The sequence below is a fragment of the Abrus precatorius genome, unplaced genomic scaffold, assembly GCF_003935025.1.
Source record: "Abrus precatorius isolate BTA unplaced genomic scaffold, Abrus_2018 Scaffold5, whole genome shotgun sequence".
NCBI classification, from domain to species: domain Eukaryota; kingdom Viridiplantae; phylum Streptophyta; class Magnoliopsida; order Fabales; family Fabaceae; genus Abrus; species Abrus precatorius.
Window position 1 is genome coordinate 5,549,068 of NW_020874395.1, and position 72,089 is coordinate 5,621,156.

The window sequence follows — 72,089 nt, forward strand, 5'->3', positions numbered from 1 at the left end:
ATTCCACATTTAGTTCCACCATGAATACTGTGCCTACCTTTAGAAGTTCTAATGTGGTCAAGGATTTTAGTAACACCGTGGGTTAAAAGACCAGTGATCCCAATAACAAGCACCCAATGATAGTCAAATAACATAACGCATGATGAGTAAAGTTGTGTATCCATAACTTGAAATAATCTCTACCACAAATGATGAAAAATTGATCATGGAAAGATAACATGAAAACCAAAGGCATAAATGTATCACTGCAATATGTTTGAGACTGGTATTTGCAGATTATCAACAGCAGCTTGGAGCATTCACACTAACATACTAACAAATGCAAATCTCAGTACACTTGGATTCTTCAAAATTTCCAATACCTTCAATCTTACAGCTGAAATGAACAAGCTACCATCTCATTTTAAACATATTTCACTGTCCAAAGAGGAAGACATTTCACCTTAAAACATATATTATCAATGTATCTTCTACATGTCTGGTAACTTAGGCAACTACTAATTGATGCAAGTCGGTGAAAAAGTAGTTATTGATGCAAGATTTCATAGAACCAAAGGCATAACAAAATTTTGATGCACAAACACATTACATCATATTAAATTAACACAGTTGAAAATGCACTGAGTAAGGAAGACATTTTGCTCAACAAAACTTAGATGTAGGAAAAAGCCTCACATAGTAAAATCAAAGAAACCTATATACAAGCATAGAGGAACAAGGAGTTATAAAGGATGTCTCCTTCAGGTAGATCCGAATTATCCTCATCCTCTTCCTTCTTAGTTGTTGGCACATCCTGCTTTTTCTGTGCTGAAGTTTTTAGACATGGGTCGCCTGAAAATGATACAAGGCAAACAAGTATCAAAATTCAATTTAGTCTTTTTATTGTATATATTTAACAAGAAATACCTCTTGTTTCACCTTACACACTATCTGTGATACACTCAGTATCAATTCCACTCCAAGGGCCAAATCATAGCAGACAAATGTACAACATCAGGAAACAACTTGTATGTAACAACACTTTTGGGACCAATAGTTCCTTAAAGGGGAGTTAGTTTAAGGAAGAGAAGGGGATGTTTATTTGATAGCAACTGAAGTTTGGAAGTTTTTAAATATACGAGATTTTTTTATACACACTCCAAACTCTCTCTCCTATAAACTCATGTCTTTAAATTCCCCAAACTTACGGAATTGTTTTTGTTAATCTTCTTTCTCCTTCATTACTCCTCTCCTACCTCTCAAGCCCTTTGTCTTCTTTCTCCCTCCAAACTTTGAAACAAAATCTTGAGAATAAAATGTAAGCAAGTTGACATATTTGAAAACCAAATGATATAATGCGAAAGTTACATAAATCAAAAGTAAACAAAATGTTATAAAAAAAATAGACAAAATGTCACTTTCAAGGACGAATTTGTGTATTTACTCAAATTTTAACACCACAACTTAGATAAATTTAGTGAATATATATATAAACTGAGATAAATTTAAATCAATCGTAAATGAAACTCACTTTCTGACCATTAACATCTTCTTACTTTATAACTCTGCTTCATCCCAACATGTATTATGTATCACCAACACAAGTTAACAACCCAAAAGGAAACAATTTATTTATATTCTTGGTAGTTCCATTGGAACAAACCTATGTTAGATAGAAAAGGAAGGAGCTTTTGCGTTTAGGCGTGACTTTGTTCTTGTAGAGTGTTGAACTAGACGGGCTTTGAACACCTCTCTTTTCGCTTGAACGTTGTTGTAGGGTGATCGGAAGAAGAGGGTGTTGGAGTAGGCGAGGGAGGGGCATATCACTGAGGATAACTCTGAGGAAGAGAGGTGTTGAGGAAGCAGTGGTGCCAAGTTGTGTGAGGATTTGAGGGTGTGGGAAGGCAAGGGAGGGGGTGGAGGAGGGAGGCTGAGTGGTGTTGGTGATGAAGGTGAAGGTGGTTGTTTCGTGGGTAAGAAGAGAGAGAGGAATCTGTTGATGGTGGACGAAGCAGCCATGGATGATTCTTAGTTGTCGTGTAAATGGGAATATTTTTGTCAGAAATTTGGATAAGATCTTTTGTGGATCCCAATTCCATCGTCATTCAAATATGATATAATTAATACACGGGTCTATCAGCTAATCCAGAATATATTAATGTTGGCATTATATAATTAAATTATAAAAATAATAAGAGTCACTGTATATTAATTCTCCATAAAATATAACATTCATTGATTTAACTATAGAATTATCTTATATTATTTTTATTATTATATATTAAATTTTACATAATTTAAATAATATATATATATAAACACATTAACATATTATTTAACAATTAATATTTATTTATATTTAAAAATATTATATCTGTTAGAATAAATTAATATAATAAAATATTTATTAATTTTATTTTTAAATTAAATTTTATAAAATTAATCTATTTAATAAAAACTTTCAAACTGACAATTAAAATAGCCCATCATATATTTTATAAAATGTTATTTAGAAATGTAAGTTACAATAGGACAAAACATTTTAAAAAATATAGTTAAAAATAAATATTTTAAAGAAAAATTAATTAAATTACTGCTAAAATTTATTAAAAAAATTTTAAATAATATAATTTTTTAAATAAAAACTGAATTTAGAAGTTATTTACACGTATAAAAGATATTAATATCTTACAATGTTACTATTACTTTAGAATAATTATGTAAATTTATTATAATTTTAAAAATTATTTATTTAATTTTTAAACAATAATTTTTATCACTTTATTTTTTTTAAAGAGAAATATTTTATTTATTATAATATTAATTAATATTTTAAAAATTATGTGAATTTATACTTTAATTTAAAATTTTGTATTATAAAAAATTTAGAACAGTGTAAATTATGTATAAATTTTTTATAACTTATTTGATACAATGTAAATTGTACAATGATATTAGAAAATATTACATAAAAAATAATTTTAAGAGATTAAATAATTATCTAAATTAGAAATACAAAATTTACACTTTAATTACTAAATTAATTATTGAAGTCATAAAAGAAAAACATAACTATTTGATGGAGGTTATATTTTAGTTAATTAATATAAATAAATATTTAATAAAATAGAAAATTAGAAATAATTTAAATTAAAAAATTCATGTTGTATGAGACTTGTAGGTTTTAATAATTTGTAATACATAGTAAAAAAATTACATATTAATATTATAAATCATTTCATGAATTTTATTTATTTATTTATTATAATTTTAAAATAAAATATAACTTATTAACCATACATAAAAAGACAAAATATAAATCCAAATCAAATTATACAAAAATGAAACAATAATAAAAATAATAATAATGAATAAATAATTAAGATAAATAAATAAATAAATAACTAAAATAAAGACAATGAAATAACATAAAATTATAATAAAAAATTAATCTTAACATTATTTCATTCATTTCACCAATACCATCGTTGTTATCTAGAATAACAAAAGTGTGTGTAGTGGGAGAATGTGACCTCAATATGAAAAAGTAAATGAAAATTTTTTAATCCTTTTCTTTCTTCTCTTTTTTACTCTTTTTTCTATATATGATACCCACTCGGTTTTGAAGTCCCCTTTTTGTTTTTTTTATTATTATTATTATCTTTTAATATTTTTTTCAGCTTCAGTTATTAGCTTCATGCCTTCATTCTAATTTTTCTCTTATGTATAAAGATTTGTTACTTATTTTTTATTTAAAAAAATTGAAATGTTTAATTTTAACTTGCCTTATTTACTAAGAAATTTTTTTCTTTTTAAAGAAAATAAAATTTATTTTTATTTTCATTTTAGCAGAAACAAAAGAAAAGATTTTTGTCAAAAAAAGAAAATATGAATGAAAGTCAAGGGAAGGAAGAGAAAAGAATTATTTTTTTTAAGAGTTTGAAGGAAGAGAGATACAAGTTGTAAAAACATAATTAAGGGGTAAGAAAAAAGAGAAAAAAATGAAATAATTAAAAAAATTAAATATACTGCTTTTTATATAATAAAGCCAGTATTTTAGACAAAAAATAATTTATTTGAAATATTTTAATTTAATTAATATATTTTAAAATTTTATTTCTAAAAAATATAAAATTAATTTAATCAAATAAGTATATAAAGAAATTAGTTGAAATCAATCAAATGATTTTTCATGAGTTAGCTTTGACCTGGGGTCTTTTAAACAAAAAAAATTGTTTTCAGGAAAATTAATTATAAAATAAAATAATTAATTAATTTGAAGTAGTTTTTGGCATGTTATAATTGGATATCACCTACTAAAATAGCAATACTTATTTAAAAAAGTAAAATTATCCATTACACACTTGAGATGTATTGTACATGCAACGTGTATTCTCTGGAGAAATCTGGTTCAATCCATATCTATACTTTTAACAAGAAAAGACAACTTTCAATTTCATCCAACTGACATTCTTGTACTCTTATTTTGGGTCAACAACATTCTTGTCCTTTACATTTTTTGGTCGTGAACCTTCTTGTACTTTCAACTGTGTTTCTGCTTAAGTTTGTGTTCTGTTGTGTTGCTTCTAGGGCTTGCCCAATTCATCTTCTGCTTTGTTGGGCTTTGACCTTATTTGGTCTTTCATTCAATGGTAACTTTATTCTTTGTTGATAAAAAAAAATGGCATTTTTTTACCAAAAATATACTGCTTGCTTTAAAATAACTAAAGTATTTGCATCTATGGGTTACTTAGTTATATTATTTTATCACTTTATTAATTATGAATCATTGTTAACATTTTATTTTCAATTACAAATGATGAAGAAAATAATGAGAAAAGGAAGTTGATGTTGATCACTCCAATTATGTTTTGAATGTTGTTTTTGGACATTAAACTTAAATTATTAAAATTTGAGAAGTTTAAAATAATATTTTATTTTTTTGTTATTAGATCAAATTTATCATTATTTGTTTCTTTCGAGTAACTTTAAAAGTTTGTATAACTTGTTGATTGATTACTTGTCTATTGATCAATGTTTTGATTTATTTTAATATTTTTAAAATTATTTGATCATTTAATAATTAGTTGATTAATATTAATAATTATTAAAAATAAATGATAATAAAAAATTAAATATAAAAATAATATAAATATTAAAATATTTGGTTATTTAAAAAATATTTATTAAAATTATAATATTTTATCATAACTTTGGCCCATTTTGGATAAACTTCTAAAACAATTTTTATAGAAAAAATTAATATAAAAATTAAATAAAACTTTTCTATAAGTTAGAAATAACTTATATTTCTTTATTTTAAAAAATTTTAAGAAATTCACTCATTTAATTTCTCTAAATTTAAAGACATAAGTTATTTTTAACTTTAGAGAGAAATTTTATTTATTTTAATACTAATATTTTTTTCTCTATAAAATTATTTTAGAAGTTCAACAAAATTGTACTTTTATCAATTATTTGGTCGAATTTTATTTAAGCTTATTCATATGCATTAAGATTGGACAATTTTATTAGGCCTTCCAATCTGAAAGGCCTAAACCTATTGAGATTTAAAATGGGTGGATAAAGGTTGGTTGAGTAAAAATAGTTATTAAAATATTTATTTTGAGATTCATATGATTTGATGCGAGTTTGATTAAATTCAACCCAATGATACTCCACCGACAACATGTATAAGAGGGTGTTTCTAAAAAACCCTAATCCTACCACCCCTTATTTCTGTGAGTCTGAGTCTTATGGTCTGAAAATTCTCTATTTATACATTACCTCAATTCTTCTATGTCACCATCTCTAATCCTAATCCTCTCTCTTTCATCTCATTCTCAAGTCATGAAATTTTTAATTCTTATATCTTTTTATTCTAAGATGTTCAACTAAGATATTTTTGTTTTATGTTTTGTGATTTAATGATACTAAAAGACTAAGATTTGTGTTGTTGAACTGAGATTCTTTTGTTTTATATTTTGTAATTCAATAATGTTGAAATTTTAAAATTTATGATATTTTAATTGAGATGTTACTTTTTATTATTATTTTTCTCTCTTTTTATTCAATGATGTTTAGCTAAAAAAAAATTTATTTTGTGTTTTATGACTCAATAATGCTGAAATACTGCTATTTATGTTGTTTTAATTAAGATATTACCTTCTAATTTTTCTTCTTTTTCTCTCTTTTTATTTAATGATGTTGAACTGAGATATTTTAGTGTTATATTTTGTAATTTTTTTATGGTGAGAAATTAGTAACAATTAGGTTTCATGAATCTATAAGGTCTTCACGAAGAGTGATATAGATTCAAGGATTTCAAGCTTAAGGATTTCTCAACCCATAAGATTTTATTTTAAATATTAACTTTTTATTTTATGAATTTTTTAGTATTTATGTTTAAATTCATGTTTGATTATGTTTTTTGATGCATTTTTTTTATCATTTTTTTCGTATATTTGGCTTTGAAATTTATACTTAAATCACCTTGTACATGTTTAGTATGCTGATGTAATGGAATAATTTAATTGTAATATTGTCTCCAAAAATCAGAAGAAAAATTCTAAGTATGTTACGCTAAACTTGTAAATTTGTTCAGTATTTTTCTTTAAAAAGTTAGCTCTAATTGTGAGAATTAAAATCCAAGAATATAAAAAGATTACAGTAGTCATTTAATTTTCATGAAAGAATAAAGAAAAATATAAAAAATGAAAGGAGACAAATTAGGATGAAGATAAATAAAGATATTAAAAAATTATTTTTATTTAAAAAATTTAATTTTTTACTGAATTAATGTGACTTTGAATTTGACTCATAATGGCTAGGAATATTTGGTCTCATAGCTGGTCTAACCATGCTCATAAGTTAAGCATAAATTTAATTCACTAATTAAAGTTTTTTAGGGGGTTAATTAAGTTAATTAATCATAAAATAATACTAAAATAATCAAATAAATTATAAATAAATAATTTAAAATTAAATAATTATAATAAATTATAAATATATCATAAAAAATTTTAGAAAAAATTTTGAGGTAGAAAGAAATGTTTTACGAATTTATTTAAATTATAAAAAGTGAGAATTAAGAAGTATATGTAAATAAAATTAAAAAAATAAGTAAATAATATAAAATTAAATTATTAAATTCAAAATAATTAATAAATAATTAAAAATAAAATATTTGAAAATGATAATTTTATCTTTCAAAATTTGTAAATGAATAAAATAATATTGATTAAATAAAAGTACACTTATAATAAAATTTAAATTAAAAACAGTTAATCAATAGATAGTTACGTAAGAAAATGTTTTATGGTAAAAGATACTTACAGAATACGTATTTATAATAAATTATAATTTTAATCACTTAAATTAATAATGATATGAAATAAGTATACTACTATTGAATTATATATTATTGAAAAATGTTTTATTCATTTATGAAATATTTAGGAAAATTATTTTTATTAGATACAAACTAAGTTATGTTTTAGTGAAACATGAAGTGTGAATAGGTCTGGTCCTAGAAGACCTTGGTGTTAGTTTTGTGCGAAGTCCACAAGTGATTTACATGGTTAGTGGTAGAGTGTTCTGGTTAATAAATAATTGGTGCTTGAGTGATGTTGTTTATATAGAAAGGTATTGTCACCACCGTAATATGATTTTATATTTTTTAAAATTTGGGGTTAACATGTATTTATTTTACTTATGCATTATTATTATATTCATTTTAATTTCTTAAAAATATTGTAGATAGTCTAATTGTTACTATATTCTTGTATGAATTATGAAAATGTAATAGTTTATTTTACTTATTTTGTTGTGCTAACAAAAAAAATTAAATCTAATAAAAAGAATTTTATTGAGATGAAAAAGAAATATGATGAATATTGAAGAAATATTTTAAATACGAATTAAATGTTTTATTTTAAAATTTTATTTTTTACTCTCGATACAAATTGAGTTAGGTCAAGTGAACTCTATCTCTTGTACTTAGTTATCCACAAGCTTAAAAAATAAATTTTCTAAAATTATAGTTAGTATGTTTTTTCCTAGACTAGAAACATAATAAAATTGACCAATTTAGTGGAAAGGAATTTTATATATTAACACTAATCTTTTATGAATATATATATTATTTTTTCTCTCATATTATTATTTTACATAAAAGAAATATTTATATATTTTTTAAATACAAGTGTTAATCAAATATACTCATTACTTTCATAAAAGAAAAATATATATATATATATATAAAAGACATTTTTAGCTTTGCTTCTTCAAAATAAAATCAGTGCGTGTTTAATCATCATTAAAGTAAAAGATAAAAAAAAAATTATTTTCCCCTCTCAATGATAGCTGTAACATTTAAAATTGAGCTAAAAGTGAACAATCAACGATACAAATCAAATTAAAAAAAATTTGAATTGATAAATTCTACAAAATGGATGAGTTAATTTTATTAATTATCAAGGCATGAACCCACTCACTTTAAAGACGTTAAATTCTTTAATTTAACTGGAAAAATGTTGTAATGTTGCCACAAATACAATGTCAATTCTTAACTCAAAGAGGAATATTAATTAATTATAAGATTTTTCTTGTTAATTATGATTTTATTAATTAAATTTTGATCTATTAAACATTGTAAACTCACACTAACGACATGATACACGACTAACGATTTACAAAAATTTCATAAAATAATAAATAAATAGATAATTAATAACAAATGAGAAACTAATGTTTGTGGTTAATGTCATCATATAATTAATGTGAACTTATATTTCCAGCATTAATATATTATACTACTAAAAAACTAAATGCTTAATATCTTTGAAATAAACACCCATTTTAGTCTCTTAAATAATAAATGTAGATTATTTTAGTCTTTCATTTTACAAAATATCTATTTTAGTCCTTGTTTTCTAAAAAAAAAAAAACTTGATTTATTTTGTATAAAAATTATTAAAATAATTATTGTCTAATAAATTTAGAGATTAAACTTTAAAATAATTTTTTTTATAAAATTACATATTAAATTGATTGATATTTACAATTGAAGAAGCTTAAAATGAATATATAGTCAAATTTTTAAAATATGCCATGTTTTATAAGGGTACAAAGGGATAACAATATTCATTTAAAGTATGCTATTGGAGCTTTTAAACACACGAGGATCAAGTAGTACCAAAAAAAAAATTGATTTGGGTTAGCAAAATATTTGGGTATAGACCAGATTCACTGGTAGATCTTTACAAGGTCTTCAAGAGACAAAACCACCACTTCTAACAAAGATAATATTAAATATAGCATCCTTTTAATTATCTAAACATGTTATAACCGTCTTCATTGGTGAAATCAACTATTGAAGAAGACCAGAATCATGGAACTCAATTGTGGGCATTGAAGAGCCAAGTGTTTCGTCATGTGGATACGGCGCACAACCCTTTGGATAGTTATTTATTTGTTATCGCAATGTGCTGTGTGAGTGTGTAAGTAATTTGCACTAACAAAGCTGAGGTAAAAGCCGCTACTACTTTCACTTATCACTGTCATTCTATTTCTTCTTCAGACATTCAAACTTCAGTCAAATGTGCATTTATTGCGGTTGATCCATAAAGTAGTATATATTGAACACAAGGAAGCAAGGGGAATTTTTAACTAGTTAAGGTACTAACTAGTTACGGTATTAACTAGCTTTCTGTTAGTTTAAAATACACTACTATTTTAGTTGATTTGCCACTTGTCTGATTTATCTATATGATTTTAGTTCTTTATAATTTCAGTTCTGATCAAGAGATGCATCGTGGTTACGTTTTTAAGAGTATTTATGTGTCAAAGCATGCGTGGGATAGGTGAAAACATCCGATATTAACCATTAGTAAAAGTCGGTTCATACTCATAGACATGGAGAATTTTTTAGATATTAGTGAAGAGATAAAGGTCAGTCACATGACACGCAGCTAGAGCGTGCACGATTACTCTTTAAAGTTCAAAATATTACTATTCAAATTGGTCTTCTAATACTGTTAGTTGTATATACAAAGTGATAATTATTTATAGGTAACAATTAAGCTTAAATTGTTATAGAAAATCTTAGTATTACACTACAAGAAAAAATAAATTTAGCTATGAAAATTAGCCATAAAATTATTCTGTAACAAATTTCTAGCTAATTAGCTAGGGATTAGCTAGGAATAAAAATTCTGTAACTAAAAATTCACAAAAATAAGTGACGCCTTATGGCAGGAAAAAATTGTTTCGATTTAGCTACATATTAGCTACAAGCTTTTGTATAGCTAAAAAAATTTTAATTTAGCTATGAATTAGCTAGAAAAAATTTTCTTAACAAAATTAACTTATGGTGGGAATAAGTGGCATCTTATAGCGGAAAAAATTTGTTTGGAATTAGCTACGGATTAAATACAAACTTTTGCGTAGCTAAAATTTTTTAATTTAGTTACAAATTAGTTACAAAAAATTTTCGTAGCAAAATAAACTTAGGGTGAGAATAATTGGCGTCATATGATAGGAAAATTTTACTTGGAATTAGCTACGGATTAACTACAGGCTTTTGTGTAGCTATGAAATTTTTAATTTAACTACGGATTAGGTAGAAAAAATCTTCGTAGCAAAATTAACTTATAGTGGGAATAAGTGGCGCTTTATGACGGAAAAAATTTGTTTGGGATTAGTTACGGATTAGCTACATACTTTTGCGCAGCTAAAAACTTTTTAATGTAGCTACGAATTAGCTACAAAATTTTTTTATAGCAAAATAAACTTATGGTGAGAATAAGTGACGTCATATGTCAAGAAAAATTTGCTTGGAATTAGCTACAGATTAACTACAAACTTTTGCATAGCTAAAATTTTTTTAAGTTAGCTACGGATTAGTTACAAAAAAATTTCATAGCAAAATTTAGCTACAAAATATTCTTAGTGTAGCTACGGAATAGCTATATAATGATTCGGTAACAAAATTTACACTTAAAAAATCTTAAGTTGGCTACAAATTAGTTTTAGAACTTGTTTGATTTATGATTTTTAAAAATAATATTTTAAAACAGTTTTATAAAATTATTTAAAGAAGAAAATAAAGTAAAATTTGTTTGGTATTTTAATTTTTAAAACTAATTTTAAGATGAGAAAATAAAAAAAAATTGTTTGATATATCTGTTTTAAAAAAATAAGTTTTAAAAACTAAAAAAAATATATTTATTTTTTATTTAATATTTTAAATTGGATGAATATATATTTGATATTTAATTTTATTATTATTTTATTTAAATATATTTTTATATGAAAAGTAAAATATTTGATTAAAAATTTTTAAACCATTAAAGTTTAATATAATATATGAAATAATTAATATTAAATTAAACAATAATGATTAATTTTAATATTAGAATAATTTTTAATAAAAATATAAATGGTAAAAATTTAATGAATTATGAAATAATCTGAATTATTAACCCATATATATAAAACACTCTAAAATCTATATAAATTAGATAACATGCATTCATTATTAAAAAAATTAAATAAATAAATAAAATTAAAACTCCTTAAAAGTTATTTTTATTTTTATTGATATTATTTATTAATTTATTGATACTATTTATTAACCAAATCTGAAATTTTATTTATGATAATTGTAAATACAATTTCTTATTAAAATAAATTAAATTCTAATTTTAAACCATAAACAGGACTAATTAGAGTTAAATAACAATATAAAATTATTACAATAAGATAATATTTTATATTTAATAAATTGTAAGGTTAAATTTAATTTTCTCTGTCTTGAAATTAAATGAAACACGTTTTTTTATAAATTTTTTAGCATGCTAATTACGTGATTCCGTAGATTTATTAACTACGCTCAGCCAGTTAAATAATTTATTAACTGACGTTAAATTCAATTAAAAGTTTTTCTCTTAACATTAACTAAAATTTTTAATATATTTAAGCATAATTTATTAATATATTTAAATAAAAATATTATTCTTAATTTTTTTTTAAAAATAATTATTAATATTTTTAATTTATAATTTATTTAAATTTTAAAATATTTGCAAAATATATAATATATTTTATGACAAATACATTATTTCATTAAGTATAATAGGGGTGCACAAAAAAACCAAATTATAAAAGCCCATACATTATATTGTTTCTACTCTCAAGTATAAACATTACTACTTATAAACTATATATTCAATTTAAAACTAATTTAACTTGTTGAAATTTGTTGAAATTATAGGTTGTCAATTAACTTGTTGTTAAAAGTAATTATGATGAATTTGTGAAAAATATGGGCTCTTGAATTAGTAATTTTAAAAAAATATTAAAAATATATTTTTGTAGTCATGTTCACTAGATAAATTCTTAAAGATTATTTTTATTTTTTAAATAAAATAACAACAATAATAATAATTTCACACTTAAAACTATCCTAAAGAAGTTGTATTTATTTTTTGAAAAAAAAAACTCTTAAAAAAACATACAAGAATGGCCATTGTCTCTAAAAAACAACAATAAAAATATTGTTATTAACTAATATTTAATTTAATTTTTTTTTTTTACAAACAGCGAATATTAATATCAATAAAAACTAATATTAATTTTTCATATTTACCGATGTAGACCTAAATTATTTTTTATATATTTCTAATAAAAAAAACTTTGATTAGACCACCGAGTGAGGTATATATAGGGAGTGCATTAATGTTATATAAGTTAATTAGACCAACTATTCACAAAATCCTACTTAGTTTACCTAGAAATGTCAACTTTGATATTATATTTTTTAGTTGATCAGTAGATTTATGTTGGTCAATCACTCCAATTTGGAGAATTTTGTTCTCACTAATGAATATAGTTGGAGATCAACAATATTATCCTTTTTATTTCTAACAGTTTTGTATGGCACCAACATAGAGCAAGTAGTTATATCATGACCTTTTTATATTGAGAGCTTTGCATGAACATGAATAGAGAGCAAATAGGGATTGGAGGTCTTAGTCCACTAATTGTTATGTAGATGTAGGATAGGTCCTCATTATTGCTCTTACGAATCTTCTACACACACGACTTGACCTTTCTTATGGTGCATGATGATTCAATAATTTTTTTTACACAATTATTATTAATTTTTATTTTCTTAAATAACTTTAACTTACTTTGATGTCCTTAAATAATTAAATAACATGTGATTAATGTACAAGGAGTATAAAAAAAGACAAAGAAAGATCTCCAATATTATAGATATAATTTTAACTGTCTAATGTAATGAAATAATATTTTATTTTTAAATTATTTGTTTAATTATCATACTTATTAATTTAATATGACTTCATTTATGGTTGATATGTTTTATGGTATTGAAAATATATATTACATGAGAACCCTATAGTACGAAGTTAATGAATTCTTTACATTTCATTAGTACTCAAGTTACTAATATATGAAAAGCAATTGTTTTACTTATATGTTTTCAAATTTGTGAGTGACATCAATTGAACTATGTAATGAGTTGATTTGGAATGATGCAATGCATTCCTTGTCTTTTATTTCAATTTGACCAATTGTGTTTTGGTAAGAAAGAAAGAAATAAAAGGTTGAGCAAAATATGAAGATATATTGATTACAATGGTAAGAAAAAAAAGGATGATTTACAAGAGAAATATCATAGCTTATATAACCAACTAATTTTCTATTTGATATAATTACTAATTAACTTTGAAATTTTTTATACTTCCAACAAGCTGAAAGGTATGTGTTAACACAATTTAGAATAAGTGATACGAATGTTTGTGATAGAGAAAATATAATGAGTATTGCTAAAAATATCACCAAGCTAGCAAATTAAAAATCATTGCTTAACCACCATAAAATGCATAAGTTGCAAATGTTTAACCACTAGACAAAAGTTTTACTCATCACTTAATCATCTAATAGAAACAAACATCATCGTCATCAACAAAGAAAGGTTTAACCACTAAATTAGAAGATACGTAATTTCTTAACCACTAAGCAAAAGCAAAAAAGCATAAACAAGAAAGAAACAATTAAAGAATCAAATCACCAAACACTTAATATGCAAAAAGAAAATGCATCAAGATCTTCAAATATCATGTTTCTTTCATGGTGGGTGCCACCACTCTGATATCATGTAAGAAACCATGAAAGAAATAAATAAAAGGTTGAGCAAAATATGAAAATATATTAATTACAATAGTAAGCAAAAAAGATTATTTACAAGATGAATAACATGACTTACATAGTCAACTAATTTTCTATTTGATATAACTACTAACATTTATATTTTTAAAAAATTACATGATTTAACTTTTCATGACAAGACTTTAAACAATTAGTCTACAAAATTTAGAGATATATCAAAGTTATGAGAGAGAAGATTAGATTGAGTGATGAGTAATGAGCTCTAATATAGCTTATTGAGTTTAAATTTTGAGTACATGTAATAGTGTATTACTCACACTAGACATTTGATGGTAAAGATGCAATGATATTTGCATTGCTTATAAGTCGTATTTAATAGAACTTTTATTATCTTACACTACTAGAATTGTTAATTTTTTCCATAGTTTTCCCCCCCAGTTTATATAACTATTGTTAAGTTTAAATTTTTTCGCAGTTTAAATAATCATAGTTAAATTTAAATATTCTCCACAGTTTGCTATAATAACCGTGGTTAATTAATGACGATTAAGAAAACTCTAAGTAATTATTAAAATATTTTTTATCAACTCCTAGGTAATTAACCTTCCCTGCACTCAGAAATCTCTCTCTCTCTCTCTCAAAAACCTGAAACACAAGCCCTTTTTCTCAACTCCAACTATTGCCTAACCTTCCCTACACTCACAAATCTTTCTCTCCCAATATCATTGATTGAATCGATTTGAACATCCATTGTTGCCAAAGTCCGCTCTAAGAAGCCATTGCTTGAAGCTATTTCCTTAACCAAACTCCTATCGAAGCAAGATTGTTTGACACATATACCAACGGCATCCTCTCTCTTTGAATTGATTTGGTACCTTTGTTGTTGCTCTTGTTGTCACACAAAGGTATGATTTCTGTTTTATATTTAGGATTTTATGTTTAGGGTTTTAGATTAAGTTTTATAATTATTTTGGTTGCAATTTTAATGTGATAGAAAATATGCCATTAGAGACTTTTGTATTGATATGAAAATTATGACTTTGAATAGCATTTTCATCTTTGTAATGAAAATGGATTTGTGTTAAAACTCTATAAAAAGAGCCTGCTGCATGTTTGGTTAAGCCATGGTTCCCCTTATTTGACACTAGGATAACATTGATGCTAAGTCCCACCCTAATGGACTCAAATCATTTAGATAGATTTAACATGGACAATATGAGAAGGTAGGAAGGCTACTTTAATTTCATTTGACACTAAAACAAAGCTAGCTTTCATACTTCTGTTTTTGTTTCAAATAAATTAAGAGACTTTTTGACTTTAGAAATTATTTTCTTTATTACAAAACTGTTTTTGCTGAGTTATTATATTTTTTAACTAATTTTAAAAAGTTAGAAAAATAACTATTATTTTTAGAGCTTATGTATTTTGAGTTGGACCTTTCTGTGAGATTCTGGTCATTAAGATTCCATCAGTACTCCATTAAGATCCCCTGAATTACTGACTTATAAATTGAATCTGGATCACATTTTTATAGATGCTGTGCTATGTTATGCTAATTACAGATGTGCTGTTGGTGCAATATAACTTATGACATGCTTGTTTCCTATTCTAGTTATGTTTTGCATCATCATGCAGTTCAAAATGTACATGGCATGCATCCCAATGACGTTGTATAACTCTAGTCTTGATTTCTTAACATCTTAATTTCAGTTAATTAAAATTTTTTCTCCTAAAAAACATACTTTTTTATTTAGTTTTCATTAACTGAAAAACAAAAACAGAATGTGAGATTTGTAAAGACAATTATATTATGAATGGTTCATTTAGAAAACAAACAAACTTGTTTGTCCCACTAAAGTATGTTAGAAATTTTTTTGTTCCTTTATCTATTTTTATTTATTTCTATTTTACAACCATTTATTTATTTTCTTGTTATTTTTTGCAATTGATTAAATGGTAGCATGACATTCTTTAGACGAAGGAAAAATAGAGTCCCAAGTACAAACTTCACAGTCAATATTGCGTAAAAGAGCTTGGCTTGTTGACATAGTTGGTAAAGTTGCTACACTATTATAATGCACTTAAATTTAATATTTTTAAATCTATGTGCTAACTTTTGATTCACAGATGAAGAAAGACTAAACAACTCACAGTCAATGATGTTTGGTCTCTTCCTCCCACTAAAAGAATCATATTGAATTGAAATGATGAAGGATAACTAATTGGAGATGTTTGTGGTTTTTAAAATTTGTTATGTTTATCAATTAAAGGAAATTATTTGATTTTTATGGAATATTGTATGATATATAGGTGAATTAAAAATAAGTTCAATTTTAATTATCCAAATTTTATATATTTTAGCACATGTATTTAATGGGGGGTTTCAAAATCATGGGCAATTTTGGCAAATTAACGGGGGTTTCAAAACTACAAGTATTTAACGGGAGTTTCAAATCGCGAGTAATCCACGCAAAATTTAATGAAAGTTTAAAAATTGTAGGTATTTAACGACGATCAGTGAACGACAAGTAATTAACGATGATTAATAAACCGCGGGTAATTAACGATAGTTAATAAACCATAGGTAATTAATGACGTTTATTAGAAATTGTTGTTAATTAACATCATTTATGACAGTTTAAACCCTCATTAATGTCATAATTAACTATAGATAAACTATTCTTTTTTTGTAGTGTTAATTGTAATAGTTTTTATGTTAATTTTGTTTTCCCTTTGCACTTGAGAGGAGCTATTACTTATGTACTCATGAATAGGAGTCATTCACTTTCGATGAGATGTGATATCTTTTTAAGATGATGTTGTCATTACGTAACAAGCAAGAACATGTTTTAGAGCCAACATTATCAGTTAACCCTACAAGTCAGAGTAAACACACTATTAATTGCCACATATTAGTCAATCTCAATCACATAGGCAAAGGCTTACAATCTAAATGCTGAGATAGTGTGTATTATGTTCCATCTCAATTCATAAACTACAACATACTTTTCACAGAAATTTCATGGCATCCTCCACAACACCAAACCCCTCCACTTTTAACCCATGTCAATCCTTTTTTTATGCCATCCAAAATTATGTATCAAAACTTTTTTTATTCATGACAATTCATCCAAATGACTCATTCTTTTTACACCTAATGTACCTAAATAAGATTTTTGGCCTATAGGAGACACATCATTATTGCCATTAGGGGAACATGGGATCCATTTAAACGCTTATTTTGATGATGTTACTAACTTTCAATTTGTTGATCCACTATTGCTTTTTGATTGTCAAAATCCTCATCATTAAGCCAAAAATTGTTGTTGGTAATGCATCCTCACACCATACTACCCTATAGAAGACACATCATTGTTGCCATTAGGGGAACATGGGATTGATTTGAACGCTTATTTTGATGATGTTACTAACTTTCTATTTGTTGATTCACTAGTGCTTTTTGTTTGTCAAAACCCTCGTCATTAAACAAAAAATTGTTATTGGTAATGCATCCTCACACCATATTACCTTGTGAATCATAGTCATGCATTAGATATAAATTGATTTGTCATCTTTATTTAATAATTTATTTATTTTTAGTTCTTATATTTGTATTTACATTAGTGTAACTTGTTATTTATGTTTATGTATTTTTTGAGTTGAATAGTATTAACTTACTGTAAGGTCTTTTTACTTTTATTTGAAAATATATATAATGACTTTTGAAAAAGTAATACAAATTAAAATAAAAATTAAACTAAATAAATGTATATAAATACTCAAATAAGAAATTAACAAATTAAAAAAAATTATAACATAAATGGATAAAACTAACACATAGCAGTATGCATTTTGTCTCACTCCAGTTGCAAGTAAGAATAGTTTTACTTATGTAAGAGACAATATTAGCCTCAATTCGTTGCAGGAACAAGATTGGTTAAGTTATATCACATGGTATCAAAGCCTAAAAAATTTCTTAAAAAAAAAAGTATCACATCTTGAAAGAGCGAAACTTGATAATGATGTAGAAAAAATTATTTCAAATAAATAAATAAATTTTTTTATGTTATTTTGATAGATAATTTTTAAAAAATACATTTTTTAGTTATTTACTTTCAATATATATAGATTTGTCCCAAAATGATAGACATATATATATACAAATCAACTCTTACAACGATTGTCCTTAAAGTTAAAATGTTAATTTGATTTTGCTTTTTAACTTTATTTTGATTATTTTTTATTTTTTAAATTTTAAAATAATTCAAATAAGTCTTTTTTTAACATTTTTTTGGTTTTTTACACATATACTATTTTATATTGTTTGTCATCTTTTTTTTCTCAAAAACTCATGTATTATTTATTATTATTATTATTTTATCTTTAAACCTTTTACTTGGTGTAACACACACATAATTCTTATTTGATATTTTATTTTATAGGCAAAACATCTCTTAAGAGGATATCTTGGTGTAATTGATTAAATCTCTTCACCTCTCTCTTTCTCTCATGAGCAACAAAAAGTACAAAATCTCTTCTACTTCTCCATCGTCAATCACCAAAATCCAAATTTTAAATAATCAAATCTTACCTTTTATCACAAACAAACAAATAAAACAAAATTCAAAATACCTCATTTACTAATTCCTTAAAATCTCACATTTCTCTTCTAACAAATCTTACCCTTTAGTTCTCAGATTTTTTCCTAAATTTTAATAGCAATCAATTAAAAGGTTTTTTTTCTTAAATATTTTCCCATCTTGCACAAACCTAAAGAAAAAAAAGTAAAATATAGAATTTAAGAAAAAAATAATAATAAACACGTGTATCAACTTAAAAAAAATATAAACAGATTAAATCAGGACACGTAACAAAAAAAAAATAGAATTAATATTATTAACATAAAAAGATTTATTTAAAATATTTTAAAAATTTTAATAATTAAAATAAATCAAAATAAAATTTAAGGACAAAGTCAAATTTAATTCAGAGGATAAAAATATTATTTTTGTTTAATTTTTTTAGTATCTTATGCATATTTTATCATTTCATATATACATATTTTAAATTTTAAAATAATAAATTTTGTTGTTGACAAATGATCCTTATATTTATTTATTTTTCACATAACTTAACCATGTTCTCCAAAAAGGAATTGTCACGCCCACTTTTCATTTCTAATTAATTACGAAAATGCAAGAGCAGGACTTGTCAACCAGACAGATATGCGCAAAAACCACTCGAAGTTTGCGTATCAAGAACAGTGTTGATAGCTTTTCAACTCTTGAGATGGTCACTTCAGAAGATGAGTCAAAATCTAACATAAAGTTAAACATGATGTGTGTACAATTTTTTAATTTTTAAAAAATACATAATTTTTAGTACTTATAATTTAACATTTTTTTATTTTAAGTATCTGTTAACGATATTTTTTAAATATTTTTATAAATTTATTTTAAATTTCCATCGCTGATATTGTTTATTAAAAAAATTATAATATATTAATTATTATTTTGTTAGATTACGTTAACGAAAATTCTTTAAAACCAAAAATTCATAAAAATATAAAGATAAAAAAATTATTCATAAAACTAAAAAAAATTGTTAAAATATTAAAAATATAAGGATATTTAATTTTTTACAAAGATTTGTCTATTAAAAATTATATCAACTTTTTATTTAATATTTTATAAACAAAACATTTTATAAACATTTATCTGTAATTTTAAATTTAAATTCCAATAAATACAATCATATTAAATACATAAATATAAATTTTATGATCTAAATTAATTTTACTCAACTTAAATAAAATTATTTTATATAAAAAATATCTGCAATTTAAAAATTAATTCATCCAAAACTTAGACAAAAGAATTAAACCATAATAACAACATGTATCATTATTTTTTATTTTCTACTTTTTTATACACAGATATTTGAAAAACACTTAAAATATCCTCCTTAGTCCTTCCTAAGCTTTTGAATTTTTTATTGGGGAAAGCATCATAGTAATTTCCAACGGCCAACCAAAACAAGACAACCTATTACACAAGCATCGACGCAGCTTTGCGCCCGGCACGTGAAAACAAAATGGTCTCAAGTACTTGCACATCTTTACGGTTCTTTTGACACAAATTCACTGTCAAACTTGCACTCATCAACAGAATTTGCATATCTTTTACCAATATCTTGATTTTGAAGACACTTTTATCTTTTCATTTTTCCTGATCAATCTCTATAACAGAGGTAACAGTAAACCCAATATAATACACTTTAAGTGTATCAATTAACCTTTATCTTGGTTAAAAGAGAATAATTTGGTCGCCTTACACGCAGACAACAAAGTGTGTGGAGGAACATGTGAGGTTCACTGCATGAAGATACGAGGTTAATTTTATTCTTTATTTACTTTGAACTACACAAAAGTATGTCACAACATTTGTTAGCTCCAATTGTGAAGCAAAAGGGACATCAATTATTTGTTTATTTTTCTCCTATTTTGAAGCAAACCATGACGAATTTTAGCAGCCCAAAAAGCGTTGGTTTAGGTAATGATCCGCTCCAGAAAATGATTGTTTAATCCATCCCCTCTTAAAGCATTACCCTAATTTGAAATCTTTGAAAATTAACCAATTAGAAGAATAATCAGTGGGTTCAACAAAGTGTTTCCCAATTAGCAAAATCCCCTTTAAAAAATAAATAAATCTGTGGGCTGTATAAAATAATTAATTGGACTTTATTATTCTGCAGCAAATTAAAACCCCCTCCTAAGTTATCCTTTCTCTTCCACTCATCAATGCTAGTGCTATTAAATAAAACAATCACTCTTCTTCTGACACAAATGCTAAGCCTATGATTAATTTTGAATTTAAAACTAGTTTTTATATATAGAAAGGAGAAAATAAAATAAATCTAAATCTTTCTATCTTTTATACCTGTAAATTTTTTAATTATAAACTAATTTATATTTTAAAATATAAATTTACTTTATTGAATAATAAAATAATCATTAAAAAATTAATAAAAGTTGATATGAATGACAAACAGTTTGGTATTACTTAAATAAAATTTAAGTCTCAAATTCAAGTCAAATTTTTTTTAATTTATATTAAATATAGCTAAACTAAATAAAATATTAAAATGCAAACCTCTACATCATCTCACTACAAAATCATAACTTTAAAGATTAAATAAATTAGTTGGTTGAAAAAAAATAGACTGACTCTGAAAATTAAACATTGAAAGAGATATCTACCAACTCGATCATTGCATCTCTCCTATCATTATTATCATTAAATTATTGATTCTCCTATCATTATTATCATTAAATTATTGATTTTGTTATAATAGTAACTTTTAGAATAATTTTAATATGAAATTTATTTTTTATATTTTAATATAATAAAATTTTTAACAAGATTTTTCATTTATAACTATTTAAAATTAACTTCAAAGATTGATGTGAATATAATCAGTTAATGTTCCTATATTTAATGAAACGTTACTTGAACATATGTTAATTTATCAGGAAAAAAAATGCTAATTATGTAGAACAAATATGTAAATATTTTACAAATAACATTTTATTTTTAAATTATTTTTTTATTTACTTCTTATCTTCTCTGTCTTTTAATTTTTGGTTTCATTGTTTTTTTTTTCCTTCAATTTTTTTTATCATTTTACATCTTAAAATAGAATGACAAAAAAAATCCTTGCTATTTTACAGAACTTCAAAGCCCCCGCCGAAAAGAAGAAATAAAAAATATTTTATTTATCCAACAACTTATTAATATATTTCCGAAACTATCGTGTATATGTTCCCAATGCCTTTCTATTTTGGGTTAAAAAAATAACATCCCTTACCGTTTTTCAGCATAAATTTAGTCTACTATCAAGATTTATAAATAAAAAATTATTAAAATATAATTTTTAATTGTTTATTCTCAATCTGTATAATATATTTCATAAAATAACATTTTCCATAAAAAAATTCTGTCTCTGTGTATTGATTGAAATAATAAGAATATTCATTTAGTTAATCGAAAAACTTGTCTAAAGAAAATATTAAATTTAAAAATCAAATGAATATTAAGTTGAAATGACTTGACGTGCTTTATCTGATGTGTGTCATAAAAAGTGACGCTTCGTATAAATGACTCGTGCCTTTAAGAAGCTGGGCCATTTAAGTTATTGATTCTCATTTTAATGGTACCAATTTTATATATAAAAATTATAATTAATTAAATATAAATTAAATAAAAGATTTAAATTTACATTAATGTAAAAATATTATATATATATATATATAGTTTTAATTATTGCCTTCAAATTTGATTTTCCTATTACTTAGAGATTATATACGATGTGGTGGAATTATAAAGGTTAATTAATGAATTAATGGGAAAGATGGTAGTTTTGAATAAGAAAAGGGCACAAAAGTGAGAGTAGGGCGGTCTATAATGTGGAAATTCAGGTGGCGAAATTCGTCAGCAAGCATAATTAATGTCCTTTCCAGTGGCCTAATGCCTGAGTTATGGGTCATTTCGATTATATATTATTAATCCCTCTAGCTATCACCTAACTATTATATTATAAAACTATTCAATAATTGTTAAAGAACAAATTTAACATTCATAGATTAAAAGTGAATAAATAATATAATTCTTATGAGTTTGATTGTTAAACTATTTTGGATAATTAGGACATGATTTTTTCTAACTTTACAAAAATTAATACAGTCCATTTATTTATATAATTGAAGAAAATAAATTTAGTTTTTTTTATAAAAAATTAAAGGTAATTATGGTTTTTTAGGCAAACAAAATTGTATTCTTTGTTATATTAAAATATAAAAATATAAATTTCTTAGTTGAATTTATTATTTTAAATATTTAAAGTTAATTCCTAAAAATTGATATTAGTAAAACTGTAAATTAAATAACAGAAAAATGTAAAACTTGACTTTTTATACTTAAAATGATTTTAGGAAATTCAAAATTTTGGCCTAGTTATAAGTGAATTTCATTTGTCGTTTTATTTACTCCCTTTAAAAGGTTTATAACATTTTATTTTAATTTTAAATAAAAATAAAATTACAATCATGAGAGAAAATATTCGATGTTTTACTTTAATCCATAATTAGTAAAAGTAAAAAGTTCCCATTAATGTATACTCAATGTTTTTTTTTTCTTTTAATTTTTTTTCCATGCTATCAATGAAAGACACATTTTTTTTTTTGCATTTTTTGGTGTAATTTTTTTAAGATTCCGTAAAAAAAAAGGATCAGTAATAAATAATAAATAATAGTAAAAATTTATTATAAAAAGTATTTATTATACTGCATGCATGAAATGCATATAAATGAAATTTAGATAGCTAACCTCACACACATAAATATAAGGTGTTTTTTTAACAAAAAAAAATAAGGTGTTTTAAAATAAGAAAATAAGTGTATATTTATTTTAAAATTTATATTAGAATGCATTTTAAATTAAACAAATAAGTATACATAATTTAATGCATATTTGGTAGCATGTTGAGCTCCTCACACAAAAATTATTGTGGATAATGTTGTTATAAGTGTGCATTTAATACTATTTTAACATAATTTGAAACGTTCTATTAAAAATTGTAATAAATTACATTTACATTTCTTAAAATTTTATATATTTTTTGTCTTATATAGTTTTTATTTATATAATAATATAACCACTCATACATTTTTTATCACACAAATTATATTTACCTTATGTAAAAATTAAGAGTAATTAAAATAATATTAAAAATAAATAAAACGTTATTAAAATATAAAGGAATAAATATAAATGACTCTCAAGATAATCATCTTTTCAGTAGAGCTATTTCTCATAAGGTAATATTGTTATTTTTCAAAAATATTTTATATCCTGTTATGATTAAATAGTTAAACATAATTTTTATATTTAAAATCTATTTTTAATTGTACATGAATGAAAATAAATGTAATAATTTTTTAATTATATATAATAAATTTATATTAAAAACTATGACATTTAATATTATGAGTGCACTTACTAATATTAAATTATATAAATTTAAATAAAAATCTATAATATATAAACTTTTTACGAATATATTGTAAAATTAAAAAAATGAATATAATCAAAATCGTATTTTTTTTCTTTAGATAAAATTTATAATATTTTTATAATTAAGAGTGCTTGATGCTTCATATAATAATAATAATTATCGATAATTTTATACTAATAAATAGTAAAATTAATAGTTTAATTAAAAAATTATTTTTTAATTTTTAAAATATTAAAAAATTTAAACTGTTAAACTCTCTCAAGTGTACACATACTATTTTCTTAGTTGTGTGAAAAAAGCATGGAATGAACACGTTTTGAAGGTGGGTGGTTTTGCTGTTCCATGCCAGAGAGCTGCAAACCAACAGTTACTGAAAAACCAGAAAAGAAACTATTAATTACCCAAAAATAAAAGTAGACAGAAAGCCCCACTCCAACCTTCTTCCTTTTCTGTTTATTTTTTGTTTTTAAATTCAATTATATATATATATATATATATATATTTTTTTTTTATTTTATTTTTTTCCTTTTTCTAGGTTTGGAGATTGGAGTGTTGAAGAATCATTGGAAGCTCAGCCACTGTGTGAACTGCGAAGTCAGCACTGTCCCCCTCTCTCTCTCTCCCACTCAACTCAAATGCTCTTTCCCCTTTTCTTTCCTTTTAAAAATTAGGTACATTATGTAAGCACTTATCATATTATTATTTTATTAAAAGTTTTTTACCTTATTAATACACGTTAATTTTATTCATTTAGATTCTCTTATAACCTTTATGACACGATAACATTATATTATTCAATAATATAAAAGAATCTAAGTCTAGTTTTTATTATGTAAGCTATTGTGCTAAAATTTAAATTTTGATTTTAGAATAATTTTAAAATCTCTATAATATAAAACTTAAGTTAATAAAACAACTTTTTAATGTATCTTTACAGATATAAAACAAATATATATATGTAATATCTTAATTGAAAATTATATAATATCACAAAGTCTAAAAATAGTATCAACAATTTTATTAGTCTTAATTTTTAAATTTAAGTTTAATCATTTAATGTAATTTTTTAAAATATTTATAACATTCAAAATAGAAATATATAATAAATACTTTATTTTTAAACAAAGAATTATTAATACTATAGTTTTAATAAATATATTATTTACTAATGTTAAAATAATCTTCAATAACGTTAGGGACAATGATAACAGTAAGGTTGATGATGACACGTAAATTAAAATATTGATTCTCTAGAGGATATTTTAATCTCCGAACGCATATCATGTACCAACTTAAGCATATATTTTCACAGCAAATGGAGGGTGTCTTCATGTAGAGACTCTCTCTCTCTCTCTCTTCTTCTTCTTCTTCCTTAATGGCTTCCTTCATCACTTGAAGTCACTTCTGTCACATCCCCTTCGTCACTCTCTTCCTCATATCCTTCTCACAGCAACTCATTCAACTTCACACTTTCCTCATGCATTAGCTGCAAAGAGGCCTAAACAATCTTCAACGTCTCTCTTTCTCTTTGTTCTTAACAAATGATTCTGTAACGCTTCCCCTAATTCCATTTGATTTGGCTCTTCCTCTCCTATGAGGGTGCTTTTTTATTCTCTTCTTTATAACTACATGTTGGCTTTCTTTTTTGTGCTTTGTCTCTTCCCTTTTGCACCCTTTCTTTCTGCTTATGCACATCTGAATAAATATGCACAAACTTAGAATATATCACTTTTTTATGTGTTAACCTTTCAACACTGAACAACCCCATGATGCGATCAAGGTAAGCAAGCATCTTTATGAAGATAGTATCTCTAATCTCAATAGCCATGAATTTCCATTGACAAATAGATTTATTTGATTCTAACTTCTTCTATAGTTATTAGTTCTCATTGCTGAAATTTATGTATGTGTTTTTTTAAAATTTCTGTACAAGTGTTTGCTTAATAATTAGTATCTTCACATGGATTTAGTCATTTGTTACTTTTTTTTTTTAAAACCAAGAAGACTCTGTTTTCAACATGTGTTGTGTGAGACAGCACTGTTCAAGCAATGAAAATGACTTTTTCTTTTTCTTTTTAGTTTGGGTAAGACTATTAACTGTCACTTGTATGTGGGTGCCACCATAAATATGTACTTGGGCTACATGTATTGTGTTTGTTCATTGGCTATTATTTGCATTGTGCTTCTTGTTCTTAACTGTTGTTGCTGATAATTCACCTGGATTTTCTGTCTACAGTTACAGATAGTTAGCATGCAATAAGGTGCAAAGGGTTGGCTGGTCAACATTCAGAGCAGAAGAAACAGAAAGAAGGAAAAAGAGTATTTTCCTCGAAATGAGTTGGTATGTCTAGTAGAAAAACATTGCCTGTGTGGAACTTTTGTGGTGGCACTTGCAGGGTTTCTCATAGTTCCTCGGTTGAAAAGATGAGAATTCTGCAAGTGTCACCTTCTAATGGCAATGGTTCCTCCTCAAGTGAAGAGCCTCAGGATGCAGATTATGATGTTCCATGTCTCAGTGATGAGCTAGAGACCATGATATTGGCACGATTTCCAATATCAAAACACTGGAAGATGTGTTGTCTAAGCAAGCGGTTTTTTACCCTACTGAAGAGTGGTGAAATCTATAGAATAAGAAGAATGATAGGGTTAAAAGAACCAAGTGTGTTTATGTTAGCAAGTGGAGAGAAAAATTGGTGTGCATTTGATTGTCATTTCAGGTCCTGGAAGAAGCTCCCTATTATTCCATCAGATTACAATTTTGAGTGGGGGGATAAAGAGTCATTTTCTGCAGGAACCCATTTGTTTGTTTCAGGTAAGGAGGTTGAAGGTACTGTTGTTTGGAGGTATGAGTTAGCAACAAATGAATGGTTCAAGGGTCCTTCCATGCTCAGTCCAAGGTGCCTTTTTGCATCAGCCTCTTGCGGTACAATGGCTTTTGTTGCAGGTGGACTTGAGACAACAACTTGGGAAGTTTTGAATTCAGCTGAGAAATACAATTCTGAAAGCCAGTGTTGGGAGCCCCTCCCAAGGATGATACAAAAGAGGAAGTTTTGCTCAGGTTGTTACTTGGACAACAAGTTCTATGTTGTTGGAGGACAAGATGAGCAACAAAAAGACCTCACTTGTGGGGAGTTCTTTGATGAAGAGACTAATAGTTGGAACTTAATTCCTCACATGTTGAAAGATATTCCTGTTTCAACTCCAAGATCACCACCTCTTATTGCTGTTGCCAACAATAAGCTCTATACCATCGATGCTTTCTCAAATGAGCTAAAAGTTTATATGAAGGGAAGCAACTCATGGAAGAAGTTAGGACCAGTTCCGGTGAGAGCTGATGCACTAGGAGGTTGGGGTGTGGCATTCAAATCCTTGGGTAATGAGTTGCTTGTTATAGGGGCTACCACTGTCTCCTATTCACCCCGTGCCATGATGACTATATACACTTGCTGCCCTGATCCATGTTCTGAGAAACTGAATTGGAAGCAAATTGTATGTGGCAGCACCCACCTTAATCCCTTTATTCACAATTGTGCTGTTATGTTAGCCTGAACCTTGATGTAAGAATTTTGAGTAATAAGCAGATTAGCTTGACTAAAAAGAAAAGGAATAAGAAAAGTTTACCGGTTAAAATGGAGTGATCTTTTTAATTTCAAGCTTCTGTTGTTTAATATTTGTTTCATGTAAGCCACATGAGGGTGTCACTTCATGAAACTACTAGAATAGCATAGGTTAGTTAGGAAGCTTGTTTACGTATCTTGTTTCTTCATTGAGTTAAAATTCCAAATGCAATCTATTGATGGTGAAGAGAACCAGAAAATAAACTTCATAGTTCAAAATTTAAATTGTCTCTCATTTGTTTCCTCTGTCTCAGTTTTCCTGATATAGTGATTTATGTCAAAATTACAAACCATAAGAAGGCCCTCCATTTTTTTTTTGTATTTAGGGAGCTAGCATCTGATAGCTAAAGGAAGAAGATTTGAACCTGGTTCTCCTCTTCTAGTGGAAAGTTAGGTTACCACCTCAGATGTTGCTAATTGACCTGTACTAATACTATGTGGAGTTTGTGAAGAGGAATATGTTTACAAAAGAATAATTGCTTACTAAGACATCAATTTGTCTATTTAAATTATGAAAAAGTATTAGTACTCAAGTCTACATCACCTTTCATAAAACAATAATGGTATATATTTAATCAACAGTTTGCGTGTGCTTACCCATTAATTTAAAAGGTATTTGTAAATAGGGATGGTGATTGAGTAGTTACATATATATAAATTGTTAGTTTAATAAGTTTAATGATTGATAAAAAAAAAATGCTAAGAATAACATCTATTCTTTTTTAAGGAACCACTCGTATTCAAATTTAATGTAACTTTGACAGATAACATTAAATTTATAAAATAATGACCATGAATTCACTATTAACTTTAAGTGATTAACCAGTTAAATTAGTTAATAATTTGTGATACATGACGAGTGTGGAATGGTTAAAAAAGAGTTTTTGTGCAAGAAAATATTCTATATCAATGATACGCAAATGCTCGGTACATTCATAGCTAAAATGATTTTCTCATTTTTCACTTTTTGTAGAAAAAAAGGGAGACTAAGTTGTAAAGATTCCATGACTTCACCTTGTGCTGTGAAAGTAAGGTGACACTGACAATTTTCCTATTGAAGAAGCAAATATATTTTTCAGTTTCTTAGGTTATCTGTCACTTAGTTGATGAAACACTTATCTTTGAATGCATTTGGTACCAAAGGCAGAAATTTATTTAAATGATATTTCCTTATACACATATATTTCAAGATAGAATTCTGATGCACCTGTTTAAGACATTCCATATATCCTTCTACTCAAACCAATACACCTTTGTAAATTATGATCTTACCATTTATGTACTCTGAAGAAAATAGTCCAAAAACTTGATCATAAAATTATTCTCAAAACACCTTTTTTAAAAATAAATAAAGTCTTTGATAGCTCTGCTGAAGTCTGATTCACATACTTTCTGTAACTACAGTTTCATGCTAACTGAAGTCCATATAAAATTGCAAGTTTTGCATAAAGATTATGATAAAGCAATATTTTGTTTCAGTTATTATATATGATAAAACTCTTTGAATAGATTTTTTTTCCTCATAGAGTTTGCATTCAATACTTTTTATTTAAGATGAATTAAGCATATGGCATTTAAATTAACCATTTATTGAGTATATCTAAACTATTTTATAAGCACATTGACTAACTGATCTTTTTCTTTTCTTTATTTTGGTTAAAGATAATCCATGATTTATGCGAAATTATCTTTTACCCTTTATTTTTTACAAGCTTATTGACAAAATAGAAGAAAGTTTAGTACATTATATTTTATTCATTTACCTTTTATTTTTCTTCTCTTTTAAATTGATATAAAGTGAAATTCTCATTTTTACTTTATTGTAAAGTATCTAAATAATAAATATTTTTTTTTTGGTTTTCTTTCATTTTACTCATTATTAAACATTTAAAAATAGCTATTGCATTTTTTTAAAATTAAAAATGTCTATCGAGGCTTTAAGGTTTTTTTTCTTCTAAATTACGTGTACTTTTTATGAAAAACTATCATGCCAATACTTGATTTTTTAAAAGAATTGTATTGGAACAATTTTTTTTCAATCTAGAAAGTCGTCTAACTTCCGTTCTGAACATAAATCAAACAAGCTGTTAATTTAACGAAAAATAAAAAATCTTGGTCATTAGAGGAAAAGAAAAAGAAGATACGAGCGAAGATGATAACGGGAACGACACCGTTTGGAGGAAAGCATAAGAAAGGGAACGAATACAATGACTAAACTTTGACCTCCCAAAATTGGGCCATTTTCCTAACCCTAACCACGCATCACCGCCATCATCGTCCACCTTCCGGACACCAATCTCTCTCACCACTCTCCCCTTTCTTCAATTCGCCACTTTTTCTCTTCAATTTAAGGTCTCTCTCTCTCTCCCTTTCTCTCTCTACCACCGAAATTCTATGCACCTGAAGACAATCGTGTATTCTCTCACCCACCCGAATTTCAGTGGATCCTGCTAAGGCCAGATCGAGGTAAACGCTACTCGATTCACAATCAGATTTGGTGGTTTTCTATTTTTACTTTAATTATTTTTAGAGGCAATGCAAATTGGGAGTTGGTGACTCATGCAAGTTATGAATTTGGGCACTTGAATTTGTTGGGTATGCTCCCACTTGGTTCACTGGTTAAGATCAATAGTTAAAGTTAAGATCTTTTTTCAATTGGGTATTGAAGGTTTTGTTTTTGTTTTATTTTGCCCCCTTTTGGTTGACTAGTGAATTAGATTTTGATAGTGATGTCTGTGAACAATAATAACCCTTCTAAGGGCATTGGAGCCTCTTCCTCTTCCTTTGGCAATGCTGGAATACCCTCCACTGCCAACCCTGGATTTTCACAGTCCCAATCTCAACCCCAGATTCCTGTTGGTTTTCAAGGGCAGTTTCCACTGTCCCAAGCCCATGCTATTGTCCAAGCACAGTCTAAGGCCCAGGCCCAGGCCCAGGCTCATGCCCAAGCAGCAGCTGCAGCCCATGCTCAACTCCAGGCTCATTTGCAGGCTCAAGGGTTGAGTCTTGGTCAGAATCAGGTCGGGGGTTTGGGGGTGTCGTCGTCGGGTTCGACGCCTGGCAATGTGAGTGGGAAGCGGATCCCTCTGAAACCCCCAATTCGTCCTGTTGGATTTTCCCCTGCCAACCACTTCTCGCCTTTGAGACCAATGGATCTTACACCTGCCGCACGGAGGAAGAAGCAGAAGCTCCCCGAGAAACAGTTACAAGATAAAGTGGCTGCTATACTGCCTGAGTCTGCTCTGTATACCCAGCTTCTTGAGTTTGAGTCTCGTGTCGATTCAGCACTTGCTAGAAAGAAGATTGACATCCAGGAAGCGCTGAAAAATCCACCTAGTATTCAAAAAACTCTTCGCATATATGTATTTAACACTTTTGCTAACCAAATTCGCACAATTCCTAAGAAGCCAAATGCTGAGCCTCCAACCTGGACACTGAAGATTGTTGGGAGGATATTGGAAGATGGTGTTGACCCTGATCAGCCAGGAGTAGTTCAGAAGTCATCTCCTTTATATCCTAAGTTTTCAGCCTTCTTCAAAAGAGTAACCATTTCTTTGGACCAGAGACTATATCCTGATAATCACATTATTATGTGGGAGAATGCTCGATCACCTGCCCCTCATGAAGGTTTTGAAGTAAAGAGGAAAGGGGATAAAGAATTTACAGTGAATATACGGCTGGAAATGAATTATGTGCCTGAGAAGTATAAGCTTTCACCAGCATTGACTGAAGTTCTTGGTATTGAGGTTGATACCCGCCCAAGAATCATTGCGGCAATCTGGCACTATGTGAAGGCTAGGAAATTGCAAAACCCAAATGACCCTTCTTTCTTTCACTGTGATCAGCCTCTTCAGAAGGTATTTGGGGAAGAAAAGATGAAGTTTACCATGGTTTCACAGAAAATATCAACGCATTTGTTCCCTCCACAACCTATACTTTTGGAGCATAAGATCAAACTCTCAGGAAATAGTCCAGCTGGGACTGCTTGTTATGATGTGATGGTTGATGTTCCGTTTCCTATTCAGAGGGAGTTGTCTGCATTATTGGCTAATGTTGAAAAGAACAAAGAGATTGAGACATGTGATGAAGCAATATGTGGAATCATTAGAAAAATCCATGAACACCGTAGGAGACGGGCATTCTTTCTTGGTTTCAGTCAATCACCAGTAGAATTTATTAATGCACTGATTGAATCTCAAAGCAGAGATCTGAAACTTGTAGCTGGAGAACCTAGTCGCAGTGCAGAAAAAGAGCGTCGATCAGATTTTTTCAATCAACCATGGTAAGCTCAGACATGTATCACCTGCTTAGTTTGCTTGTCCTCTACTGTTTTGTTTCATTTTATTTATATTTTATGTTTTGCTTGTCTCCGCTGCATGCTACTTTCTTTAGTTGCAAATGGATCCATTACAATCTGTTGAATTTGGTTATGATTGACCTCATGAGAACAATAATTTAGAATCCAGCTTTATAATTTAGTGATTAGTTGTTCCCTTCCATATATTGCCATTGAGGGTGATGTATGATGATATGATATAAGTAGGGCTGTCATTTTATTTTATTTTAGTTCATGTGCCAGCTGAAAGTAGATTTGAACAGTGTTCATAGTTATTATATAAATACACATCAGTTACCATTCAGTGTGGAATTTGACATCTTGTTTGACAACTTGGGCAGGGTTGAGGATGCCGTTATTCGATATTTGAATCGCAAACCAGCTGCAGGAGGTGATGCTCCAGGAAGCACATGACAGCAGGGGTACTATGGCTCCTTATCCAAGTCATTCATCCCTTTTGGCTATGCATTTGAATACACATATCGAGAGTTTCTAAAGCAGCTAGTTTTCCAGCTTTTCCATGCTATATGAGTGGCTGGAAGGAATGCTGCTCCATAGTAATACGCTATGTTGTATGATTAGTGTGAGCACAACTAGTTGCATTGCTGATAATTGCTTTGTTAGGTGAAAAATTGTACCACAGTTTTACGTTTCTTAGTTATAGTCCACTGATGTGGATTCTTTGGCTACCACACAGTTCATTTGTCCACGCAAGATGCTTAGACACTATGAAAAATTGTATTAGGATGAATTGATTGGTGTACAGTATCTTCAGTTGTCTTGTGACAGCATAAGTGAAGAGAAAACAAATGTTGCAAGCTAAGATTGCTTAGTTAATCCACCTATAGGTGCTGTTGAAATTGATTTTTGGACTATGTGACCCGTTCAATATGAAAATGTTAGTATCGTTACATAAATAGTAATTCTATCACGTGTGATTTTAGCTGCCAATAATTCTATATCCTCCAATAACATCTTTACTGAAAGAAGAAAATTTTGAATATCTTTTATGTTTTTGATACATTAAATGTATTTGTAAGTTTATTTAATAATTATTGTATATAATACTAAGAGGATAAAAAGGAATACACAGTAAGAAGATATAGTATTACTTTTTCAGCTTTTTTTCCTTTACGGTTACCCAACATCAATCAACGCAAATGACCATAAACACCAGAGTATTGTTCCTCCCCATTTTCAATTTTAAAGCATTTTTATCATCCCTACTAAAAAAGCCTTCAATTCTTTTGATGCATGCTGATGATTTACAATTTCTATTCTTTAATAAATTGATGACACACTAGTATCATTTTTCTTTTTTCTGAGTGTATTTACATTTATACCCCTTAGTTATAGAGTATTATTTAATTAATATGTGAATGTAATTTTTCAAGAATATTTAAGATTATTTTCTATAACGTTTTTCCAATATACATAAATTTTTAAATTCAACATAAAATTATATGGTTAGCAAATTACTATCTTTTATTTGAATTAACAGATTTCAGTCTTTAACTACTAGAAGTTAATATTTAGCAAGGTTTTCTAAAATATTTATCATAGCACACTTCTTTTATATTATTCGAATTAAACAGTACTCGTGACATGACATATTTAAATATTAACCATTAATTATGAAAAGTTGTCCTAGTCTCGTTCAAACAAACAAAAGCTATTTAAGGAAAGGAATTTCTTTTATTAATAGGTCGGGAATGAGCTTAGTATCAAATAAACTAATAAAATAATTTAAATCACATCAAGTCAACTAAGAAAACAACACGGTTAAATGTTTTAATTATTGGAAGGGATATATGTCGGTACTTTCTTTTATATTTAAGATGAACTTTTAATATATATATATATAATATAAATAATATAATATCACATGTAATATTAGCTTTTAATAATTTAAATAATAAAACTAAAATTAAATTATAAATTTAGTTTCTATACTTATTATATTTTTTTAATTTGATTCTTATATAAATTAAAAAAAAGTTATAATTTAGTTATTGAAAACATATTGATAACATTGGATGAGAAAGACCAAAACATTAAAAAATATTCGTTAATTATAGAAACTAATTTGTAAAGAATTGCTAATTATAAAAACTAAACGTGTATTCCACCAAATAATAAAAAAAATATTTATTTTAAAAAACAAAGTACTAAATGAAAAAATTCACAAAATTTTAAGAGACTATAAACTTATATTTTCAAGAAAACTTATATATAATGTAATTCATATTTCAAAAATAACAAATATTTTTTTATAAATAAAAAATAATTTTAAAATATTTTATAAAATTTTGATATACAATAAAAGTTTTAAATATTTTAACGATAATATTTTACTTATTCTTTTGAAATTGATATAAAAATTGATGTACAATAAAAATTATAAATATTTTAATATTAATTTTAACTCTTAAGAGTGAATTTAAACAACTAATTATTATAAAATTATTAAAAAAAATTATTTATTTACACTTTTATAACTTTAATAAAATTTTATAAAAAAAATAATTTTTTCTTTAATCAATAATTAAGCGTATTTTAAAAACAAAACTAACAAAATTTAAAAGCCCTAGATTTTGTAATAATATTTTAATATATTAATATAAGTGTATACGTGGATTTTCATGTGTTTTTGTGTTTGATTTATATATCAGATGAAGTGAATGTGTATGTGATGACGTAGACGTGTATGAACATGTAAATATGAGTATAAGTGTATATGTTGATTTGTGGTTAAAGTTGAAATTGTTAAGTATGATTGGAATTGAATTGAAAATAGGCTAGGTGTGTGCTGCAGAGGCATTCTCGCTATAGTAAGAGGATTTTCACTCTTGTGAGAGTGTCTTGGGCGAAGGTGGTGTATCTGTTGCGTTCTCGCTGTAACGAGAGTTCTTTCACTACATCGAGAGAGCAACAGAGAGAGGGTATTTTCTGAGTGCAGTCTCACTGTAGTGAGAGTTTCGTTGTAGCGAGATTTTGCCGAAACCAGAGTGCAAAATCGTTTGAGATTTTCACTGTAGCGAGAAGGTGTCTCACTGTAGCAAGAGTGTCGCAACCAGGAGGGTATTTGAGGGGTTTAGGATTTAGAAAATTCATTTCTTATTCCTCTCTTCAAACTCTCTTCGATTCTCTTGATTTCATTTTAAAGTATTATTTTAAATGAGTATTTTAAAATGTGGTGATAATTGAAAAAATAAATTTGAGAGCCATTGAAATAGCTGAAAAGTTATGAAATGTGGTGGTGATGAGTCTCTGCTTAAAATTAGAAGTGTATTGAAATTTTCTAGCTGTTTTGCAGAGAGAAGAAAATTTGGAGATATTTGAATTATAGAGGAAACTCTGCCGATTTGTCAGTAGAATTTTTAAACATATGTTGTTGTTGATTGAAAAGAAATGTTTAATACCTAATTAAAAGACTGAAATTAGGTTCATGCATCATAAGCATGTGATGATGGTGGTGTTGGATGGGAAGTATACGAAATACAGGGGAGACTCCAGGTTAGTCTTGGGGATAGTCGGGGTATGATTGAGCCAAACAAAGGCCAGGGCTCGCAACTTTGTGTCGGTTCTCACTGCAAAACTGGACTATCCTGACAGAACCCGATGGATTCTCAGAATCAATTGAGTTATACCTTTGAAACTATCTGATGATATGGTTATGACCAAAAATGGTTGGTGGCAGTGAACTCCTGATCCTTCCCAGAAAGAAAGAGAAAAAGAAAAAAAATGATTTGGGCCCACATGCATATTTCAGTATAGTAACTAACTAAGTGATGCACAGAATCATACATGGCAAGTACATTGTGTGTTGAGTTGTTTGCCACTTGCTATAATGATTGTAAATATCTTGACTTGTTTTCTACTATACTTTGGTTGAAATGAGTTTGTCTCACCCTTTTAGTTGCTATGTGTATTGTATGTGAATATGTTTAGTAGGTGAGGACACAAATGGCCCGACCACCGTACCAGTTCAGCGTCAAAGTCAGATATGATCCTGAAGGAAGATGGGCGCACGATTGGGAGCAACAACAGTTTACCCATATTAGCACTATTACCTTTTTGTTAGATAGAAATGGGCCAGGCCCACGGGCATACCCTATCCCCATCAGGGTACCTATGAGACTTACTTTTCCATTTCCTCCTGGAGTACAGTTTATGAGACCCCATGTCCCACCTTCTGTCCATGTATTATCGCCCCTAATATTACCCTCGAAATTTCTTAGATCTTTAGGACCTTATGTACAGCTTGTAGTATGACCCAATGTAGCGAACATACCTCTACCCAAACACATCTCTATCTCATCCACTTCCATTTCGACTTCCTCTAGTTCTTTTGACTCTCTGGATTTCTCTCACTGCTCAAACACCCCTACTGCTACTAGAAGGAAGAGGACTGCTTACCATGCCAGACTTCCTCCTAGTCTTGCCTCCTCTGAGTAGGAACCTAGTGAGAAATGAGAGTAGGCTAGGGATGAGTAAAGAATAGCATATACATATATGTAGGTATAATTACTAGTGACTGAGAGAAGAGTGGGTCGAAATCCTTAATCGTTAACTTTTAGAGGAAATGGTATTTTTGATGATCATGGTTCTAGGGGAAAAGCCTGTAAGGTCATTTTTTGGTTGTTATCTCTGATATCGTGACCCCACTTTATTTTGTATGCAATTCAGTTATGTGTATATGTTTATATGACTGGATGACTATATATTTTGACAGATAATATGTATATATGTATTTGGATAACTGGTGCAGATAATGTATTTAGTTTCTATTTATGTGAATAGACGTAAACTTATAAATGTGACTTTCTTACTTCTTAGATTATTTTAATATTATATTTATATTGATGGCGTAATAAGTAGTAAGGGTGTCACATTTAATGGTATCGGAGCAGTTTGTTCCTATAGGCCTGGGGAAAGGCTTGTTATGCTTGTCTGTGTGCTCTTGTGTTACTATTTTTGAAAGAAAGTGGTGATATGAGATTTAGGGTGTGGAGTAATTCCTAGTTTGTTCAGTTTTACTTCACATATAAGATATTAATTGATTATATGTGTGTACAGAAATTTATGGCTGGACGAGGAAGAGGTAACGCTATCTTGAACCAATTATTAGAATGAATAGTTAGAGTTCTAGAAAGGTAGGTTGAACCAGTTGGGTATCATGGATTGGAGGCCTTTCGTAAGAATAACCCCTCGCAGTTCAAAGGAGGTTTTGATCCAAATGGTGCTCAACTGTGGATTGAGGAGCTTGAAAAGATTTTTGCCGTTATGGAATGCCCTGAGGCAAGCAAGGTTACTTTTGCAACATATATGTTATTTAGTGAGGCAGAACACTGGTGGAGATATGCTCGTTAGCAAATAGAAGCTGAAGGCAGGGAGATTAATTGGGAATGTTTTAAACGTCGTTTCCTAGAGAAATACTTTCTAGAAGATTTAAGGAGGAAAGAGGTTGAATTTTTGAACTTGAAGCAAGGAAGTATGATTATAGAAGAGTATGCTGCAAAGTTTGATGATCTGTCGAAGTTCTGCCCTTACTTTAACAATAATGGAGATGATCGTTCTAGATGCACTAAGTTTGAGAGCGGGTTACGTCTAGACATTAAGCTTGCAATTGGCTATCAAGAAATTATTCATTTTCCTACTCTGGTGAATAGATGTCGGATTTATGAGGATGATGCGAAAGCAAAACAGGCGCAGTGGAAGAGTTCTGGTCCACAGCGGAACCATCCTAATAGAAGAGGAGATGCTCAAAGGAGAGGGAAACCCTATCAAGTATCACAGAGGTATCAAGGATCTTCTTCAGGGGATGAAAGGTTTCAAAACTTTACTAGAAGTTCCAATAGAGTTGGTGATAGTGGTACTCGGTGCTTTATTTGTGGAGGACCGCATTTTGCTCGAGAGTGTTCACAGAAGAACTATGTTTGCTTTAGATGTGGAAAGCCAAGTCATTTCATTTGTGATTGCCCTGAGATGAAACGAGAGAACAACAATCAGAACAATCAAGCTGGTGGTAGCAAAAATAAGAACAACCATCAAGTTGGAAGGCCGAGGACTCAAGGGAGAGTTTTTACGATGAGTGGGGAGGAGACATCTCAGTCTGACACTATGATATAGGGTAAATGTTTCATAAATGAGAACATCTTGAATCTATTGTATGATTCAGGAGCTTCTCATTCTTTTATTTCTGAAGTTTGTGTGAGACAGTTGAATTTACCTATTACTGTTTTGCCATATGATTTGATTGTTTCTACTCCTGGTAGTAATTCTATTATTATTACTAGGGTTTGTTTGAATTGTTCCATAATAGTAGAAAACAAAGACCTCTTTGTAAACTTGTTTTGTTTACCCCTTACTGACTTAGAAGTCATTCTAGGATTAGATTGGTTGTCTGCCAATCGTGTTTTATTAGACTGCCATAACAAAACCATAGTCTTTGCTAATCCTGTTAAATAATCTTATGAGAATTTGAGATTTCTATCTGCCAACCAAGTCAATGCTTCTTTGAAAGGAGGAGCTCAGATGTGTATGGTGTTACTTTCATTAAAAGGGAAGAAGAAATTTACAATAGAGAACTTGCCGATTGTTTGTGATTTTCTAGAAGTTTTTCTGAAGGATATTCCTAGGTTACCTCCAGAAAGGGAAGTAGAGTTTACTATAGATTTAACCCTTGGAACTGGACCAATCTCTATAGCACCTTATCGAATGTCGCCTTTGGAACTAGCTGAATTGAAAAAGAAACTGGAAGAGTTATTGGACAAACAATTTGTGCGTCCAAGTGTATCCCCTTGGGGTGCTCTAGTGTTATTAGTTAAGAAGAAAGATGGAATGATGAGGTTATGTGTGGACTATCGTCAATTGAATAAAGTGACTATTAAGAATAAGTATCCACTACCAATAATAGATGATTTGATGGATCAATTACAAGGAGCAACAGTTTTCTTTAAAATTGATTTGAAATCTGGTTACCATCAGATCAGAGTGAAAAAAGATGATATTCCAAAAACTGCTTTTAGAACACGATATGGGCATTATGAATACCTAGTGATGCTATTTGGTGTAACTAATGCACCTACAGTGTTTATGGGTTACATGAATCAAATTTTTCATCCGTATTTGGATAAGTTTATAGTTGTTTTTATTGATGATATTCTAATATATTCCAAGAATCATGAGGAACATGCGGACCATCTTCGTGTGGTATTAGAAATCCTAAGAAAGAAACAATTATATGCCAAACTTTCTAAGTGTAAATTCTGGTTAACAGAAGTGAGTTATTTGGGGCATGTAATCAGTAAAGATGGAATTTCTGTAGATCCTTCTACGGTTGAAATTGTTTTACAATGGGCTAGACCAAAAACAATTATTAAGATCCGGAGATTCTTAGGATTGGCAGGTTATAATCAGAGATTTATTGAAGGATTTTCAAAGTTAACATTGCCTTTAACTACGTTGACTCGCAAAGGACAACCGTTAATGTGGACTAGTCAGTGCGAAGATAATTTCCAAGAATTGAAGAATAGATTGACTTCTGCTCCTGTATTAATACTTCGAAAGCCTTATGAGAATTTTGAAGTTTATTGTGATGCGTCAAGGCAAGGATTAGGATGTGTGTTGATGCATAATAGGAATGTAGTAGCTTATGCTTCAAGGCAATTGAGACCACATGAGGTGAATTATCCTACGCATGATCTGGAGCTTGTTGTTGTACTTTTTGCATTGAAGATTTGGAGACATTATTTGTATGGTGCTAACTTTGAGGTTTTTAGTAACCATAAGAGTCTGAAGTATCTATTTGATAAGAAGGAATTGAATATCAGGCAGCATCGATGGATTGAATTCTTAAAAGATTATGACTTTGAACTTCAATACCATCCTGGAAAAGCGAATGTTGTAGCGGACGCATTAAACAGAAAATCTTTACAAGTGTCAACTATGATGATTCAGGAATTGGAATTGGTGGAGCAGATTAGAGATCTAAATATGGCCATGGAACTTACTTCAAAGAGTCTTAAATTTGGAATATTGAAGGTCACCAGTAAATTTTTAGAACATATTCGCATAACTCAGCAAGAAGATGCAATCATACAAGAGAAGAAAGCAATAATGATTCAAGGCAAAGAAAAAGATTTTCAGGAAGGTACTGATGGAATTTTGAGATTCTGAAGAAGAATCTGTATTCCACAAAATCAAGAGCTTCAGAAGATGATTTTGGAAGAAGCCCATAAAAGTAAATTAAGTATTCACCCAGGTACCACTAAGATGTACCAAGATTTGAAGGAATTATTTTGGTGGCCTGGAATGAAGAAAGCCATAGCAGAATATGTGGCATCTTGCTTGGTGTGTCAAAAGGCAAAGGTTGAACATCAGAGACCCTCTGGGATGTTGCAACTTTTGAATATTCCCGAATGGAAATAGGACAATATTGTAATAGATTTCGTGAGTGGATTGCCGAGGACATCTGCAAGTCATAATGCGATATGGGTAATTATTGACAAATTGACTAAGTCTGCCCATTTTCTACCCATTAATGTTGGTTATTCATTAGAAAAGTTGGCCCAATTATATATCAAAGAAATAGTAAGACTACATGGTGTACCATCAAGCGTAGTATCAGATAGAGACCCTAGATTTACTTCAAGGTTTTGGGAAAAGTTACAAAAGGCATTGAGAACAAAGCTCAGATTTAGTTTAACATATCATCCCCAGACTGATGGACAATCAGAAAGAACTATTCAATCACTTAACGACCTTCTCAGAGCTTGTGTAATGGAGTATAAAAGTATCTGGGATCAATTCTTACATTTGATTGAATTTACTTACAACGACCGTTTTCACTCAAGTATCAGGATGACACCATTTGAAGTGTTATATGGTCGGAAGTGCAGGACACCTCTATGTTGGTATGAAACAGGGGAGAATTTTACTTTGGGACTTGAGGTGGTTCAACTGTCTACGAAGAAAGTTAAAATGATCCAAGAGAAAATGAGAACAACACAAAGTAGGCAGAAAAATTATTATGATACAAGAAGGAAGCCATTAGAATTTCAAGAAGGCGACCATGTGTTTCTAAAAGTTACACCTACCACAGGAGTTGAAAGAGCTATGAAATCTCAAAACCTCACATCTAAATTTATTGGTCCCTATCAAATTCTGAAAAAGATTGGCCTTGTGGCTTACCAAGTTGCCTTACTCCTGTTTCTTTCTAATCTCCATAACGTTTTTCATGTCTCACAACTGAGAAAATATATCTCTGATCCATCCCATGTCCTTGAACCTGATACGATACCACTGAAGGACAATCTTACTTATGAAATATCGTCCGTACGTATTGTGGATCAACGAGTAAAACATCTACGGGGAAAAGACATTTTGCTTGTAAAAGTGGTATGGAGTGAAACCAATGATGAAGCTGCTATGTGGGAGCTAGAGAGCAAAATGAGAGATTCTCACCCCTACCTTTTTTCTTAAGGTACGTAAATTCCGGGGATGAAATTTCTTTGAGGGGGAAGAGATGTAACATCCTCATTTTTGCTAAACAATTAATTTATTAATATAGTTCTAAGTTAAAGTATAGTTCTTGATTTTTTGGAGAAAATTAGGATAGAATTAACATGAGATGCTTTAGATAAAATTATTAGGTATATTTTTAAGAAATTTTTGATAATTTTTAATTTTAAAACTTTTAATTTTTAAAAAGTGTCCATTTGTATTGATTAAAATTGTTGTATAAAGTGAAAAATAACATTTTATTTTAATAATAATAATAATAAAAATTATAAAAAATTTATATTTTAGTTATAAATATTATTTGGAATATAAAAATAATTTTTTTTGTAATTATTGAGCATTTTTGGATTTTCTGGTTAATTTTAAGTAAATTAGTTATATGTTCAAGCAGAAATTGCGTGTAAAAATTTTAGACACCAACTAAAGAATTAATAGTGTCAAAAATTATTTTATAATTATGTTTAATATATTTCATGATAATTTTTAAATTTTTGAATTTTTATCTAATTATTTCAATTAATTACAAAAAATTAGTGAAAATTCTAATATTATATTATTATTTTCACTATTTAAAATAAGATAATTCATCCAATTCATTTTCTTCTCTCTTGGCTGCTGTAGAGTGTTCTTCTTCTCCTTCCAAAAGCTTTGAAACTTCTTTGGCTCTAATCTTTTGATTTTTCAAGTAAGTTCATAAATTTTTTTTACTATTCCACCTATTTTTATCATTTTGAACACTTTGAATCGATTAAATTTTTATTATTTTCCCTCTTTTTGGGTGCTGGAACAGTGGCATGAGGGTGAAATTTTGTCCAAAATTTTTGTTTCTAAATTATGTTTTAGTTAGCTTAATCCTTCTATGTTTTATAATAAATAATTTTGGTGCTTTTTGTTTTGTTAAAAATGCATTTGGGGGTTCAAAATCCTTAGTCTAGAGGTGCTGTCCCAAGAGTGTTATGAGGGAAAAATAATTATTTTTAATCACCTTTAGGCTTATAATATTCTATTTGCATTATAGAAAACAATTGTAAGACCCGTAAGCCATTTTTGTGAAAATTAGAAAATGATAGTTTCAACTCACTAGGAGAGGGTTGGATGATTAATGCCTCTTAACTTTGATCATGATTATGTGTGATTATTTGGTTAGGATCGTGATTTGAGAAGTAGTGGAAAGAAGACGTTGGTGAGAAAAAATCGGTATACACTTCAAGGTAAGGGGGGATATATCTATTTTCAATGGTATACTAAAAAAACGTTGAGAGATAGAGTGTTTTATTACTTGCTATGTATGTATAAATTATTTGAAAAAATTTATAATTATTTCATACTTAGTGTACAACTGTTTGATATTCCTTTTTGAGATTGATTTTATGTGTGATGATGCTTCTATGATAATTATTTTGTTGAATTCAGTATAAATAATTGATTACCTAAAATACTTGAGGAATGAACTATCATTCATATGGAGTAAGCATATAGAAGCTATGTTGAAAGTTGAAAAGAATTGGAGACTTGATAAATAAAGATGTTAAAAAAAAAGGGGGAAGATTTGAGATAAAATTTGATAGGTTTTGAAAAGTGTTTTAGAAATTGAAAAATGGAATTGTGGTTAATTTTCTTCTTAAAAAATGATTTTTTTTTTTTAAAAAATCTTCTTTAATTTCAAGTGGTTTGATCAAAATTTATTTAATAGTTTTTATATATTTAAAGTATATCTATATATATATATATTTAAATAATTTAAAGGATTTTAATTCATTTTAAAGTATTATTTTAAATAAGTATTTTGAAATGTGGTGATAATTGGAAAAAGAAATTTGAGAGCCATTGAAATAGCTGGAAAGTTGTGAAATATGGTGGTGATGAGTCTCTACTTAAAATTAAAAGTGTATTGAAATTTTTTGACTATTTTGTAGAGAGAAGAAAATTTAGAAATATTTGAATTATAGAGGAAACTCTGCCGAATTGTCGGTAGAATTTTGAAACATATGTTGTTGTTGATTAAAAAGAAATGTTTATTACCTAATTAAAAGACTAAAATTATGTTCATGCATCATAAGTATGCGATAATGGTGGTGTTGGATGGGAAGTATATGAAATCTAAGGGAGACTCCAGGTTAGTCTTAGGGATAGTCAGGTATGATTGAGCCGGGCAAAGGCCAGGGCTCGTAACTCTGTGCTGTTGGTTCTCACTGTAAAACTGGACTATCCTGACAGAACCCGATGGATTCTTAGAATCAATTGAGCTATACCTTTGAAACTATCTGATGAGATGGTTATGACCAAAAGTGGTTGGTGGCAGTGAACTCCTGATCCTTCCCAGAAAGAAAGAGAAAAAGAAAAAAAAATGGTTTGGGCCCACATGCATGTGTCAGTATAGTAATTAACTAGGTGATGCACATAATCATACATGGCATGTACATTGTGTGTTGAGTTGTTTTCTATTTGCTATAATGATTGTAAATATCTTGACGTGTTTTCTACTGTACTTTGGTTGAAATAGGTTTGTCTCACCTTTTTAGTTGCTATGTGTGTTGTATGTTGATAAGTCTGCAATTAGGCCTTATTTTACAACCCATATATTCATATTTGACCTTTATTTTATTTGAGTTTTATACTAATTTATATATTAATTGTTCAATTTGGTATAAAGAGACCGCGAGTGAATGTTGGGTGTATTTTGGGCCCAAATTGATAGAAGATTAGAGCTTCGCAGTAGCACGCCCAAACGCTTTCAACAAGCACGAGGGTGCTTCGAGCCCATGCATGGTCGTGCTTAAGGCCTTGCACGGCTGTATTCATCTACGAGAAGCTCAATTATCAAGAGTTTTTAGGGTTTTCAAATTCTATAAAAGGAAAGATCTCAGGCATCGTAAAAAGACACCGTTTTTACATCTTGGCTTTGGCTCTAGAATATATCTGACCTCGTCTCTCTTAAACGGGATCCTTAGCACATGCTTGGGGAGACTTGTAGCTTCAAACGATCGTACTTGAAGACCGGGAACATATCTCATATTATAGTTTGCTATTTCTTTTGATTATGTCTTTGTTTATGATTGTTTTAATTCTTTTCTTTAGCATGAGTAACTAAGTCCATAGTTAGGGCTGTGGGAACTATTGTTCATGAATTTAAGGAATTTTGATGTTTGAATCTAAATTTAATTTCTGTTTTGTAATTAGATTTTATCCTATTGCGCTTCTTTCTTAATCCTAATTAATTATATCGTCAGGCGACCGTACCTCGGTTGATTAATAGATCTATTGGGTAAAATGAGACAAAGGATTAGGTGGACCAAACCAATCTTTCTCTTCTAATCGTTATTAAATTAACAAGTTCATTGGTTCTTTAAGCTTTCTCAAATTGATGTCTTGTATGACCATTAGAGATATTAATTTAGAGAAAAGAATATTAATATTGCATGACCACTGGATACTAATAGTATTTGTATGAATGATTGATAATCACAAGGAAATCGGATTTAGAGTTAAATAGAAAAATAACATAAAAAATTGAATGAGAAAACCCATATGCCCTAGTTTCCTCTCCGATAAGTTTAACCAAGACGTGCATTGTATTCCTTGCTCTTAATTTTATAATTGATTTTATAAATACTTGTTTTTAATTAGTCTCATATCTTTGAAGCTTAAATAATTGAATTAGGAAATTCTTAATAATTAAAAATCAATCCTTGTGGGTCGATATTTCGGGAGCTTAATTTAAGAACCCTTTATTACTTCTCGATGAGTACAGTTACCCTTCGTACCAGTTCAGTGTCACAGTCAAATATGATCCTGAAGGAAGATGGGCGCACGATTTAGAGCAACAACAATTTACCCATATTGACACTATTACCTTTTTGTTAGATAGAAATGGGCCAAGCCCACGGGCATACCCCATTCCCATCAGGGTACCCATGAGACTTACTTTTCCATTTCCTCCTGGAGTACAGTTTATAAGACCCCATGTCCCACCTCCTGTCCCTGTATTATCGCCCCCAATATTATTCTTGAAATTTCTTAGATCTTTAGGGCCTTATGTACCGCCTGTTGTACGACCCAATGTAGCGAACATACCTCTACCCAAACACATCTCTATCTCATCCACTTTCATTTCGACTTCCTCTAGTTCTTCTGACTTTCCGGATTCCTCTCACTGCTCAAACACCCCTACTGCTACTGGAAGGAAGATGACTGCTTATCATGCCAAACTTCCTCCTAGTCTTGCCTCCTCTGAGTAGGAACCTAGTGGAAAATGAGAGTAGGCTAGGGATGAGTAAAGAATAACCTATACATATATGTAGGTATAATTATTAGTGACTGAGAGAAAAGTGGGTCGAAATCCTTAATCGTTAACTTTTGGAGGAAATGATATTTTTGATGATCATGGTTCTAGGGAAAAAGCCTGTAAGGTCATTTTTTGGTTGTTGTCTCTAATATTGTGACCCCACTTTATTTTGTATGTAATTCAATTATGTGTATATGTTTATATGACTGGATGACTGTATATTTTGACAGATGATATGTATATATGTATTTGGATAACTGGTGCAGATGATGTATTTAGTTTCTATTTATGTGAATAGACGTAAACTCATGCATGTGACTTTCTTACTGCTTGGATTATTTTAATATTATATTTATATTGATGGTGTAATAAGTAGTAAGGGTGTCACACGATATAAATACCTTGGGAAAAAAAGGGTGGTGGTGAGACTAATAGTGAGTGTGGGTGCACCACAGGCCACACACTTTCCTCCTGACTCGGCCTTTGACTAATACCTTTGCCAAGTGGCCCGTAACCGTACATGCTGTATCCGTGAGGCAGGGGTTATCCGACGACCATCCATGGTGAAAAACTGAGTAAGTCCCTGAGGTTAAGGGCATCAAGAAAACTGTGATCACAACACCATAGTGAGCATGACTAACGTGAAGTGAGTGCACGTGTGTATGGTTTGTTTGATGGTGCAGTGAGCGCACCTGTGTGTGAATGAGAATGAAATGATGGAACTAATGCTTTGTAGTTGTTGATGCCAGATTTAAAATATGTTAGAAATTGTTTATGAGTAGAATGCGTAAGGTGAGACTCTATGCTTATTTATGTGTGTGATAGTGTAGAGTACTTACCTTACATTTATTTTTTAGGTGACCAAGACGTTCAGCAACGGGTTCAATGATGGGATAGATGAGATTATTATAGGACTTAGAAATTTATTTAAAAAAATTTGATGTATTTAAATTAATCTTATAATATTAATTTGATATGAATTGTAATCTATCCTTATTTTGAAAGACTTTACTGAACTTATACACTGAAAAATTATTTGAATGAAATTTTATTATTTCTAATTTTGTGAAATTTATTTATTTAAAAAGTTAAATTAAGGTGTTACACCAAGAACATAAAATATTATATTTTTATTTTATATATTTATTTTTTTATCTATATTCAAATAAATAAATAAAATATTAATATTAATATTTTTATCATAATAGATATTTATTTCTTAAAAAAATTACTAGATATAAGTTTGTTTTAAGATATAACTTTTAATTTTTTAAAAATTTATACTTTTTTATTTGGTATATCATGATTTTTTTTAAAAAATAAGTTAATAATTTTTTAATTTTTAATTTAAATATACATTTATTCCTTATAATTGATAGTTATTTATAAATTATTCTTTATGGTTAACATGTACCTTTTGATCTTTATATGAATATTCTTTTAACATTTTAGCATGTAAGAATTATATTGTAACTTTTTTAATATAAAAAATAAATTAAAAAAAATATGTTTAAGTATAAAAATTATATTTATAATTTCACCTAAAATTAAACAATAACAATTCTTTTCTCCTTATAATAGTTGAGTTATCAATCATCAATATCTTTTTTTTAGTTTCTTCCATTGCAAGTTTCCCATCATCCCATTACAAGTTTGGTTTACTCTAATTAATTGAATGAATAATTATATTTATTGAATTATGGTGCTAGGAATGCAAAATAAAAAGCATCACAGTCCAATATTCAAGTGATACGGAACATCTTAAAATATCAAAAAATATAGTAAATTTTACTATATCAGACAAATAATTGCATAGCAATAAAATTTGTATTGATATGATAACACTTTAAAAGGGTGTTTTTGTTTAGTTTTTTTAAAATTATTTTTATGTTAAAAATACTCTCTAAAAATGTTTATTAAAAATTATATTTTAAATAAATCAATCTAAACATAACAAACTAAATAAAGACATTAAAATATTTTTATGGATAAAATTATAAATATTTTAATATTAATTTTAACTCTTAAAAGTACGAGAGAAAAATAAAACCATCTTAAAAAAAAAGACAAAAAATAGTAGCAAAAAAAATTCTAGAATTGAATAATTAGTTTGCATAGTATGTGGATTGAGATTTAAATTTACTTTTTATATAGAGTTTTTTCAGGTCTTGTAAGTTTTTACCATTCATTCAGAGTTGTCTCACCTTAATAATTTTAGTATCTTTTCTTTACTTTTTTCTATTTTGTGTTTATTATTGCCTAAAAACTTATATAGAGCCTATTTTAATTAAATAATAAAAAAAAAGAGATCAATTTTATGCATGAGAGTGAAAGAGAGAGAACGAAGGAAGTGAAGGAAAAGAGTCCAGGAAAAAATGAAAGTGGAGGAGAAGCTCAAGAGACTACAATCTCTTCTCTTAGACCTTTTAATTGCTTAATAAGAGAAGTCCAATTTGATTTAGCATATGACCGTTCTATTTTTAATCTTTCCAACAAGTAATAAACTTAATAGTACTATTTTTTAGAAATCAATATATTAAATACTTATAATAGTTTTTTTAATATTTATATTTTAATTAAAATATTTTTATAACAAATATCAAAAGAAATATTAGTGAATAAATTTCTCGTTAAACATATTATATATTTTTCATAAAAAATTACATAGACAATTTATACATAAAATTTGTATTTATTTACAAATAAATATTAACGAATAATTAAAAATATTGACATCTCTTTAACAAGGAAAAATAAACTATTAGTTTATTAAAAATTTAAAAATGTTTATTTCTATTAAAAACATAAAAATATACTTTCTTTTATAATTTTTGATATATTTTAACTCGCAACCCATTTCTAAGAAATAAAATAAATATATATGATTTACTCTTATCCTCTGTGAGAGGGAAATGGCGGGAGATGATGATGAGCGGAACTCACACAGAAACGCGTCAAAATAAGTAGTGATTGCTATTTCATTTTTTACCCATAACTTGTGAAAGAAAGAGAGAAAGAGAGAAAGAGAGAAAGAGAGAAAGAGAGAGAAAATGGAGGAAGTGAAGGAAAATGGTTGGAGAATAGAGGTAGAGGAGAAGCTCAAGAGACTGCAATCTCTTCTATTCGGCGTTGAACGGGCTCTCCAAAACAACGATTTCTCTTCTGCATACGTTCTTGCGCTTCGTCTCCTTGGATTCCTCGACGCACATTCTCACTCCGACGTCGACGAAGCCTTCCTTCAACCGATTCGCCGCGATGCACTCGCCAAACTCAACTCCGCTCGCCGTTCCCTAAACCCTCAATCAAATCGGTATCTGATTTCTTTTTGTTTTTTGAATTTGATGCTATTTTTTTTAATTATTCAAGTAATTGTGCCTATTCATAATAATAATAATAATTAAAAATAATAATTCGTTTGGAATTTGAAGTTATATGGTCATTTGGATAACATTTAACACAAAAGTAAAAACGAGCTTGTAGAAATATTTGTATAAGATAGGCCTAGATAAGAAAGTTCGGATAAGCATCCATAAGAGGTTATAACTCGGATACGAGCTTATTGAAATACGTTTCACTATGTCTATGTATGGTAAATCTAGTTGAAATCTTATAGCTTATAACTGGTTGATTGAATTAGAACTGTTAAGTAAAATTAGCTCTCAACTAGTTTAAATGGTTAAAAGCAAGTGTTAAGGTTATTTTTTGTACGTGTATTTTGTTTAAAATGGTTGAGAATAAAGAAGGAAAAAAAAAATATTCAAAGCTGGATGGTACTTGGAGTAAATTTTTCATTAACTAATTTTTAAAAAGTTATAAACTTCCTTTATTTTTTTGTCATCAAACAGCTCTACTAGTTTATTGAAAAAAATAAAAAAATTATAGGCTCTTCAATAAGTTACAAGGTTTTATTACTAAATATACTATTAACATTTAAAAAGAACTTGTAGAAAGGTTTGTCACTTATCTAAGTTTAACTGAATAGGTGTTTGTATGATTAACCTAAATAAGCAATTTCCTATGTATACTTCCAAACATTTTAAAGAGTACTTGTTGGATAAGTTGAAGTATGGTCAGCAAAAATTGAAAAGAAAGAATTTAGTTAGAATATGTCAATATTTAATTATACTAGTTGGACAAGACAAATTGGTGGCAACCACCCTTAGTTTTTTGATAATTGTGATGCAATGTGTCATGAATTTGGTGTTTCCTTTTTTCACTATATTACATTGTCAGCAAAAAATTAAAGAATTCTGTCAGAATTTATCAAATTTTGGTAATAATTCAAACGCACTTGTTAGTTTGTTTGAATTTCTGTTTGCAAAATGATTGTCTGAGCAAAAATACTTGTCTGGTGTACATTTTACTCGAGCCTTAATTTTGGTGTTTTGAGTTAAAAATTAATACGAACCTGAGAACAAAATTGCAAAAGCTAGCTGTTGTAGTTAGAGCCCAAGACCTTTTAAACTCCACATTAGAATTCTACACTCTGAATGTGGGAATCAAGTTTCATATCTTGGAACTGGATCCTAACATCCCACTGTGCACTGCAGCCTTAGCGTCCACATGGGCTGGCTGTTCATAAGCCTCTTGACTATTCTTGAGCAAACACTGTAATACTAGAATCACCGCCTACTCTGCTCAATTACAACTGAAAGACAATGTGAAAGGCTCTGATACCAGTTGATAGGAATTTGGTATCTTTATTAGGAAACACAAGGAGCAAGTGCCCAATTTATTGAAATGTGAACACACACTCAACACTTTTTTGAGGGACTGCACTTCTGAAGTCAAAGATCCTAACTCTCTAAGAATTGAGGAGCTGATCTCTCTCTTCCTCTTTCTTATTTATAAAAGAAATATGCGTTATTTCTTTAACAATCTCAATTTGCCCAACTACTAACTAACTAATATATTGTAGTTAACTACTACTAGGTCCTTAACTAACAACTTGTGGGGGTTATCCAACAAAAACCAAAGATGATAAAAGTGATGGGAAACCACTCTTCTTTACTTTAAAGCTGTGATACAATGTTTGAACTTAAACTTCACTTGTTTGACCGCTTTTAATTTACTCTCACATGTGTTCTGTCTTGATTTTCTGTGGCTGTCACCTGTTGCCATGCTCTTAACATTTTGGTTCTTCTCCATTTTCTTAGCCAAGCTTTTGACCATGCAAAGAAGTCTCCAGGATCTGTTTTTGGCACAACAGGAGATATTGACTTGGAGAAGATTCAGAATTCAAAGTACTTTCGAGCTCTGGTCAAGCAATCTAAGGAAAAAGTTGAGAATCAATTGGTAGACATGCTGACAGTCATACTGTAATTAAAATCAATTTGTTTATTGTACTAAAAAACACAATTTATTTGTTTTTTTCCTTCTCCTACATATTTTTTAGGTAATGGTTTGTGCATAAAATATGTTTTTCTTTAATCTATTAATTCAGGTTGATCAACGGGGAAAGCAGGGGAAAGCAGGAAGCAAAGCCTCAAAGGAAATGGTGCAAGCGAAGTTAACATCCATGTATGGGAAAGGCAGTTTGAGGACTGGTAATGGTTCCAGGAATTTTTTGAACATGAAAAATAATAGCTCTGAGGACTGCATGATTGTTGATAGGCCTCAATCTCATGCCAACCATACAATGGATCCTGGTGGTGTCTCTTCTGTCTTGCTAGTTGGAGGAGAAGAAAGAGCTTTCCGAAACACTTTTTTGACAAAACGTGTACACATGGAAAATAATAGCCCCCGAGTTGGTTGTGTAAAGTCGCCTTCAAGCAAGGAGGAAGCTAATCCTGATGCTTGTGGTAACGGGTTTGTTACTGCCAGAGCAAAATTGGTAAAATTATTTCACCACATGCATCTACTTTCTCCTTTTTTATTTCTGTCAATGAGTTTGGAAAATTGGGATGGTGTTAGGAGTTAAGAAAAGGGAAAGTTAGTTGAAGTAGTTATTGTAGTTAGTTAGTGGAAGGGATTAGTTAGTTAAAGTAGTTTTTGAGGTAAAAAAATAGGATGAAGATGTAAGGGAAAGAATTCAGATTTGGTTATCTTTTGTAAACTATGCTTTTGCTCTGTGAAAGGAGAAATCCTTTGTGAAGGGGAAACCCTTGGGAAGAATTTTATTCTTCATTTTCTGTTCTGTTTTGCAAGTTCTGTTTCTTTAATTCTTCTTTAGTTTCCACTTTATTTTCTCCTAATAGATGGGGTGGCATGTTTGCTGTTTTACAATTATAAACATTTCAATTTTATTCCGTCAAATTTGGCGCATATATTGCATTTCCTTCCACTTTTGTTATGTCTTTATACAATGCACTGATTTTTCTTTTTGTGCATGTTATTCTACCAAAAACAATTTTTTTAGATTAAACTTGAACACATTGTTTGAGGAAATACCCTTGATAAGGCAAGAGCAAACTCACTATTATTGACTAGCTGTCAAACAAACATTCTAGCAAGAGAAAGGAAACGCTTGTTATCAGCATGCAGCAAACATCTGAGTTAAATGACATTCTTGTGGTAATTTCTTTGCATGTTGCAATGTTGATGATATATACCTATTGGGGTAGGAAATGGAAACAAAGCAAAGGCGAGGAGTAGGTGGTTCACCCAGTGCATCTGTCTCACCACAATGCGATAACAATCCTGCCAACAGGTTATACGGTGGGAGATCATATGGTGTTTCACGACGTGGCTTCCGTGGTAATTTTGTTCCTCCCATTAAATCCAATGGGAACGGTTCTGGAAATATGAGTTCACGCGTTGCTGGGAAGTGTGATGATTCTTTAGATGATTCTACAAAAAGATGGTCAGTAGTACAAATATTGTATTTTTCTTCAAGTTCTTACTTCTCGCTCCTCATCTGCATTTCTGTAACTCTCAAATTCATTCTTTTTATATTAAAAAATCCAAATAACTATTCTTTCAAAATTTTTTGGACAGCATTTCAGATGTGTTTCAATCTTACAATCTACTCTATCAACTCATCTAATGGCAAGGTGTTCAAACCTTACCTAATATGGCTACACTAATCTCTCTCTCTCTCTCTCTATATATATATATATATATATATTAAACCTAATGTTTACCTTCATTCCTCATGTGAAAATTAACAAAACTGAATTTGTCTTTTATTTATTAATTTTAATTGCAGATACTGGGACAAGTGTTTTGGAATTTTTGCATTTAAAAACCTTGCATCTCTTCCCCATATGTTGTTGATCTCATGATTGATAACTGGTGGGATGATAATGCATTCACTTCCTAATATGTTTCCTATGCTTGTAGTTTGGAAATCCTGTGTGGTCCTGATGGTGAGCTTCCTGAGAAATTGAGGAATTTGGAACCTCGCCTCATTGAACATGTTAGTAATGAGATTATGGATAAAGATCCCAATGTCCGGTGGGATGATATTGGTAATATAAAAAACTATTCATCTTTCTACTTAGTTCATCAAATTGGAAGTGTGCATACTTAATGAAACTACTTATATGCTATGCTATGCTACCTGTTATTTAATGAAAATGTAGCTGGATTGGAGCATGCCAAGAAATGTGTCACTGAGATGGTCATATGGCCTCTGCTACGTCCTGACATATTCAAGGGATGTCGATCCCCTGGGAGGGGTCTGCTTCTGTTTGGCCCACCTGTAAGTGAAAACTTCTCTTACTGATGACAAATTGCAAAGACTGGTTTTTATTCTCTCTTATAATTTGAATGATAGGGAACTGGTAAAACAATGATAGGAAAAGCCATAGCAGGGGAGGCAAAGGCAACCTTCTTTTACATATCTGCAAGTTCGTTGACTAGCAAGTGGGTAAGTTGGATATGCTTAAGCTTTAGCTGTCTTTTTTGACGGTTTGATGATATATTTCTGTTAAATATCTATGCAGTTTATATGATTTTCTTCAGTCTTAGTTAGATGGGTAACCAAAATCCCAAAAACTATTATAATGTTTCTTCTTGCTGCTCCCAAATGGTTCCTGTCTCTGCTACGGGCACCATAATCAACTCATGAACTGGGATTGTCTAATTGTAAATATCCTAGGGACCCTGCTTTCAATGCTAATGATATATTTACTGATAATTATAGATTGGTGAAGGTGAAAAGCTAGTAAGAGCCCTTTTTGGTGTTGCCAGTTGTCGTCAACCAGCAGTAATTTTTGTTGATGAAATAGATTCGCTCCTATCTCAGGTATGCTATATATAATCAATAATGATAGCATAAATATTTATTGCTACATTATGTTCTGATGAAAACTTCAAGCTGAGCAATAGCATTATCATCTATATGGAAGTTCACATGCAATTTTACGATGTGAAAATTTTACTGCAACTACAACATGCATTTTTTTCTCTTCATCAGTGAATGTATTTATACCTTGTTGCAGCGTAAGTCAGATGGTGAGCACGAATCAAGTAGACGGCTAAAGACACAGTTTCTCATTGAAATGGAAGGCTTTGACAGTGGTAGTGAGCAAATTCTGCTTATTGGTAATTGTTGACTAACTGGGTTGAAATTACTTTTTATCTTTTGTTTTGCAGTACTCTCCTATTTTAGCTCACTAACTGTCTCTTCCGTGATAATTAATAGGTAGCTAATGCAAGGCCTTATAGTTCAACAATATTTGCAATTTCAACTATGGCAGTTAAAATGTGTTTTAGTAAACCTAAGACATGATGATGCATTTGAACATGATTGTATGAAGCAACGAAGGAAACATAAGGCTATAATTTGATCATGGGCAAACTTTCTCAAGTCCATTTTGTTTCTATGTACCTACTCATAAAGAAGGAAAATTTAGGCCCTGTTTGGTTTGAGAAGATGTTTTTGTTTTCAGATCCTATTTTCACAAATTACAAGTGACAGTTAAAACAGAAAATGTTTCCCAAAGCCCTTAGCTAGCCTATCTTTGTTTTCAATTGTTTTTGTTATTATGCAAAATGATTTATTAAAGAAGGACCACTGCTACACTTTTTGCTGGTAATAATGGGACCATCCCTATAGATAATCTAATTCATTTACATTTTTCTAGAAGTATATATTAGAGATTTGTCTGTTTAGTGTACCCTGATGTACAATGGAATGGAAACTTCATGTTTTAAGTTTGATCTTGTTTTAAGTTTGTTCTAGATATCATGTGTTTGTAGATGTACTCTGGTAATTGTGATCCAAGTAGCTTGAGCTTTTTGGTCCAAGAAGATTTTGTTTCATAGCTTACTTTTGGCATTGATGGTAATATACTTCCACATACATTAGTGCTGTCATACTATTTTGGTAAAATTTATACAGGGGCAACAAATCGTCCCCAAGAGCTTGATGAAGCCGCACGAAGGAGACTTACTAAAAGACTTTACATTCCCCTACCATCCTCAGGTGCTAATCATGATTCTCCATTTTTATTTACAAACTCTTTGAGCACCTGGTGACTAACTTAAATGTCTTGGACATAAAAGAGGCAAGAGTTTGGATTGTACGTAACCTTTTAGAAAAAGATGGATTATTCAAGCTGTCAAATGAGGAAATGGATACTATATGCAACCTAACGGAAGGTGTGAATTTACATTTTTTTTAATTACAGTATCTTCTGCTTAGCATTTGACTGCTAAATTTAAATAACTTTTCATTGGTTTCTGGTGATCTACTTTGCTTTTACTTGGTTCTAGGTTATTCAGGATCAGACATGAAAAATTTAGTGAAGGATGCTTCTATGGGACCCCTAAGAGAGGCTTTAAGGCAAGGCATTGAAATTACAAAGTTGAAAAAAGAGGATATGCGGCCAGTAACTCTTCAGGTATGCAGAATGCTGCACGCTGAACCTAGAAATTTCAATAATATTTTTCATGCTGATTAATTTTAAGGTTGCTAAAGTCACTGGTTAAGGAATCAAATAGAATTTTTTTTGTTGGAAATTATGTTAGGATGCATTAGAAATTACTGATTAGGCTATTGTAAAACCAATAAAAATTTTCACTTATAATTCTTGAACCAAGTATCCTTAGGATATTGGTTAGCTTTTTCCTTAATTTTAAAATGGTTTGTTTCATGTAGGACTTTGAGAATGCCCTGCAAGAAGTGCGGCCTTCTGTTTCCCCAAATGAACTTGGCACTTACGATCAATGGAACAAGCAATTTGGAAGCCTATCACTGTAGTGGCATGCGTTAACAATAAGGAGACAACATATCAACAGTTAATGACAGAGATCTTTATCTTAATACCTGCAGTATGTTAATCTTTATGTTTAAATCAGCTCAGATTGCGCGCCTTGCACAATCCCTTACATATAAATCATCAATTGACGCGACCAAGTGGAATGCCCTGAACAGTTTTAAAAACTTAGGTCTCCAGCAAAAAACCATGTTTTGCAGGCGGCATTTTCTTTATGATGTTGATTACGAACATGTTCAATGGTCGGGATTTAGCTAAAAAAACACATGCAAAACTTTACTGTATTGTTTGTCTGATCATTTGTTGCTTGGTTTGATTCAGAAACAGAAACATACCATACACCAATAGTCTATTGTTCCATGACATGCTTTGATTTCTTTGACCTAGTGTGTTTCAGTAAACTTCGGTTGTGAAAGTTATTGAAATAAATTTAAAAAATATTTGGATAAACTATATTAATTTAAGCAACTAATAATAGTAATATTTTATTAAAAATTATTTATTATATTTTGATAATTTTAATATAATAGTGTTTTTAATTAAAAATATTATTTTTGAATGCTTAAAATGTATAGTCATAACATTTGACGTTAGCAAAATATTATAAACAAAAACACTCATTAAATTGTGGTACATTTAGTTTCACTAGTTTTTTTCGTTAAGTTAAAATTAATACATACATATACCATGCAATTTTGTTCTTGAAATCGTCTATTTTTTAAAAAATTATTAGAACTCATCTAATGCAATTATTTTATTGCAATAATGTTATTAATGTCTTAAAGATGCATATAACTATAGAATATCCTAATATTAAATTAAATTTGGTTACATATGCTTAGGTCGAAATTATTATTTTTTATATTTTAATATTCTTTTTTATTTTGAAAAGAAAATGGCCCACTTTAAACAATTTTTATGTTGGGCAATAATTTCTACTTTCTTGCATATCTACACTTGCAATACATCTTTAGTCAAACTAGACTACATGGTCGACCAAAAAGTCAAAAAACTAAACTACATGAAATCACAAATAAAGATTGCAATGTTTCATATCATAGTGTTGAGGTAGCAAGTGAGTGAAGAAGAATATAGAAGTAGCATCATATATAAGCTACAAGAACTCACTAACTTAATGCTACAAGTTTGTGTTAGATATGGTATTCAATTAACTTGTATTGTTTGCTCTGTCTTAATAGAGATAATATTTATATTTTAAACCTCTTTTGTATTTCCTAATATCTGTTTGCTCAGTCTTCATCTTGCAACTGAGTGAAAACAAAGAGCATAGTGTCAAAAAAAAAAAAAACACTATCTTTAAATTAAAAAATATATATATTATTTATGATGATAAATGAATGATTGAATTTAAATTTATGTTAATATATTAATTTATATCTTTTATTTTAAAAAATATTAATTTTAAATACATATTTAAAATACAAAATATATATTTTTTTTCTCTTCTCTTCTTTTCCCTTCAAAATCCTCCTTCCTAAATAAACCCTTAAGCTATGTTTGAAAGTTGTAATTAGGAGGGGAGGAGAGGAGAATTTTTTGAAAGTTTTTCTAAACTCTTCTAATGCTAATTTTTTAAGTTTTTCTATTTTGTGAGATTTTCTCTCTTCTACACTTTCATAATCTTTCATAAATAAGTTTCTAACTTTTTTTTAAAAAAAAGATTTAATTTTTCAAGTGATGATTTTTTTAAAATTATTTCATAAAAAATAAAAATAGTAATTTTAAAAATATTAATTTTAAAATTATTAAATTTTATAAAAAGAAAAATATTTATTTTTTTATTTTTTGTTAAAATAAAAAATAAAAAATATAATATTATTTATATAATTAAACTTTCATTACTCTATTCTCTCAATATTAAACATTCAAATAAAGGAGGCCTCATTCCTCCTCCCCTTTCCTCCCCTTTCAAACCCTTTATTTCCTCTCTTTCCAAACTCTCAAACAAAGTCTTAAAATTATGCTCTTTAATTTCCTGCTTTTTATGAACTTTTATTACTCACTATTAAGTGTATTTTTTTTTCCTTTTCTTTTTAAGTAATTTTCTTTTTCTTTTTTTCCCATCCTTTTCTCATCATCTTTACCACCACTCTTCCTTCTTCAAACTTCTCACCTTCACAACCATATCATCACTTCCTTTTTTTTTTTATCACAATTTTCCATTGTAACCCTTTTTCATTTCTAAAGTCTCAAAATTCTTTTTGCAAATTCTATTGCATTTGAAACCTTTTAGACTTGCTAAAGTCTTTAAACTTGAGATTTCCTTTTGCTCGCTTGATATGAACTGTAGTAATGGGTGTATGGATTCTCTCCGTCCGTTCTCTCTATCCTCCATTCAAAATATGTACACTTTATGTTGTGTCTTCGGCATTTTTAATATCCTTTGAATGAAAAATAAAATAAAATCAGGTACAAATACCATGGTACATTGATCTATAGAACTTGTAAACTTGCTATTTATATATAATCAACGATACGTTTTCAAGTAATTAAAAAAACATGATTGGAAACTAATGAGAAGAAAAACCAAACTCTTCATCAAATGCCAACTAATTGGTCAAGTGTTTTTATTCAAGAAATGGATACCCGTTTGCCACAAGTTAAACATTGTTCTGTGTCACTATAAACCAAAGACGCTATGAAATCCCAAATCACAGAAAGAAAGGGTATAAAATTTTAACTACTCTACGCTCTATCAACCCAGAACTATACCAGTAGCGCCAGCAAGGGGCATGCATTACTGGAGAACTTGTATCAAAACGCGATTGTTTAGGCAAAACGTTCCATTTTTTGTCATAAATGCATTCATTGCTTGAGTCCTTGAATTGAAGCGTACTGTGGCCATTTTAATAGGATCTGAACCTCTGGCTGCTCCAGGCCTGAAAACAAGCAAGAACCATAATCATTTTGAAAGAATCATAAAAATATATACAAAATATACTTGACATTAACCTTAAAAACATATTGACGGAGGATGCATCGTATTCATATCCGAACAGTATGCGAGTTACATCTTCAAATGATGCACTTCGAGGAATGCCTCGAATTAAAATCTAGCAAAATCAGGCACTGTTAGATAAAATTTGTTCCACAGTTTCATTTGCATAAAACAAAATTATACAAGTAATCTTCAGTTTAAAAAGGTATTTCCAGATATAATTTTTAGTTTTAACTATCCTGTCAAAGATCCATTTATATTGCATCAGTGATAAACAACCATAACACTAATTTCCAAATCCAAGTGATATGCAGATTATGAACATAAAGAGTTGTCCAATAAGTAACTCATAAACTGAAAGAATTTGATAATGTAAACTCATTGCCATGTTCTGACATGGATAATTGTACCATGAAACTCTGAAGGTTGTAAACTTAAAACCTTAGAACTCTTGAAACATTCTTGCAGTATATCATAAATGGATAGCTATTATCAGACTAACACCTTTCCTTTATTAGCAAAGTATTATTAAAATCATGTGCTGCAAGGCCTCTGAGAACGGCGCGATTCTAAATGACATTTTATCTATGATGCAGTCAAGCATGTTACCATGAGCATGCATAAGAATGCAATGCCTCAAACAACTTGGTCCTGGACTGACACATTAATAACTTTCAGAATCTGACGGCTAGGAAGTTTCAGATTATTGGATATAACTCTCTAATTTTACTCTTGTTACTTAATAAAATTGCTTTCTCTTTTGTTATCCCAGGTATTTTAATTGCAAGTCCAAAGAATTCTTGTAAAAGGTGTATAATAAACATTCCTTAATTATACAAGTCAACATAATCAACCAAACTTCTACATATTCCATTTCTCCAGAAGAATAACAAAATATGTACTTACATTTATTAACAAAGAGTTAAAGTAATAAGTGTAGGTCTTATATAAAAGATTAAAAAATTTAGAACTTTAACCTCAGTGAGTGTGCGTGATCACTAACTATTTGTAAATCAATGCAAAACATCATGCTTTCTATTTTAACTCATTTGAAATTTTCTAATATCTCTTCGTAAAGTCTGAAGACAATTAGTTCCATATTGATATATATATTTCTAAATATATGTTGTAATAAATTTGATAAAATTTCTTTGGATACCTAGGCATTGATGAATAGGCTTCTCACAATTTCATCATTTGGTTATTTCAAACATATGAGAGAAATCATCAAAGAATAACAACTTCTCTTCCAAAAACAAGATTTGCAAAGCAAGGTAAGAATTTATACTGACAGTTTTTCCATCATATGGAGTCACGATGTCCCATTGGGCACGATCAGCCTGATATCAATGAAAAGGAAAAAAAATCAAACATTTTTCCAATCATGAACAAATATAAAAACTTTTTTTTCTTTTACAACAGATATATGGAGAGCACCATACCCGATCCAATTTGTACAAGCGACCCCTCTTTACAATCACCCTTATAGCATTGTCATAGTTATCACGAGTAGGGAATTGCAACATCCTGATGATAGCCAAAACTTCAATTTAAATGATATTCTTCAAGTACACAGTCTAAGATGAAGCAAATTTAGTCAAATGCAACAATAATAATAATCCACTTGCAGGATGTAAGCTATGCTAGATTGTGTGGGAAAGAGTCAAGCCAATGAACTGGGCTTATAACAGAATACTAATGTGGCAATTGAGAAAGAGAGAGAGAGAGGGAATTAAGTTGGGAGAAAAAACGAGAGAGGTAGGCAAGAATTGGGTAAGATTTGGGAGGAAAGGCTAGCAGGCCCTCAAAAATCTGCTCTATCTTTTCACTTTTCCTTTTCTTGTATTCCACCTGTGATTGGGATTATTTCCATTAATCTTTAATGAGATACCTGGTTTCCGATCACAGGATGAGAATAATAAAATCTTACATTTCATGACATTGTAATGAAAAGGTAAATATTTGAATTTATATTTCCTTTGCATTATCCTAAACATCTTCGAAAGTTTTAAAAAAATGCCATTCACTTTGATGTGCAAGATATGCAACTGATTATAATTCTATGCCAAAATACTAAAACCTCCACAATTCTCTCAAAGCAAGACATGGAATACATTACATTGCAAGTGGGTAAAAGCCACGATCGTAGTCAATTTTAACATCCTCTAGAGTCAAATTACAACCTTCCAGGAAGTTGATGATATCTGTTTTTAGTACATGTTTACGAATGCCGAGCATCCTACCATATGTCACACCTAATGAGAGAAAGAGAAAAGGAGACTGATCATCAATTTCGATGGAAATTATGCAAGCTAATAAAAGAACTGTTATGTGTTAAAAGGAATTATTTAGAGCATGGCTAGCAGTAAATGGGTTAAAGTTAAACATATCAATTAGCATCTTATTTTCAAAATTCAAATGTAAGCATAGCCATATATTCTGTCACTTGCATCAATGACAAATACCGTAAATCAAATTCCTATAATATCATATGTTTATCATTCGCAATTCTCAAACCAGTAAACTATTTTGGCTTTTCATTTTTAACAGCATAGTGATTAGATGTACGCCAATTGAGGAAAATCTTGAAACATTAATAATGATGATGATGCAAAGGAGGCTTTTGCCTGGCATACTATTTACTTGAAATATACACAGAAACTTATTTTTTTTTATTCCAATTTAATTAAAAGGGACATGTAACTACAAATTAACAATTAGAGACTAAGGGACATAAGGGGAAAGTTTTTATTGCCAGGTGTCCCCTGCAATGTGCTCTACTCTTTTCCATTCTTTTATCCCCTCCCTCCCCCTTGTAACCTTATGATGAGCTTTACCTTGGAATAAAAAAAACATTTATAAAAATATTTACACAGTGATTGGAAGGTTACATGATGACATAACAATATATTTCTCAGTTTAAAAATAATATTTACTTAAAATGAAAATTTTCTTCCCCTTTCCTTTCTCTCCAAACTCCTCGAGCTAGCATACCCTAATGGTTTGTTTGGGATGGAAAGTTTAAGAGGGAAAGGAAAAACATTGATTTTCAACAAAAATTTTAATTTGGTAATTTTCAAACTGAAGATATAAAATGATAGATTAACAAAGCAGTAGCAGCAGCAGCAACAACAACAGTAACAACAGAAACCTTATCCCACCCTAAACCCCAAAAGATATATTAATTATTTATTTATCATTAAGAAAAACTTTGATTTTCAACAAACATTTTAATTTGATAATTTTCAAACTAAAGATATAAAATGATAGACTAACGCAGCAGTAACAACAACAATGCCCTATCCCACCCTAAAAAACCAACTGATATATTAATTATTTATTTATCATCATGAATGGTATATAATTCTTAATTGAAAATAAAAACTTTATCCTCTCTTCTCTTCCCCTTCATAAACCCCTTCCCAAACATCCCCTAAAGTTACCAGTACCCTCGTAGAAACAAGGATACTCCTCATCCAAATAACATCATCAACAACAACCACAACCACAACAATTAAAATTCCATAAAAACTAAGGCAACTTAAAGACCTAATTGTGAGAACAGAAACGGAAGAAACAAGTGCATACATAAAAATAAAAGGGGGTGTTACCTGAATCATCAGTGTGAAGGAATGGAGGAGGGGGCATTGAACTCTGTGGCGCTTCAGTGGAGAAGAAGCACCTTGCTGGGAAGCCATCACTTCTCTGAACAAATGCAACAGCACTAGCACTACACTTGGATCTCAGTGCAGCCCTAACAACACTACTCATCTTTCACAACACACCTATAATTTCCAAATCATAATAACAACGAAAAGAAAAGGTCATAGCCACATACCTATTCATTTTGTGCATAAATACATGTTTTTTATATGTAGAAATGTAGTTTGCAGCCACTAAGAAAACAACAATGAAAACGGGTATCTAAAACGAAGATTTTTTTTTTCAAGATCACCTTTGGTCGCCAGAAAGCACTGAGAGAAGAGGACCAGAGAAGCAGTGTAGTGAGAAGAACCATAGGGTATCATCACAACACAACACACAACAAAGTTGAGGGCATCGGATTGAGTGGGCTTTGGGTTTGTTTCGGCCCATCAATATTCTCAAATTGTCCACTTACACGACTATTCTCAAATTAGTTTCCTTAAAACATTGTAGATTTTTTTTTTTTATATTCCTACAATTTTCTTGCAGTTCCATTTTTGTATTTGATAATTTTTTATTTTAAAAATTTAACTAAAAAAATAATCATGTAAAGACAAATATTATAAACATAAATAATTCGTCTAAGAAGTAAAACATTCCATAAAATTATTTTTTTTCATATTTTGTTACATGCACTTTTTAATACTAAAATTATTTGAGAATAAAAGAGTGAATTGTACTCTTTTTTATTACAATAATTTTATTTTATTAATTTTTTTACTAATTTTATTTTAAATTTTAAAAATAAAAGTTATTAATTTTTTCTTCTTACCTTACGTAAAAATTTTAAATTATCTTCAAATATCTTAATTTATATAAATTTTATAATATTTAATATATCATTTTAATTATTTAAAATAAATTATATTTTAAAATTATTATAATTTTATTAAATATTTATATTGTGATAATATTATTTGTTGTTATATAATTAAATTAAAATTATTTAAAAAATAATATTTCAATATAATTTTATTATTATTGTACGAACTGCGAAGAATTGTATTATAGAAGAATAATTTTTGTGCTAGGTAAACTATTTTTTTTTTCAAAATTAATTACCACTTTATAATTTTTAATTAGGACAATTCCAACCAACAAAATTTCATAAGTTTCTCAATTTTTTATATAATGTTTCACATTTTTATATAATATCACATCATTTTTACTATTGTCTTTAAGGAATTTGAGTAATTATTTTTTAATTTTACCTTAGTAATTGTAAAATATTTGTTAAATAGATTCCATAGTCTACCTCACAGTTTTAAACTTTATTATTCATCGTTATTTCAATTTGATATATTTCGATCTTGTTTTTTAAAACAATTTTTTTATTAAATAATTTTTTCAGAAACTTAAAATGTATAAAATATACCGTATTTAAATCAATGACAATTCATTAAGCATGTAGCAAAATATATGATATTTTGATAATTAAAATATAGTTTAACTCTGGTTATTTTTATGTCTAAAACTATTCTCACATATGTGTGATAAAATCTGATAGAAGACAACGACCCATTTTTCTTTTCTCCTTGGTAAGTATTTGATACGACGGAGAAAAAGGCCATTCAATACATCATAGACTAACAAATTATTATCTAGATGATAATATGAATAATTAAAATTGTCATTATAAACTTTTCGATCATTTCTTAATAATCATGTAACAAAATCTATTTCTTTTAACGTGAGCTGAAATAACACATGTTAGGAAACATTAAATACACTTTATTAAATACCTTAAATTATTATAACAAATATATATTAAATATTTTTTATTTTAAAATAATAAATCTTTTTAATAAATGAAATTATATTAAATATTTAAAAAATTAAATTTTATCACTTAAAATGATCTTATCTAATTCAAACACAATTATTTGAAGAATAATTTTGTATTTAATTAAAAATTAATTTTATGATAAAATATTGAGATACTCCTTCAATGATTAACACTTATTATTATTTTAGTAAGTTAGAATGCACATTTAAAATAAAAAATAGATTTATAAACAATAGCTTCTCTCCAAAATTTACTTTCTTTTCAAGTGTTCTTTATTCCTGTCTTTCCTAGTTTTATCTCTTGTAAAGACAAAGTCTTAGAATCTAAAAGTTTAGATCTAGTTCTGAATTATGACATAATAGTTAAATCGGTATTGGATGATTTTAATATTTACTGATGTAGGAAGTTTATAAGGAAGCCATGTTGCAGCCAGTCAGTTTCATTATGATAATTCTGTTATGATTTTCATTCTTGCATTGTTAGTTGGTAGTTATAATTAGTTGGTGCAATGTATCTCTATAAATAACAAGCTCTAAACCAAGCTCATGGTGAGGAATTTTCAATCAAACACTTTTTGTAATCTTTCTCTTTTAGTTCAATACAATTCTTTGGATTCTATTCTTCCATTAGAATCCCTAAGTTCTGTAGTTCTTAGAATAGTTCCTATTCCTAATGCTACCTTCATCAATGGTATCAGCTTGGACCTTCTATCAACAGTTATGGCAGAAACAACTCGTAATCAAGCAGTGATGCATGAACAAGAGGAGCATTTGGAAAGCAAGAACATAGCAAAACTCGAAGCGTGCATAATTGAGATCATATCTTCAATTCGTTAAGCAATTGATTCTTCGGTTGATCAGCGAATCTTAGAGACTTTATGCAAGAACACAGATTTAGAGGGTGATGGCACTCTTGAAGATTTTTTAGTGAAATTGGCTGTAATCCACTTCGAAGGTTTGTGAAGACTCTTCCAAGAGGTAACCTTCCTGATTGGATTGAATTTACAAACATATTAATAGATTATTTTGGTGAAGTATTCAATGATCCCATGTCAAGACTTATGAAATTAAGATAGAAGGGAACTGTGGTGGAGTACTATGATCACTTTGATTTAATAACTTCTAAATTGGACCAAAGGACTTTGTTATTTTTGTGATGAACCCTATAGCCCTACATATGCCTTAACATATAAGAAACTTGAGATTCATGTTCTAGAGGTGAGTGATACTGAGGAAGAGCCTGTACATCAGTTTAATGACACTCAGGAAGATGGTAGTACTTCTTTGGACCCTCAAATATTATTTAATGCACTGATTCGGTATAGCCAACTTCAAAACTATAAGAGTGACTGGTTACTATAAGAAGAAACCCTTGCATATACTCATTGACAGTGGAAGTACCCATAATTTTCTAGATGAGGAGGTGGCTAAGAAATTGGGTTGTCGTATAACAAATATTCCTACCTTAAGTGTGGTTGTAGCTGATGAAGCTCGGATAAATATTACTTCTATTGCTAAGTAGTTTCTTGGACACTTCAAAACACTAGATTTAGCTCAGATATGCTTCTTATACCCCTAGAATGTTGCGATGTGGTGCTTGGAATTGAGTGGTTAGTTACTCTGGGGAATATTACCTGGAACTTTGATAGGTTGTCCATGCAATTTTATGTTGAGAGGGGCAACAGGTGAGGGACTAAAAACTGCCAAAAAATAAATAAATTACAGAAGACAATTGCCTCCGGTATGCATTTGTCTATGCTACAATTGTGTGACAAGGATAATAGTTTCCTACTGCACTCATTAACCACATATGTTGACAGTCAAGTTATTCCTGAGTCTATAGATGAATTACTATTGCAGTTTGAGGACATTTTTCAGGAACTTACCAGACTGCCACCTTAGAGAAAAGGTCATGATCATAAAATTCTCTTGGTTGCTAGGGCTAATCCTATTAATAAGAGGCCCTACAAATATGCTAAGTAGCAAAAAGATGTTATTGACAAGTTGGTACAGGATTCTGTTAAGTCTGGTATAATACAGAAAAGTATCAGTCCTTTTGTATGTCCTGTTGTCCTAGTTGGCAAGAAAGATGGCTCTTGGAGACTGTGTTGACTTCAGAGACCTTAATAAGCAGACAATTAAGGACAGGTTCCCTATTCCTTTAGTGGATGATCTTTTGGATGAGTTACATGGTTCTAAGGTGTCCTCCAAAATTGATTTACGGTCAGGTTATAACCAAGTGAGAATGGAGGACAGTGATATCTATAAGACTGCGTTTAAGACACATGGGGGCCACTTTGAGTATTTGGTCATGCCATTTGGCCTAACCAATGCACTAGCCACCTTTCAAGGTCTCATGAATGATGTTTTTAAAGAATACCTGAGAAGATTCTTTTTGGTATTTTTTTATGACATCTTAATATATAGCAAGAATTGACAGCACCATCTCTCTCATTTGCATATGGTATTATTGATTATGAGAAGGAATTCCTTGTATGTTAAGAAATCTAAATGTTACTTTGGTGTAGAAAGAGTTAAGTGTTTAGGCCATTTTATCTCACAAGATGGTGTATCAACTGACCTTGCAAAAATCATAGCTGTCAATAACTAGCTGATACTAACATCCTTAAAGCAATTGAGGGGTTTGTTTTGGGACTTACAGGGTATTATAGAAAGTTTGTTCAAGGATATGGTGATATTGCAAGGCCCTTAACTAACATGCTAAAGAAAAATAATTTTCACTAGTCTGAGGAAGCAAAAGTTGCATTTCAGTCCCCTCAAGAATAGTCTGATTCAGTCACCAATATTAGCATTACCTGACTTCTCTAAAGTGTTTGTGGTAGAGGTAGATGCTTCAGGTCAGTGCTAATGTAAAGCCACCATTCAATTGCTTTTATTAGCAGGATCCTCAATATGCAACAACAGTCACTTTCCACATATAAAAAGGAACTATTAGTAGTAATCTTTGCCATCCAGAAGTGGAGGCATTATCTGTTGAATATTTACTTTATTATTAGAATAGACCACAGAAGCCTGCAACATATGCTGAGCCAAAGGTTGATTACAGCCTTCCAATAGAAATAGTTGGTGAAATTGATGGAATTTGATTTCACAATTGAATTCAAACAAGGAAGAAAAGATTTAGCAGCAGATGCTTTATCAAGGCAGGAAGTATTAGACTGTCAAGCAATCACAACTCTCATACTTGAAAGCAACATGTTGAATAGAATCATATGCTCTTGGTCGACTGATCCTAACATTCAAAAATTAATCCAAGATTTGCAAATAGATGCTTCTTCACATAAGCATCATACTTGGAATCATAATGAACTCAGAAGGAAGGGGAGATTGGTAGTTGGGAAAGATGTTACTCTAAGGACTAATTTGTTACAATGAATGCATGCTAGTCCTACTAGTGGCCACTTTGGTAGGAAAGCTACATTAAAAAGGTTGAAATTAGTTGTATATTGGAGAGGCATGACCAAGGATGTCTGAATGTTTGTACTAAACTGTGAGGCCTGCCAAAAATGTAAATATGACAAATCTGCCTATCCGGATTTGCTACAACCCTTACTAATTCTAGAGAGGATATGACAACATATCACCATGGATTTTATTGAAGGAGTGACAAATTTCAAAGGAAAAAAGTGATCTATGTGGTAGTGGACATATTAAGTAAGGCTGCGCACTTTATGTCCCTAACACACCCCTACACTACTACTAAAGTTACTCAATCTTTCTTGGACAATATGTTCAAGTTACATAGTTTTTCAGACTCTATAACCAGTGACAGAGACCCTATCTTTATCAACCAATTTTGGAAGGATTTGATGGCCTTTCAAGGGGTTCAATTATAGCACTCCTCAACTTACCATCCACAAATTGATGGTCAATCCGAGGTAGTGAATAGTGCTTAGAGACATTCTTGAGATATACGTGTTGTGATGCTCCTCATGAGTGGTATAAATGGCTTCATATAGTGAAATGGTGGTACAATACCAACCATCATACTTCCATACAGTGCAGTCCTTATGAGGTTATGTTTGGCCAGCCTCTTTTAATTACCTTCCTTTTTTTCATGGAGAGTCAAAGGTAGACAGAAGTTTGCAGAAAAGAGAAAAGGCATTAAAGTTAGTAAAATTTCACATAAAGAGGGCCCAAGAAAGAATGAAGCAATTAGTAGATAAGAAGAAAAGTGACAGATCCTATGCAATTGGTGATTTTGTGTATGTCAAGCTCCATCCATACAAGAAAATTTCAGTAGCATTCAGATCTAATGTGTAACACCTTATTTTCAATATTCCATTAAATAATAATCTCGCAAATTCAGAATAATAAAAGTTCCATTTCAAATAAAGTTCTCAACTCATGGTTTCATCAAATATTTCAAAATAAGAAAAAGGGGTTACAATCTTCATCAAATCACTACTACAGGACCCTTTTTAAATACATTATTTTCAAATTTATATCATAGTCCTATAGCAGTTTCATCCACCTCTTTCACTGAGTCCGGTACTGATCGTCTTGGTTACCTAAAAAATGAATGTAAGAGTGAATACTCTACACTACCAAAGCACACAACTGGGAAAAAAGTCTCACCTCCAAATCAAATTCAATACATTTAGACAAATATAATCACAGACAACATTATCACACAATTCAATGCAATTCATCACCGATGCACTTATGGCACCAACAGTTATACACATTCGCGCGCTCATGGTACGCCATCACACTCACTGAAGCACTGTGATCACAGATTTCTACTATAAATGGTTGTCGATTACTCCCGCCTCACGAATACCACGTGGGCAGTCACGGGTCGCTCAGCAAAGGTAATGGTCAAGGGTCTAGTCAAGAAGAGAGTGTATGGCCCGTGGTGCACTTGGTCCACAGTCGGTGTCACCACCTCTCTCTCCTTCCCAAGGTATTTCTATCGTCCTCATCTTCCACACCTCTAGTGTAACGCTAAACCATTCACAATTCATTACAAAGGTGCTAACACACTCATTCACACATGCAATAATCATGCTTACAAACGACATACAACCCACATTACATTCAAATACACGGTACTAGGCCCACATTTCATTTTACATCACACGACATATGGCCAATATTCATCTATATTACACGACCCTCGGGCCCACATTTGTTCACAATATTCATTCTATCATGCAACATCTAACATACCATTCATATTCATCCATTTTGGGTAAACACACACAATGTTCACATATCAATGTACATGGCCCCATATTTCATTTCTCAATCAACTTTCATTCTCTGCACATTTTCTACTTTCTAACTCAGCCACAACTCCACGTTCAACCAATTACACATAAAAGAGTAGGGTAGAGTCCCCCTTACCTCGGATCGAAGACCCACACGTTTAATCCTCCAAGAAGTGCTTCTCCTCACGGATTTCATCTTAAACACATGGAGAAATTCCATGAGAACCCAAGGAAACTATGAAAACAGAGATAGGGAACGAAAAATTAAAACCCTAACCATTAAAACTCACCTCCAAGCGTTCCCCACTCAACTCCAACCTTCAATTAAGCTTTCGAACGACTTTGAAGGCAATTAATCGATGGAATAGGGCTTTGGGAGTGAAGGGATCAGAGGAATTTCAAAGGCGAAGGGAGAAATGAAATCTCCCCTAACCTTAACCCTTTTAAATCTCTTCTAGTCGCGATACTCTCCCTACAACGAAATATTCTCGCTACAGTAAGGTCTCCTCGCTATAGCAACACACATTCACACTATAGCGAAAATATCAGACAAAACTGCACTCCAATTTCTGCAGAATCTTGCTACAGCAAGATTGCACCCATAAATGCACCTAAACTGTCGCTACAGCAAGACATCTCTCACTACAGTAAGAAGGCGACAGTTTTGGTCCTTCCTCCCAAGGCTCTCTTGCTACAGCGAGAATTCTCTCGCTGCAGCGAAAACAGCCCAGAATTACACTATGCATTTAGGCACTTAGCCCATTTTCAGCCTAACCAATTATGCATACACATATATATATATATACATATACATCCACAACATATATCCAAAAATACACACACACACACACACACACACACACACACACATATATACATATATATATATATATATATATATATGCATTTAAATTTATATAAATAACAATAATTAATATAACAAAATTCAGGGCGTTACATAATGCAAAGCTAGCACCTAAATACTTTAGGCCATTTCTAATCAAAGATAAGTTGAGACCTGTAGCTTACAAGCTGAAGCTTCCACAGGCGTCTAAATTCCATGGTGTTTTTCATGTTTTATAGCTTAAAAGGCATGTTGGTGAGGCACCAGTTTCAAGTTCCCTTCCTATAGATTCAGATAGTGTTATGGGGAGGGGGGCAAAGAACCTAAGAGAATTTTGGATAGAACAACTGTCAAGAGAGGCAACAAACCTGTCACCAAGGTGTTAGTCAAGTGGAAGCACCATTTAATAGAAGATGCTACTTAGGAGTTCTTTTATGATTTGCAGAAGAAGTATCTAGATTTTAATCCTCGAGAACAAGGATTTTTTTTAAGGCAAGGGAATTGATGTAGGAAGTTTATAAGGAAGCCACGTGGCAGCCAATCAGTTTAATTTTGATAATTCTATTATGATTTCCATTCTTGCATTGTTAGTTGGTAGTTATAGTTAATAAGTGCAATACACCTCTATAAATAACATGCTCTAAACTGAGCTCAGGGTGAGAAATTTTCAATCAAACACTTCTTGTAATCTTGCTCTCTTAGTTCAATACAATTCTTTGGATTCTATTCTTCCATTAGAATCCCTAAGTTTTGTAGTTCTTCGAATAGTTCCTACTCCTAGTGCTACCTTCATCATTTACTTTGATTTAGATGACCAAGACAATGTTTTAAATAATACCCAGAACCTATGTCCATACATAAAAATCCCCTTAAAAGACTACGAGATATGGTGTTCTACTTGGAAATTTACCATAATAGGAAAACTTCTAGGAAAATTTATAAGTTTTAACTACTTATCTAGAAAACTAGGGAATATTTGGGGAAAGAATGGCCTCTTTAAAATACTAGATCTTAATAACAACTTTTTTTTAGTCAAGAATAATAATTTGGAGGATTATAAGTTTGTCCTCTTTGAAGGCCCTTATCTTATCCTAGATCACTATTTGCTAGTTTAGAAATTGCGACCTTTATTTAGGCCAAAGGACCATAACCTTAAGAAAATAGTTGTGTTGGTTAGAATCCCTGACCTCCCTTTAGAACTTTATCATGAAAAATTCCTTTGGCAGGTTGGAGCTTGCCTGAGTCTAATGCTCAAAATTGATCCCCATACCTCTTTACTTTCTAGAGGTAGGTTTGCTAGGATTTGTGTGAAAATATATTTAAGGAAGCAACTGGTTCCCTCTTTCAAGGAATTTATAGTTAAGTATGAAGAACTTCATCTTGTCTATTT

The 72,089-nt window shown here is 29.6% G+C and overlaps 6 protein-coding genes across 10 annotated transcripts; 4 read left to right on the plus strand and 2 right to left on the minus strand.

Moving 5' to 3' along the window:
• Positions 1-482: 482 nt before the first annotated feature.
• On the minus strand, positions 483-2,000 carry LOC113866552 (30S ribosomal protein S21, chloroplastic-like). Its single transcript, XM_027501380.1, has 2 exons — positions 1,657-2,000; positions 483-859 (listed from the first exon to the last, which is right to left on the minus strand). Exons 1-2 carry the CDS (start codon positions 1,996-1,998, stop codon positions 695-697), a joined length of 507 nt encoding a protein of 168 aa, XP_027357181.1. The 5' UTR covers positions 1,999-2,000; the 3' UTR covers positions 483-694.
• A 24,589-nt stretch (positions 2,001-26,589) lies between these two features.
• LOC113866553 (F-box/kelch-repeat protein At3g27150-like) lies at positions 26,590-27,795 on the plus strand. Its single transcript, XM_027501381.1, has one exon. It carries the CDS (start codon positions 26,590-26,592, stop codon positions 27,793-27,795), a length of 1,206 nt encoding a protein of 401 aa, XP_027357182.1.
• Positions 27,796-30,008: 2,213 nt separating this feature from the next.
• Positions 30,009-33,074, plus strand: LOC113867229 (SWI/SNF complex component SNF12 homolog). Of its 4 annotated transcripts, none has more exons than XM_027502392.1 (3): positions 30,074-30,329; positions 30,581-32,145; positions 32,541-33,037. In XM_027502392.1, the coding sequence occupies exons 2-3, from the start codon at positions 30,593-30,595 to the stop codon at positions 32,611-32,613; spliced, it is 1,626 nt and encodes a 541-aa protein (XP_027358193.1). In that variant the 5' UTR covers positions 30,074-30,329; positions 30,581-30,592; the 3' UTR covers positions 32,614-33,037. The 4 variants fall into 4 exon arrangements, with proteins under 4 accessions (XP_027358192.1, XP_027358191.1, XP_027358193.1 ...); XM_027502393.1 differs by having other exon boundaries at positions 30,074-30,763; positions 30,800-32,145; positions 32,541-33,019; XM_027502391.1 differs by having other exon boundaries at positions 30,009-32,145; positions 32,541-33,074.
• Positions 33,075-36,165: 3,091 nt separating this feature from the next.
• Positions 36,166-38,331, plus strand: LOC113866555. Its single transcript, XM_027501382.1, has 3 exons — positions 36,166-36,402; positions 37,360-37,509; positions 37,573-38,331. The coding sequence occupies exons 1-3, from the start codon at positions 36,166-36,168 to the stop codon at positions 38,329-38,331; spliced, it is 1,146 nt and encodes a 381-aa protein (XP_027357183.1).
• A 10,546-nt stretch (positions 38,332-48,877) lies between these two features.
• LOC113867784 (ATPase family AAA domain-containing protein FIGL1) lies at positions 48,878-56,551 on the plus strand. Its single transcript, XM_027503257.1, has 13 exons — positions 48,878-49,319; positions 51,166-51,304; positions 51,453-51,842; positions 52,573-52,811; positions 53,291-53,418; positions 53,533-53,651; positions 53,727-53,819; positions 54,096-54,197; positions 54,394-54,496; positions 55,296-55,379; positions 55,460-55,555; positions 55,670-55,797; positions 56,055-56,551. The coding sequence occupies exons 1-13, from the start codon at positions 49,060-49,062 to the stop codon at positions 56,154-56,156; spliced, it is 1,983 nt and encodes a 660-aa protein (XP_027359058.1). The 5' UTR covers positions 48,878-49,059; the 3' UTR covers positions 56,157-56,551.
• Positions 56,552-58,637: 2,086 nt separating this feature from the next.
• Positions 58,638-63,218, minus strand: LOC113867756. Of its 2 annotated transcripts, none has more exons than XM_027503209.1 (7): positions 63,087-63,154; positions 62,743-62,916; positions 61,251-61,386; positions 60,574-60,658; positions 60,424-60,471; positions 59,146-59,246; positions 58,638-59,072 (listed from the first exon to the last, which is right to left on the minus strand). In XM_027503209.1, the coding sequence occupies exons 2-7, from the start codon at positions 62,900-62,902 to the stop codon at positions 58,931-58,933; spliced, it is 672 nt and encodes a 223-aa protein (XP_027359010.1). In that variant the 5' UTR covers positions 62,903-62,916; positions 63,087-63,154; the 3' UTR covers positions 58,638-58,930. The 2 variants fall into 2 exon arrangements, with proteins under 2 accessions (XP_027359010.1, XP_027359009.1); XM_027503208.1 differs by having other exon boundaries at positions 58,755-59,072; positions 62,743-62,920; positions 63,087-63,218.
• Positions 63,219-72,089: the final 8,871 nt, after the last annotated feature.

Excerpts from the sequence above, each read along its gene's own strand:
- LOC113866555 (XM_027501382.1), top strand. The coding sequence starts at position 36,166 with ATGGCCCGACCACCGTACCAGTTCAGCGTCAAAGTCAGATATGATCCT. Across the intron at positions 36,403-37,359 it reads ATGTCCCACCTTCTGTCCAT|GTTGAACCAGTTGGGTATCA; the intron begins GTATTATCGCCC and ends CTAGAAAGGTAG. Across the intron at positions 37,510-37,572 it reads AATGCCCTGAGGCAAGCAAG|CAAATAGAAGCTGAAGGCAG; the intron begins GTTACTTTTGCA and ends TATGCTCGTTAG.
- LOC113867784 (XM_027503257.1), top strand. The coding sequence starts at position 49,060 with ATGGAGGAAGTGAAGGAAAATGGTTGGAGAATAGAGGTAGAGGAGAAG. Across the intron at positions 51,843-52,572 it reads TTACTGCCAGAGCAAAATTG|GAAATGGAAACAAAGCAAAG; the intron begins GTAAAATTATTT and ends CTATTGGGGTAG. Across the intron at positions 55,380-55,459 it reads CATTCCCCTACCATCCTCAG|AGGCAAGAGTTTGGATTGTA; the intron begins GTGCTAATCATG and ends TGGACATAAAAG.
- LOC113866553 (XM_027501381.1), top strand. The coding sequence starts at position 26,590 with ATGTCTAGTAGAAAAACATTGCCTGTGTGGAACTTTTGTGGTGGCACT.
- LOC113866552 (XM_027501380.1), bottom strand. The coding sequence starts at position 1,998 with ATGGCTGCTTCGTCCACCATCAACAGATTCCTCTCTCTCTTCTTACCC. Across the intron at positions 860-1,656 it reads ACGCAAAAGCTCCTTCCTTT|ATACTTGTTTGCCTTGTATC; the intron begins TCTATCTAACAT and ends AATTGAATTTTG.
- LOC113867756 (XM_027503209.1), bottom strand. The coding sequence starts at position 62,902 with ATGAGTAGTGTTGTTAGGGCTGCACTGAGATCCAAGTGTAGTGCTAGT. Across the intron at positions 61,387-62,742 it reads CCTTCACACTGATGATTCAG|GTGTGACATATGGTAGGATG; the intron begins GTAACACCCCCT and ends TTCTCTCATTAG. Across the intron at positions 60,659-61,250 it reads GGCTTTTACCCACTTGCAAT|GATGTTGCAATTCCCTACTC; the intron begins GTAATGTATTCC and ends GGCTATCATCAG.
- LOC113867229 (XM_027502390.1), top strand. The coding sequence starts at position 30,593 with ATGTCTGTGAACAATAATAACCCTTCTAAGGGCATTGGAGCCTCTTCC. Across the intron at positions 32,146-32,504 it reads GATTTTTTCAATCAACCATG|TGTGGAATTTGACATCTTGT; the intron begins GTAAGCTCAGAC and ends GTTACCATTCAG.